General features: G+C 43.1%; 2 protein-coding genes across 2 annotated transcripts; both read left to right on the forward strand.

Annotated features, from left to right (window-relative positions):
- The first annotated feature begins 17,706 nt into the window (after positions 1-17,706).
- Positions 17,707-19,102, forward strand: LOC120484126 (uncharacterized). Its single transcript, XM_089127339.1, has 5 exons — positions 17,707-18,235; positions 18,336-18,397; positions 18,483-18,559; positions 18,662-18,780; positions 18,895-19,102. The coding sequence occupies exons 1-5, from the start codon at positions 18,038-18,040 to the stop codon at positions 18,982-18,984; spliced, it is 546 nt and encodes a 181-aa protein (XP_088983465.1). The 5' UTR covers positions 17,707-18,037; the 3' UTR covers positions 18,985-19,102.
- Positions 19,103-46,620: 27,518 nt separating this feature from the next.
- On the forward strand, positions 46,621-47,876 carry LOC148998351 (zinc finger BED domain-containing protein 4-like). Its single transcript, XM_089131897.1, has 2 exons — positions 46,621-47,721; positions 47,814-47,876. The coding sequence occupies exons 1-2, from the start codon at positions 46,621-46,623 to the stop codon at positions 47,874-47,876; spliced, it is 1,164 nt and encodes a 387-aa protein (XP_088988023.1).
- The last annotated feature ends 24,213 nt before the right edge of the window (positions 47,877-72,089 follow it).

Below are 72,089 nucleotides of genomic sequence, written 5' to 3' on the forward strand. Positions count from 1 at the left end.
ATTTAATTGCAATTACAATATGTATAATTTTATTTATTATTATTTATTGCAAAACAGTGCAGCCCTTTTCTACGTCTCTATCCATGATATTGATCCATAACAAAAGGATGATTGGATGAGGGATGGATGTATGGATATCTGTCTATACAGATGCACAAACAACATCAAACTATACAAATAAAATAGTACTGAATTGTGTGTGTTACACACAAGTGTTACAACTAACCCCTCTGTCTGTTACAATTAACCCCGCATATGGGGTAAGTTGTAACATTTGCACTTTCAGTCCAACTGTACGAAAATGGTAGGTCCTAGAAAAAAACTTTAAGTGTTCATTTGTAGCAGATATGTGTATCTTGCTTGTGTAAAAAAAATAATCTAACCTAATTATTTTTTAATTAATTGAGCCAAAACCAAAATGCATTAGGTTGTGCCCCGCTCTCCCCTACATATACAAATTCAGGTCCAAAATGTTGACACAAAAACACAAAATAGCATAAGTACGTGGATATAAAGCCACCGCTGGCATTTGACAAAACTAAAACATTACATATGAAATTATACATGCAAATACATTTAAAATGATTAAGTCTTAGCCAACTTACAGGTTGTGGCCCAATAACTGCTGCCTCTGGTTTTAAAGTTGGAACTGCTTCACGTTTTAGTAACAGTTTCTTGTTGAATCCGGTGTTGAATTCGTGGAGATTCTGGAAGCTGTCTTCCGTAAATGTGCAGCACAGAGAGCTAAATTACGATCGTCATTTTCAGGAACATAATCAAACATAAATTGTATCCATTGTTGACGAAGTACAGCGTCTGTGGGAAGCTCGAACACAGAAGACCTGACAGCTGGGTGAACACAACACCACACTCGAGTCGAGCCACAGAAATATGGCATGCCCTTTTTTGCATTTTCCATTTGGTTTTGGAGGGTTGATGCAAATCTATGGGTTAGTGACATCTAAAACCCACCTGTAGTCCCAATCGAGTCGTTTTTGTAGGCATTCAACTTCCTGATTTTTAAAAGACGATATCTCTGCTAGGGGTTTCATCAAGTAGTCGACTAGTCGACTGTCACAACCGCTAGTTGGCGCTGTTGGCCTTAGTCGACAAGTCGGAAACAAAATGATGACATATATATAGATTAGGGGTGGGCCGTTATCGGCGTTAACGTGCTGCGTTAACGTGAGACTCTTGTCGGGCGATAAAAAAATATTGCCGTTAATCTATTCTCACCTTATGGACAAGGATGTTTTTCATCATAAATCTCCATTAAAATTATTTTTGATAATTAAAAAAGATGTTATAGTAAACTACAACCTATGCAAATAAGTAGAATGCTAAAAAATGTCAGAAACATCAATATTGGCTATTTTAACTTTAAGAATCTAAGTGTAATCTAGGTGACAATGAAAATCACACGGTTGACACAAGTAACCTAGTTGACTGGACATACTGTTAACCATGGACAACATTTTATTTATGAGACAGAATTGAATTAGCAAAGTTGCTTTAGGTAATAACCTCTTTTATTTTAAATGTAGAATTATTAAACTGTACAGAAATGCACATAATTCCACAGAGAATACATGGATTCTGACACATGCTCTTTTGAAGTGCTATTTTATCTTTTTAGTTTCTTGCGAAATTTATCAGATTTTCTTTTTTTGCTTTTCAAGCAAGTCTCTCAGTTTCTGTATTTCTCTATGTAATTTTGAGTTTCAAATATAAGTTATTTATTTAAATACTTAAAATATATTAATTCATTCGTGTCCACGAAATGTTGGTCAACTATGTTACAAACAAAACCTCCCCCAGCAACTCAAAAATGGTTTGTCCCAAGACCATGTGACCAGCACTATGTGATGTCACACCATGTGAGGTGCACTCTGGGAACAGCCTATTTGTTCAGAAATTTCTTTCTGTGTCTTACCCTCTTAGGGCTCAGTGCTCTACCCTGCCATAGAGCACTGATGTAACTTAGTTGAAAGATAGTTGACCATAACATAGTTGACCATAACTTAGTTGACAATTTCCATATTTTTTCCCCATAACAGAAATGGTGGACCTAGCCTAGCTAACCACATGTTATTTTTTTTAAGCAGGTTAATGTAAGAATTCAACAAAAAATTTCGTTATAATAAATAAAACTGTTTAGCCATGACAATGTACATAACATAGTTGACGGTTAATAATACGGCCGTTGACAATATGCTTTTCTACATCAAATATTGAAAAAACTGATAGGAGAATCACCATGGTGTGTTTGAAATGGCCTCCACAGAGAAAATGACATCACATGGTGCTGGTCACATGGTCTTGGGACAAACCATTTTTGAGTTGCTGGGGGAGGTTTTGTTTGTAACATAGTTGACCAACATTTTGTGGACACGAATAAATTAATATATTTTAAGTTTTTAAATAAATAACTTATATTTGAAACTATTATTTTCCTTTAATATTAAGACTTTTGTAAAAGAATGCAAAAAGAATTGATTTATTTATTGATTTTAATGGATATTTTTGGACCCTCATCTTTCTCACATTGAAATCGGACATGGACAACACTGTACATTTAGGGCCATATTGACACATTTTAAGTAAAATGAAGAATATATTGCACATATTGTCTGTGTGATGTTATTTCAGGAAGCAAGTTTACACATAAAATGCAATTTGTTTGAAGAAATTTGATTGTATAAGTATATTTAACATCAGTGGACATGCAGTGTACCCTAAATTATAGAATCACCCAACTTAGTCCAGTATTCAGGCGCTGTTTGACAGGCTTCTAGTGCCTGTGAGCATCGGGGGTGCCACGCGCTCAGGAAAGCGCACGTTAGAACCGCGCGTGAATTAAATGTTTAACCGGCAAGGCTTATGTAAATAATGAACTTTTGTGAATTGTCCCGTTACTCCTTAACGTGTGATGTGTAGGCTATGTCGCATTGTACAGTTGAGACAGGGGCGCCAGAACTGATAGAATGCACTGTAACACGATACTACCATATTTCTTCAAAAGCAGATCGTGGAGACATTTCAGAGACTAAAGAGAAAATAAAAGTGCTTCTTGCTAGTGCAGACCATGTATCAGTTACAGTGAATATTTGGTCAGACAGGAGAATGCATGGCTTTTTGGGCAACATCTGAGGGAGTTCAGCTAAAATCATACTTGCTTGCCTGAAACAGATTCAAAGGAACTCGCATAGGAGAACAGATATCAGAAGCATTTGATTTCATATGTGATGAATCAAAAACTTTATTTGTGACAATGCCGCCAATATGAAGTGAGCATTTAAGGCCCGTTCACACCAAGCATGATAACTATAAAGATAATGGTAAAGGTAAATATGCGTCCACACCAACGACCGATAACAATTATTTTAAGCACGCACACGCCCGCGGTGCAGTTTCAAAATAGCGAAAATGGATGACTTGCTGCTGCTGCTTTACGTTACAAACAAATATCAAAAGAAAAACAGCCGCTTTTGGGCTTTTCGGAGTGCAACTAAACAGTAAATATAGCAAGTCTAGCGTAATATCTAACAGTGAATTTAGCTGACTGTTACGCCCTTAATCGGGAGCAACAATGAAGGAGGGAGCAAACGATCACGGTCACAATAATCTCTTTATTGACACATTCTTCATAACAAAGTCTGACTCGAAAATTCTCTCAGTACGCCGCAACACCGATAGCCTACCTGAGGTAATGTGTTACACTATGCTAAACTGCATAATCTCATTGTGAATACTTCTCACCGTTTATTCCCAGGATACGACCGATTCCTTTCCATATATCCATCTTTTGTAATGTATCCTTGAAAAGGGGGTTTGACTTGTCAAACAGTGGGGGATTTTTTTTTTTTTTTTTTTTTTGTACCTTGACGATTAACTTCTCTGCAATGTCATCATTTTAAATGTGCAAGACCTTTAAATTAGAATGGATTCTGATTGGTTGTCAGTGTTTTATTGTTGGACAGCTGGAAAAAAATCGTTCTGAAAGTGATCCCAACGATATCGTTCCTCATATCTTTATCTTTATAGTTGTATCTTTATAGTTGTGGTGTGAACTCTGTTATTCTTTACAGTTTTTCTCAATTGTTTATGTCACGGGTAACAAAATTGCTTAGCGATCGGAACCCTCCTGAGAGTCGCAGGTTTCCTAGGGGAACGGATTGTGTGAAACACGCCACTGTGGTTCCGGGCGTGATGGAAACATGCCCTCTCTGATTAGCACTAATGCACTGCAGGTGCGAGAGAGAGAGAAGCGGCGCTCACACAAATTTCCTGTTTGGTGAGCCAAGATAAAAAAGGGCCATCACAGAAAAAGTAGAGACGACTTGTGAATCCTTACCTGTTATGCTTACTATCTGAGTCTGGAAGTCTGGGGGAAAGTAAGCTTTTTAACTACTGTTTCATTACTATTCATCGACGAGAGTACTTTGTACTGTGAAGACTCCTTACCGGTTACACTTATTGTCTGAGTTACTAAGTTGCAGCACCGCTGGCGAACGGAGACCCGAAGCCGCCGTCTGAGAGGCACGGTGATGGCCGATCTGTGTTCGACCGTAGTCGAAGGATACCTGGAGGATGGTGAAGTCGATTCAATTGGCGCTCCTCGCTATGTTGTTCAATAAAGATTGTCACTCCTTTGAAACTTACCTCTGTCTCCGTGGTCCTCTGTTGTGTGCCTGTGGTGCCGGCTCCTCTCGGTGGTGACTCAGTTAGAGGGGGGTGGTTGGTCATCCGAATATCTACGTCCCCCCTCCCCCCCTCGACCTGTGACATTTACACACAAATTATGGTACTTGAGACACAATGATCACAACATGTAACTCATTCATCAACCCCCTGAAGCAATTCTGCTAAACTACAAGCACAATTCCTGCTTTACACTCAAATTGCAGTTCTGAAACACACTTTTTTTTCAAAGCACTACACACAAATTCTCTGCATTTGGCACAATTTTCATGCAGAAATTCTCTTTGTTTTCACGAGGAACACACTGCCATCCAAATATTCACATTGACTCGTCACATGGGCAAACACCCATCACACAGTTTTACAATTAGCAATCAGAGCTTTAGGTTAAACTACCAAAACCGAAGAGAGGATGCAGCATAGATATTTATTTATTTATTTTACTGTAACAGCATACACATTTTTTTCTGTTGTTTTGTATGTAGACCACTGTATGTGCAATTTTGTGTTGGTTGGGGTGTATGAAATGTGCGATCTATCTCCCATTGTTTTTGTGGGAAAAATAAAATATATTTGTTACCGTGTATTTGTGTGTTCTGGGTGTAAAAACAATATTCTCAAATATTTTAAAACTCACTTATGTATGTAATGTCTGTAAGTGTAACATTGAACAAAAAAGGCCCAAGTCATTATGATGAATGGAGAAGAAGTGTTTTCCATTGAGCACATCGGTGTTCAACTGGTTCTTATAAATGTCTATTCATATGATGGTTTGTGTGTGTCATTTGAAAACAAAATAACATTTTGAGAATATATCATTGTGTTGAATGTAATGTTTCAATTTGAACTAGAATTGAGGGGTTTTGCCGAGTGTGTGTGTTTTTAGATTTGTGTGTAGAGTTCTGAGAGTATGAGGCATACTTGCAGGAAATGTATGTAAACAATCGAGAAATACTGTAATATGGAGAACGATTTTTAGAATATCTTTATCGTTATCTTTATAGTTATCGTACTTGGTGTGAATGGGCCTTTACAGTGTGTTTTCCAAAAAAGCAAGATGGTGAAGTAACTGATGATGACAATCTGGATGATGCAGAGTTGTGGGAAGACCTCCCCAGAGGTGAATGGGTGAATGTGGACCGCATGATCAACAGAGGAAGTCCGAAACGTCAGCATTGCTTTGCCCGTACTCTGCAGTTAACTGTTGGTGATGGTCTCAAGGATGCCCAAATCATGAACAGTACCTTTGCAAAATGCTCCAAAAATGAGCACTCTCCTGCATACATCAAGCACCTAGATGCATCTGAAGATAGGTTTGGGCAGCGAGGGATATCTGCTTCTGTGAATTCAACACTCCGCCAAGTCAAGGCAGTGCTCTCATTCTGTCATCAGGGACTGTGCAGTGTTTTTTCAGTACACAGGCATCAGTGAGCTGGTCTTCTCAACTTCTCAGGGAGTGGAATCCTTTTGGTCTTTGTTGTGGGCAGGCTTGTCTGTCCTTCTGGGATGCAAACAAGGGTATCCTGTTGCTTTTTCCTGTTGCAATGAGAGCTTTGTCAGTGCCGGCTTCAAGTGCCCCAATTGAAAGGGTCTTCAGTCATGGTGGGATCATCATGCCACATTGTGGGATCATCATGCCACATTGTGCTCGGCTTGAGACCCTCTCAAATCTTATAATTTTGCAAATGCAATACCTTGTAAAGAGGTAATGAGAGAGAGAGAGTAAGAGATTTGAGATTTCAAACTTCTTTATTTTCTCTTAATGGAGTTTTCAACAAAAAAACTCAATTTCCAAAAACACAGAAAAACAAACAAACAAATAAATTAGCATGCTTTAACTCAAAAGAGTCCCAAAACACAAAACATTCTGCACAACAGAACATAAAACATTCTTTAAACACCAAATATTAATGAACTCCTCTACATTATTTGTAGTACTGTAAAATTCAAAATCAACTTTCAATCTAGCTTTCACCATTCTAACAAAAAACTGTGTTTACATCAAAATCTAAAGACTCTTCAATCTTATTCCTTCCACTGAGGTAGATAGCCATTTTTGCTTGACCAAATATAAAATTAAACAGTTGACATTTAACTCTCCTTTTCTGACTGTAACTAAAACCAAGAATAAATAAACTCTTAAAAAAATTATCTCCAAACAACATAAACATTTGTTGTAACATCTGAAAAAAAGAGCACAGTCTATTACAATCCAAAAAACAATGATAAACTGTTTCCCTCTGCAAACAAAAAGGACAATCCTCTCTTACATTAGGATTGATAACATAAATAAAAGCATTAACAGCCACAATACCATGTAGGATTCTCCACTGTAGGTCCCCTACCCTTTTTGTCAACAGTGGTTTGTATATAGCTCTCCACACCAGTCTGACCTCATTGTCAAGCCCTTAATGAGCTCTCTAAGGAGTGTCAGTCCGCCCACTTAGTTTATCTTTATTTACAATTTTTACAAACATTTTATACATACTTTTTCCATCCAAGTCATCAAATACATTTGTAAGAGACTCTCTGGACTCTAACAGTTTTTAACAGACCAGTACAGTTTTTAAAATCAGGAAAAAGAGTCAATGCTGGAAAAGAATCATCAACAATTGGTTGATAGTGTCCATTACAGTAGTCCTTTAGCAAGGATAGTTCAGTCTTTGTAAGTTCGCACTTCCAAGTGTTGAGGTGTTTCATGATGTTGGGGTGTTTCATGTTGTGAACCTTCAGCCTTTTCACTCGTGGGATACTGCTTCGTCCAAACAAAAACTCCCTGATAATTGTTACAATGGACAATCATGGGACGAGGATGCCTTTATCCAAAATGGGCCTGGAGAATCTGACGACACTGCCTTAAGTGTTGCTGGAGTCTGGTTGACTGAACTGCCCAATGACGTTTCCTCAGAAATCTTACCTGAACAGACACTTGGTGCTGTTTTTACAGACAAAGAGAACTCTGATATGAGACGTGACTTTGACACTCACAGATTTGACACAAATGACCCATTCCAGGGTACTGACCGTTATAACTTGAGACCGAGACAGAACCCCAGAATTACTTCTGACTGGTCAGTTACAGTTTTTCTCGATTGTTTACACACATTTTCTGGTACTTGAGACACAATGACCACAACATGTAACTCATTCACCAACCCCCTGAGCCAATTCTACTGAACGAATCGGTTACCTAACGTAACCTCGGTTCTCTCTAGATGAGGGAACGAGTATTGCGTAAGCTAGCTTACGCTACGGGAAAGATTCATCTTTGCTGAGAAGTTGAAGCCAAAAAATTATTCCATAATTTTGTAATCATTGTCAACGCAGTCTCTTCTGAGGCAGACCATGAGCGGGCTAGCTAGCGGCTCATTGGTTCGCTCAGAGAGAATGCACGAACCTATGGGAGAGCGGCGTTGAGTCCGCGGCCAATGAGCGGACGGCGCTCGCTCACTGCGTCACAGCCCGCCAAAAGGGGCGTGGCTACAGTGTATAAAGGTCGCTCTCCCAGCTCGTTCGTTGATTCTGTAGCATGAAGCGAAACGTTAGTGGCGCAAGCACGGCCGGGAACGCAATACTCGTTCCCTCATCTAGAGAGAACCGAGGTTACGTTAGGTAACCGATTCGTTCTCTTACGAGAGGTTCTCTCGTATTGCGTAAGCTAGCTTACGCTACGGGAACACCTGGTCAACGCCGTGCGCGCTAAGTAACCACTAAGCATCCCAGGGGGAAAACACCGGGGGAATCTTTAAGTGGATGAAGATAATAAGGCGGCCAGCATAGCGGCCGTTATCATCTAGTGCAAAAACGCCCAAAGGCGGCCGGCGAAGCGGGCCGTGATGTGTAGGCTAATGCATAAGCACATAGGGGTGAGCGGGTTGCTCGGGAACTCCCGATAGTGCGGCTTCTATAGGAGAGCTGTGAGTACTAGACCGCCAGAATTTTAGCCTGTAAGGCTGGAACTTCCAAGTTATAAAACCTGACAAACGTGGAGGGGGAGGCCCATCCCGCAGCCACACAAATGTCGTGAATGGAAATCCCGCAGGACCATGCCCACGATGAGGCCATGCCTCTGGTGGAATGAGCCCTGATGCCCAGAGGGCAAGGCAGGTCTTTAACGGCATAAACAGAGGCAATCGCGTCTACTATCCACCTGGATAGGGTTTGTTTCGAGGCGGCTAGTCCCTTGGTGCGGCCACCGAACGACACAAACAGCTGCTCCGAGCGTCTGAACGCGGCAACGCGTGTAGTGTACACTCTGAGAGCCCGAACCGGGCAGAGGCGGTCAGCGTCACGTTCGCTATCGGATGCAGGCAGCGCCGATAGAGAGATCACTTGCGCCCTGAAGGGGGTACCAATCGCTTTTGGAACATAACCGTGTCTAGGCTTTAGAATGACTATGGAGTCATTCGGTCCAAACTCTAGGCACGCGGCGCTCGAAGACAGCGCGTGAATGTCCCCCACACGTTTTACTGAGGCGAGTGCCGTCAGAAGAACGTTTTTTAACGAGAGGTATTTAAGCTCCACGGACTCAAGTGGTTCAAACGGTGGGGCTTTCAGAGCTTCTAGAACTATAGAAAGATCCCAGACCGGCACCGTAGGAGGGCGAGGGGGGTTCATCCTTCTGGCTCCCCTGAGGAAGCGGATGATTAGCTCGTCTTTGCCCAGAGACTGGGCGCGCCGGGGTTTAACGAACGCCGCGGCAGCTGCCACGTAAACCTTAAGAGTGGATGGGGACCTGCCCTTATCCAGCATCTCCTGAAGGAACACTAGCAAAGACGAAACCTCGCACGTCCGTGGGTCCAAATTTTTGTCGGTGCACTATTTGGAGAACACAGACCATTTTGCAGCATAGAGCTTTCTGGTAGAATCCGCTCTGGCGTGTTTGATCGTGTTCAGAACCCCTTCTGGCAATTCGACGCGTAGTCGTTGGTCACCCATGCATGAAGCGCCCAGCGCTGTGGATGGGGATGCCAGATCGAGCCGCAGGCTTGAGTGAGGAGATCTGCTCTGATTGGAATGGGCCACGGGGCTGTCTGAGAACCAAATCTGATTCTCCCAGCACGGGGCTATGAGGAGCACAGAGTGGCGTGAGTCCCTGATTCTCTGAATGACCTGCGGTAGCAGAGAAACCGGGGGAAAAGCATAGAGCGGGCGGCGGGGCCAATCCTGGGCTAGCGCGTCCTCGCTCTTTGATAAGAATGTTGGGCAGTGAGCGTTCTCTTCTGACGCGAAAAGATCTATCTCCGCTCTGCCGAATAGGCGCCACAGTGTTTGGACTGTTTGAGTGTGCCGGGACCATTCTCCGGGGGAGACCAGGTTCCTGGACAGCATGTCTGGGCCGTCGTTCAGGTGGCCCGGTACGTGCGTCGCTCTGAGCGAGAGCAGGTGACTCTGGGACCACAATAGGATGCGGCGTGTCAGATGAAAGAGGTTCTTGGATCTGACGCCGCCCTGACGGTTGATGTATGATACCACGGCCATATTGTCGGAGCGAATCAGGACGTGGTGACCGTGTATGCGCGGGAGGAAAAACCGCAGCGCGTTCTCGACCGCGATCATTTCCAGACAGTTTATGTGTAGGGAACTCTCGTGGCTCGACCACTGGCCGGCGGCCGGTGAGCCCTCGCAAACCGCACCCCAACCCGAGTTGGATGCGTCTGTCGAGATGACTTTCCGGCGAGAAAAAGTCCCCATGGTAATGCCCCTCTGAAACCACTCGATTACTGACCATGGCTGCAGTGCAGTGATACATGTCTGAGTAATCTTGATCATCTGGCGGCCCGTCGTCCACTCGCGGTGGGATACGCGGCTCTTTAACCAGAGTTGAAGGGGGCGCATGTGCATAAGACCCAGCTGTAGCACAGCGGAGGCTGAAGCCATATAAGCCAGCATCCTCTGAAACGATTTCAGGGATGTATGGGTACCCATCTGAAAAGAGGCGGCTAGGCGCTGAACACGGCGCGCGCGCGCTGTGTGGATAAGCGAGCCGTCATAGTGACAGAGTTCAAATCTATTCCGAGGAACGAAATAGTTTGACTGGGCTGGAGAGCGCTCTTTGTCCAGTTGACAGAGAGTCCCAGCGCTTCCAGATGGTTGAGGAGAACTGTGCGGTGTCTGGGAATCTGCTAGAATGGTTGGGGTGTACAAAATGTGGGATCTATCTCCCATTGATTTTGTGGGAAAAATAAAATATATTTGTTACCGTGTATTTGTGTGTTCTGGGTCTAAAAAACAATATTCTCAAATATTTTACAACACACTTATGTATGTAATGTCTGTAGTAAGTGTAACACTAAACAAAAAAGGCCTAAGTCATTATGATGAATGGAGAAGAAGTGTTTTCCATTCATCATAGTGTTTTACATTGAGCACATCAGTGTTCAACTGGTTCTTATAAATGTCTATTCATATGATGGTTTGTGTGTGTCATTTGAAAACAAAATACCATTTTGAGAAGAAATAACATTGTTTTGAATGTAAAGTTTCATTTTGCAGGAGAATTAAAGGGTTTTGCCAATTGTGTGTGTGCTTTTAGATTTGTGTGTAGAGTTCTGAGAATATGAGGCATTCTTTCAAAAAATGTGTGTAAACAATCGAGAAAAACTGTAATAGGTGGACTAACCCATATCATACACGCAAGATTGAATTTAAGTAAGGGGAGATGAAACAAGGGTTTTGTTTGTCACTTGTTGTTTATTGACAAATGTTCAAGGTTTGATGTTTTTGAAAAAAACAAAACAAAAAAAAAACAATGTATTCCATATGTGGGTGTTGCACACAGTTGTTTTGTTTTGTCGAACTTAAGTGCAACTTACGGATTTTGTGGGACTGTACTGGTTGTGCTTTATTTTTGTTTTTCTCACTCTGTAACAGCTTTTCAACTGTGGCATGTATGTATGGTTGTTAAGTGAAACAGTAAGGCTTCCTGGTTGTGTATGGCTGGAAGGGAATCTGTAACAAGTAGAATAAGGTACTGCGCCTTTAAGATAGTATGTACTCTGGTACTCCCGCACTCAGTGTGGTCAGTCGACATGTGAAGCGCGAGCTGTGAGCGCATAATGCGTGCAAGCCCGTTTATTCTGCTTTTATTTCTTTTTGGTAAAGCAGTTGTTGTTGTTAGCGATGTGAGTTGCGAGATGCCCATATGTGCGTGAGACGACGTTGATAATAAATCACCATGGTGAAATATCAGCTACGTCTTGAGACTTTGCTTAACGTTACACCTGACTACCTTCTTAGTAAAAGCGTTACACACTTCAATCAGGATGTAAGCACTATAAAAACTATAAAACTATAAAAAAAAATATTTTTTCTTGCCACTTTTTTTTTACTGTAATATATTTTCTGGAAGTTTCTTTCTCAGTTTACTGTTTTTTGTAAGTAATTTTTTTCAGTCCCATGTAAATATTTTTGCTGTGCATACGTTGCACTGACTTGTTTACTGTAGTGAAAAAATACATTACTGTAAAATGAAGTTTCAACAGCATGTGTGTCTGCAAATATTTCTGTGCATGTGAACAATCTGATACATATTTTAGTATTATGGCAAAGCATACTAAAGATATGAGTGCTTTTCATTATGCCCAACAGTGTGTAGTTGTTTAGGCAAAAATCTGGTAATGGAATATAGTGTGTGCCAGTTCATGCAAAAGTTTGATTTTGATAATGCTATGTATAGTTTCGGTTGCAGTGCTTCATTTTGCAGGATATATGAGGTATTTTGCAGTTTGAGTGTGTGGTTTTGTGAATTGTGTTAAGTATTTTGATAAAACCAGACTAGTTTGCAAAATTGTGTGATAGCAATTGAAAAAAAAACTGTAATAGTTAAAAATAGCAGTTTGAGCTTTCTTCTTATTTTATACCCTTTCCATTCAAAAAGAAACTCAAACTCAGATTTGCACTCCTATCCACATGTTCTTAGGAAATAATTTATTTTTAAGTTGTTGATGTGATCAGAGAATTAGCTCGGATGAACATGAAACAGAAAACACCATGGGCCCTATCTTGCACCCGGCGCAAATGACTTTATACACAAACGCATTGTCTCATTCCTATTTTGCACGCTCGCAAAGCGGGATTTTCCCCTCCAGAGACGCACGTCGGTAAACTAGGAAATGAACTTGCGCTCCTTGGGCGGATCGGCGCAAAAAGGAGGCGTGTGTCAGCGCAAACATTCCCTGGTGCTATTTTACACTTCCAGAAAACAATTGCGCCAATGACCAGAAAAAACCTGGTCTAAAGTCAGTGGCGCATTGCGCGTTGTTTATAATGCTATTTTAAGCGCGCATGCTTGCCCAATGTAGCGGGTACACAACGCGCATACACTGATTCTCTCATCAACACAGATGCAGTAGTTTTTATTTTTGCAAATCATACATTATAACAAGGAAAAATATTAACACATGAGGGAAATCATTGTGGTTTACATGAAGATGAAAAAACCGAATTACCCATTTTTTAAGGCTAATTGTAGTACTGAAGGATCAGACCTGTTTGCCCAATAGTGGCAAGAAACATACGTATAGGCTATAATGTTTAACCGACACTGATGTGCGAGAGTTTCTCCCATGCCCATACAACGTCACCTCTCTGTCTTGTCCTGACAATAACGTCTGTGTCATCGGTTGTGAACGCTCCTGGCGCGCGCCTGGTAAGCCCGCCGTTATAATAACAATCCGTCATGCAACATGCGCACCTGTTCTTAAAGGGTAAGTTGGATGGCGCTCGGATTGGTTTATTTCACGTTACGCCCAAACCACACCTATGAATAATGAAGCTACTTCAGACCAACCCCTTTTAGATTTGCGCCAGGTGCAAGAGGCATATATCCCGCCGGGAAAATAGCAACAGTGCCGGGACCCGCCCACAAAGTTACTTGCGCCATGCGATTTGACACTTGCGTTTCAGATCGTTAAAATAGGGCCCCAAATGTATTATGCGATTTATAACAAAATAATGTGTCTTTTTGTTCCCTCTACTTCTATATGTAACACTCAAAAAATAGCACATTGGTTGAACATGATTTAATCATGGACAGTGGTTCCACCTGATTACACACCACATTATCTTAACATCAATGGATGATGTTCAACCAGCTTGAAATATTTGTATTCATTTAACATGAACAGATGACATTCACAAAACATCGATTTAAATACTTATTTTTAACTTGAATTAATGTTTTTTTATTGAACTTCAATTAATCATGTTATCTTAAATTTAATCCTTGATGTTAAGCCGATATGTTTACATCAATTCCAATTAATCCCATTTAGTCAAGTTACAACTATGTTATAAATGAAATAATATCACCCGTTTTCAATGATGATGACTAAAATGATTCAATGACTACAGAGGCAGCAAATATGTAATAAATTCTTTTTATTACATATAGGCAACAGTTTAAGCAGGTGTCACATTTTCAAAAACATTTGAAACACTTGCAACACATTAAGCCAGAATTTGACAATTTATATAAAACACAAATGTGTACAGAAATGTTTTCCTTTACAGTATAAAATGAAACAAACAGGTTTACATTCCTACATGTACAACAACCCATTAATAATAAAAAAAAAAAATAGCAAAGTGTGTTTGCTTTTAATGTATTTCACAAAAAGAAAGTAACCTGCAATTCCAAAGCAAAAATAATATTAAGTTTGGGTTATGTTTGTTCATCGGGCCTCAACTGAAGTGCAAAACTTTGTCAAACTGCTTGTGTCCATCAAGCTGTCTGTAAATGTATTCTAATTCCAAAATGTGCCTGGATATTTTTTGTAAAGGAAAAGCAAACAGAGTGTGTGCTTAGTGGAACATCTTTGAAAACTATTTAAAATACTTTGTCATTCAAACGTCTTTCCTTGAAGAACAGTCAGAAGCCATTAAAACCGTGTTTAACCCTAAAACTGTATTCTGGACAAATTTGGGCAAAATAGTTTTGATTATTTTTTAAAAAATACTTCCCTTGATCTCAGCGGTACAAGACTTGGCTACTTTTCCTAAGTTTGCCTCCAGAACACACACAATTTTTTTTTGACTCAATTCTACAATGTTAAGTGGGTGAAAAAAAACCCCTCCTTAATCCCGTATTTGCCCCAAAATTGGCACCCTATAGAAATGAATGGGAAAAACTGCAATTTAGAGCATTCTTTTTTTGTAAAAAAAAATAATAGATCCAATACAATGCATATCTATCATACACACAAATGAAGGGCTGATCCTGTACAACATTTTCATCATGGCAAAAAGTCACACTCACACTCACACACTCTCTCTCACACACACACACACACACTTTGACGTGCGCCTCTCTCTCTCAAGCTGGAGTGTGTGAGTGCGCACGAGAGAAGAGAGGCGCGTGCGTCGAAGTGTGTGTGTGTGTGTGTGAGACAGAGGGAGGGAGAGAGAGGGAGAGGGAGGGAGGCGCGATTGAACTGAGCGTGTGTGTGTGTGTGTTAAAGTTCCCTCTGAGCGCGTGCACTTCTGAAGCCACTGCCGCGCAGAAAATAATAAAATGCCACGCAGAGGACCGTCGCGAAATTTGTGGAAATCCATTTGATTGTAAGTGAGAAATAATTCCAGTGCTCTAGTAGTCAACCGCTATAGAGTGAAAACTGGTGAAAGCAGTTTACAGCTTTCATAGAAAGAGAATGATGTGAGCATGTGTGATTGGCAGTGAGTCCTGTGTGCGGACAGCTCAATACGAGAGACAACGAGAAACAAAAAGACGTGAAATAAAATCACATCGTAATGTTTAAAGAAGAGTGGTTTGACCCGCGTAAAGTCAAAATACATCATTAGTTTAAATCGATGTTTTTGTGTGTGGGGGAGTTTTAGGCATGGCTAGATTACCATTAAAGAGTTACAAAGGTACAATCTAACAAAGGTATTGTTTAGGCATATATTTTATTATACTTTAAGGCAAAATAAAGAACCTCACAAGGGTATTGTTTAGGGCTCATTGCCATTAAAAAGTTTGAAACCCCTTGCTAAAGAAAATATTGGAAATTCATAAGTAATAAACAATCATTTAACTTTGATGGTTTAATGCTTCCTGTACACAATTCATTGACTGTACAAAAACATTTTATGGTTTTCCCAAACCATCTCAGTGTAACAGCTTACTTTTATTTCTTACTATATTCTTTTATTGTAAAGAATTGAACTGTCCTGCAGAAGCTTTTGTAAATTATATTTCATAGTATTTCTTTGTAAAGACTATACAGTTAACAGCACTGGAAAAAAAATATCAGAAAACCTAAAATTTGCTTCATTTAGTAACTTCTTAATTAACTTTTTGTTTTTCCACAAATATGATTTAATACCAATACGTTACATCAAGGGTCAAATAAAATATAAATGGCACATTCAAGTTAAAAATTAAAACGGAATATTGAAAACATTGTGTTTCTACGTATGCTGTACAGGTCAGGTATAAAGAATATTTTTGCTCAGGTGTAGAAAAAAGATCATCAAGTAATAAAATTAAAGAGAACATTGAACTGTGTTCACGATCATAGGCCCTGTCCCAAATGCACACTTCATATGAATTTTCAGTCTTGTGTACTTATATCATGTGTCCGTTAAATTCATGACTTTCTGTAGGGTGTCTCATTTTTCATTTTAGGTTTCAGAAGGTTGCTCACACATACTTTGTAGTTAAAATGTGCCCTCGATGCACACTTTTGTGCCCACACTGTCGAAAAGAAGTGTCCTGTAGAGCTTGCATTAGTCAAAGCAGGGTTACGTTTTTGCATGTAGTGCACAATAACCCTAAAGGCACCAGGGTGGCAGTGCCACCGGCTTCTTATATATATATATATATATATATATATATACGTATACAGTGTATATATATATACAGTGTATATATATATAGTATATATATGTATATTCAGTATATATATATACAGTATATATACAGTATATATATATATATATATATATATATTATTCTGTCCTCTGCATGCGTGTACGTTGAGCATGCATATACAGATAGCTAAACACTATGTAACGTGATGAAGAGGCTTCAATGACCACTCAGAGGATGTCCATTATCTTCTTTACTTGAGTGCAATCATGTTGTTTCTCTCAATGTTACATTATTTTTGTGAAACTAAAAAGAAATACAAAAATACTAATTAGAATATAACCAAAATACAATTACTACTTACACAAATTTACATTGACATCGTTAAAATAATTGTTACGAGATCACATGGCGATCTTTGAAATGTCCGTATAAAGCACGTGGAACCGCTAACGTGCGTCTAATATACTCATCTTAATAAGATACAGATACGAAGAATATAATATTACAATTATATGAAATAAACTTACAAGCAAAGCTTCTCTGGGGCATTACACAACAACACTGGAATCCAGAGAAAACAGCACGCGATCTCTGCTGCGCATAACTGGAAAAATGGCTACTGAAGTTTGCGTGATTGTCACTATGAAGTACAACAAATAAAGTTTTTCCGATGGAAGTTCAACTAAAACTAAAGCAAACAGCGCCATCTAGTGGGGAAGAATGGATAACTCTAGACATAACATAATACTCCCCGTCTGGTATTAAGCATAATGCCATACTTGAATTTCCAACAAGTGAATTCGAATTCACAGAGTAACTTAACACATAAGCAAAACAACCTCTGTAATAGGCCTTAAAAATGTCTTAGCAGTTCCACTCTTTGTAACTTTGAGTTCCAGTTTCCTGACTTTGCCATCTGAACTGGGGATGGCTTTGGTGACCAGAGCCATTGGCCATTCGTTCCTTTTCACCTGATCATTTTTCATGAGGACCAGGTCTCCCTCTTTGATATTAGGCTTGTTGTCTTGCCATTTCTTGCGCGATTGAAGAGATGCAAGGTATTCTCGTCTCCATCTTTCCCAGAATATGCTTGCGAGGTACTGCACTCTTTTCCACTGCTTCCGATATAGATCGGCACCTTAAAAAGGTCCTGGAGGTGCGTACGGGGTACACACCTTTTGGTTGAGGATCATTCACTGCGTCAAAAAGTGTGTATACGGGAGAATTCGGACAATGAAAACGCCCGCGAAATGTGCTGTTTGGCAGGGATCTTTGGAACTTTGTTATGCGTACCTGTAAATGCCTGTAAAGGCCCGAAAACAGGAACTTGTCTGACCACATGCTGTTAGTTGATGGCTTGCCTTTTTAAATGCTAATTTGTTTTGGGACTGGCTCAAGTTTGCCCCTATTCCCCTGCCCCCCTCATTAGTATTCAGGAAAGGTGATAGGCTTTACATTGTGTCAATCTTCAACAAGTGTTACGGAGAGCAGAGTGGAGATGTTACTCCTTTACATAGGGACAATATGGCTCTTAAATCTCTGAGTCCAAACGAAAACAGACTGGTGTATATGGCAAATGAAAGTTTGAAGAGGATATTTGAAAACCTGGAGATGATGGACATGAGGTTGGATAAGATGGAGGCTGACATCAATGAGCTCAAAGAGGCAAAAGAGGAGCCTGCTTCAAAGAAATTAAAGAGAGCTGGGAATAATTCTGTTGCGGTAAGTTATTTTCTGACCATCACAGTGTCTGCTTAACTTTGTGTGCTTTATTTATAAATCTATTCGAATTGAGCCCTCATACTATGTTGGATTTTTACAGGAAGCTGTATGGAGATTGCACAATGGGGAAAACAACATACACAAATATGACGCACAGACAAGGTATATCTTTAAAACTATGTTTTCATAACAGTCTTTTCTTCTAAATTATATTTTTAATCAACCTTCTTTAATTACTGCTTCACAGTCTATCCTCCCCCCACAACCTCGAGGTCATAATCTTTTTAATGGCTGTACCGGACATAGATCCTGCTGTTGTTAAAGGTAAGTCACAAGAGAATGTACCAAGGCTACAACTTTTTAACTGTATAGATTAGTTAGTTACAAATAAACATATTCTCCCCCTCTCTATCTCCATCTCTCTAGCATCCTGCAAGACATATTTTGAAACTGTTAGAAGGGGTTACAGGATGGCCCAAGATGATAACAAAGACAAGATGGAGGACAGCTGGATCATTATGCTCATGAGACAAAGAAAAAGAAGAGTAAGTATAAATACATATAAATCTGAGTAAAAGCCTCAGCCTGGGAGAGGCTCCCATCCCAACCCATTTGATATTTTCAGTGGTTTAATTACTTTTTTCCTTCCCATTTTGCAGCTACTGAGCTGCAGGACTGGGGTTCCCCAGACAGAGGAAGAGGCAGCTATCTGGAAGACTGCAACAGTTGACCACATGTCTGAAGAGTAGGATGCCATATTGGATGGAAAGTCGGTGTGGGTTGTTCGGGTTATTATATTGTTTTACATATATTATACACAGGCCTTATATATTATCTGGGGTTATTTATTGTATGACTAATAGTAAAATGTATTCTGTGCTAATGTTTTTTTTTTATTTATAGAGTTTTGACTGTGTATATAAATATATATGTCATGTGCCCAGTGTCATTTACAAATAATAAAAATAACAAACTCAACTTTGTCTATCTGATTGTCTTGACATTATAACCATGAACACCAATGACAATGAATATTAATAATGAGTAATAATAAACCCAAATGAGGCCATAAACTGGACCAATAGTGTGGGGGTTTAGAGGAGGGACAAAGCATTGAGCACCCAATCCTATGTAAGATCTCTGACCAATTGAAGGAGGCCACTGCCTTGTGTCCCAAAGGTGTGAAATGCTAATGTTCCCTTGCATTGACCCCGACCTGGGGATTATTCACCATGGTAACTGATGGCCCTAGTGGCTCCCTGCTGTGCCCCAAACTTGGTACATATCCAGGAGTTTTCGGGATTGTGTGACGGGACAGCAAACTCCCGTATACACACGTTTATTTGTGGAGTACACAGGAGTACTCAGGAGTTTTACATGCCCGATTACAGCTCTTTTCACGCAGTGATTGCTGGAGTGAGGAGAAAGGGCGACTCGGGGTCAGTTGAAATGGGTACGAGAGGTCTTGCGTTGATCACAGCACACACTTCGGCCATTAGAGTTGACAGCATTTCATGAGTAAGATGTGAGGAGCTGATTTGAGGAAGCATCGAGTCTAAGATTCGTCTCGAAAGTCCGATCATCCTCTCCCATGCTCCTCCCATGTGGGATGAATGAGGTGGGTTAAAGATCCATTTGCAACCTTCCTCACTGAGGTATTTGGTCACGCTTGAATCTTTGGTCGAGACCACAAGTGCATTCAACTCTCTGCATGCTCCTTGGAAATTAGTACCACAGTCGGATCGGATGATCTTTGCCTGGCCTCGTATGGCGAAGAAACGGCGAAGCGCATTAATGAAACTTGATGTGTCCATTGACTCAATCAGTTCGATATGAATGGCTCGCACGGATAAACATGTGAATATTACAGCCCATCTTTTACTGAAGGCCTGGCCCCCCCGGGTACGGCGAGCTGAAATATTTCAAGGACCAAACACATCCAAGCCGACATTAGTAAAGGGTGGTTCCATGCTGATGCGGTCAGAAGGGAGGTCTGCCATTTTTTGTTCAGCTGTTTTACCTCTTTGTTTGCGGCAAGTGACACACTTGCGGAGGACACCGTTGATCTGTCTTTTTGCTCCAACTATCCAGAATCCTGCAGAGCGGATTGCTCCTTCTGTAAATACTCGACCTTGATGATTTACTTTCTCATGGTGATGATTTGTTAGGAGGGTTGCTATGTAACTATGGCCAGGAATGATGAGAGGGTGTTTCTCTCTGCTGAGGAGTGTGGACTGTTCTAGTCTGCCACCAATTCTTAGGAGTCCGTCCTCCAGGATAGGGTTAAGTCTCTTGAGAGAACTCTGCTTAGAAATGTCACTCTCATTTTCCAGACAAGTGATTTCTGCTTTATAAGCCTCTCGTTGTGCACACCTGATGATGACGCTTTCAGCGTGAGTCAGTAACTCGGGCGTGGACGAACAGTTGGAGTGGTGCCAGCCGCAACACGACTTTTCTTTGTTTCTGAAAGACTGAGCGACGTGAATAAGAGAAGCAACAGCTCTTTTTAAGGATCTCCAGGTTGAAAATTTTTCAAAGCGGTGAGAACCAAGACCAGAAGTAGGGTTTAAACAGGTGGTGACGTTTGCTCGCACTTCCACATCTGTATCTGGGTCGATACGATTATAGGAAGCTTCATTCACAGGGGTGGGTGAAGGATGCCGCAGAAATGTAGGACCGGTGAGCCAGTTGGTTTCAGTCAGACGGCACGCAGGAACTGGTCTAGTAGCAACATCCGCAGGGTTTTGTGAGGTTGGAATGTAAAGCCACTGTTCTGGGTGAGTGAATTTTCGAATTCTTTGAACTCTGTTACTGACGTACACATAAAAGCGGCGAGTCTCATTGTAGATATACCCCAATACAACTTTGCTGTCTGTATAGAACAGTAGGGTGTGAGGTTTGATGTCTAGTTCCTGGACGATTTGTTCAGCCATTTCGACTGCAAGGACGGCCGCACACAGTTCGAGTCTGGGAACCGTATGTCCAGTCTGTGGGACTAGCTTGGCTTTTACCATAATGAATCCAACTTGACACATTCCATCATGATCCGTCACTTTCAAGTATGCAACAGCAGATATGCTCTGAACAGATGCGTCTGAGAAGATGTGAATCTCCTTTTTTACAGATTGAGAAATGGACATTACAGTGTAAGCTCTGGGAATTTGGAGCTGCTCCAAGTCCTGCAACGATTCTCTCCAGAGTTTCCATTCCGTTTCCTTTTCAGCTGCGAGGGGGCAATCCCAGTCCGACTTCCCATTCGAAAGTTCACGGTGATTGGCGCCACCATACCAAGAGGGTCAAACAAGCTATTTACAGTCGCCAGGACTCCTCTGCGTGTGAATGGCTTGTCGCTGAGGTTGACGTGGAATGTAAAAGTATCCTTCTGAAGGTCCCAACTCAAGCCAAGACTGCGCTGTAAAGGGGCTGAATCAGTGTCTAGATTCAAATGTTTTAAGTCTTTGACATAGTCGGCTGGAGAGAATGCGTGCATCACAGCAGGGCTATTGGATGCTATTTTGTGGAGTCTCAAGTTAGAGATAGCGAGCATATCTTTAGTAGCCTTAAGCAAACTGATAGCTTCGTTGATGGAAGGAAATGACTTGAGTCCGTCATCAACATAGAAGCCTCTTTCAATGAAATGTCTCGCATCAGCACCGAACTCCGCCTCCCCATACAAGGCAGCACGTCTGAGGCCATAAATGGCAACAGCTGGGGAGGGGCTGTTGCCAAAGACGTGGACTTTCATGCGGTATTCTACCATACTTTGGGAGATGTCGTTGTTCTTGAACCACAGAAAGCGGAGGAAGTTCCTATGATCCTCTCTGACGATGAAACTGTGGAACATTTGCTCTATGTCCGCAGTGATGGCTATTGGCTCGTGCCTAAATCGAAGTAGGACTCCTAGCAGACTGTTGTTTAAATCTGGGCCTGTTAGCAGCACATCGTTCAAAGACACACCATGGAACTGGGCGCTGGAGTCGAACACTACCCGAATTTGACCAGGCTTGCGTGGATGGTATACGCCGAAGGAGGGCAAGTACCAGCACTCCTCCCCTGGTTTCACAGGAGGAGCTGGCTCGGCATGATTGTTATCAAAAATCTTCTGCATAAACTCTACAAAGTGTTCTCTCATCTCAGGTTTCTTACGTAGTGTACGGCAGAGAGAGTTCAAACGGCTCAGGGCTTGCTCTCGATTGTTTGGAAGCCGTTGTCTACGTGCACGGAAAGGAAGGGGTGCTACCCAGCTGTTAGTGTCATCCATGAACATTTCTTTGTCCATTAACTGAATGAACTGCCTATCCTCAATTGAAGGGGCTATTTTTTCATCATTCTCCGTTCTTTCAAAGACTGAAGTGGCCGGAGGGCTGGGAGCAAATTGGGGCAGGTGAGAGACTTTAACACTTGGCTGTGCAGTTAATCTCTCCTTGAGGTAGAGTTTATTGGGACAAGGACTAAAGTAAGATGGACGCCCGTCTTCTAGAATGTTTGTGCGGTAAACACTAACAGTTGAAGGCTTGTGAGCAGCCCCAAGACACACCTCACCAACCAAAACCCAGCCCAGGTCCAGTCTCTGAGCATAGGGAGCATTTTGTGGCCCATTGCGTTGCTCTCTTACCTTGTGGACTTGGAGGATATCACGTCCAAGAAGGAGAAGTATTTGAGCATTTGGATCTAGAGGAGGGATGAGATGAGCAATAGATTTGAGATGTGGGTGGTGTTTTGCCGCTTCAGGAGTGGGTATCTCTGACCTGTCTTCAGGCATGTAGTTGCACTCAATGAGCGTAGGGAGTGGTACTGAAAGACTGCCATCTACAGGATGTGCGATGAAGTCCATAGCCCGCCTCCCAGACATTTCTGTGACTCCAGCGCATGTACGCAGAGTGTAGGGAAATTCTGTGCCCTTGAGATTGAAGAAGTCGAAGAATTCAGCTCTGGCAAGTGAGCGATTACTTTGATCATCGAGAATAGCATAGACGTTCAGTGATTTGTCTGGCTTTCCCTTAGGGTGAACTTTGATGAGACAGATTTTCGAACAGGACTGTGAACTATTTGTATCCCCACAAACCTCTGTGCATTTAGAGTTGATGGAAGGGTTTGCACTTTCTCTCTCCCCGCCATGCTCTGTGTTGGGTGTTTTTAGTATCCATGGAGGTGGTCCAGGATGAAGAGCTGTGACATGTTTGTTGCTGCCACACTCTGTACACTGTATGACATTTTCACAGTCTTTGGCCACATGCTCATTCGAAGAACAACATCTGAAGCAGATATTATGCTCCTTCAAAAACATTTTCCGTTCCTCAATGCTCTTAGCTCTAAAGGCTCTGCACCGTTTGAAAGGATGGGGTTTTTTGTGAATGGGGCATTGTTTGCTGATATCAGGCTTACTGTTCGGCGAATCAGAAGAGCTGGTTGTCTGTGCAACCTCAGTTTTGTGAGTAGAGATGAAGCTTTTCAGTGGTCCACCTCTTCTTACGGAGTTTTCAGGCTTTACAGGGGCAGCTGTAGATGAGTGGAGTGCGAAACTTGGGTCATTGCGCATTTAGGACTCCCTACATACAAAATCTGTGAAAAATATGAATGGAGGGAATGGTACCTGGTACTGAAGCTTATATTGAGACCCTTGGGACATCCACTTTTCTTGGAGATTAAGAGGCAGTTTGTTGACAATAGGTGCCACGCCCCTCGCTGTGTCCAGGAAAGAGAGCCCGGGTAAGTAGCCGCCAAGCTTTGCTGACTCCACTTCTTTGAGCAGATCTGCAAGTTCTCTTAACTTTTGGGGTTCTCTATTGCTCACTTTAGGGAAACAATCCAGCTTATCAAAAAGTGTTTTCTCAATAATTTCAGCACTCCCAAAGCTTTCTTCTAGACTGGACCATGCCATTCTACAACCGGCTGCTGGATCAGCGACATGCACAGCTCTCAATCTCTTGACTTGTTCTGAGGATTGCGGTCCCAGCCACCTTGTCAGAAGATCAAGCTCCTCGCTTGGGGTGAGCGATAATCCTTCTAAAGCACTCTTAAATGATGACTTCCAGGCTAAGTAGTTTTCCGGACGATCATCAAACTTACTAAGCCCTGAGTTCACAAGCTCACGACGCACAAGGTATCTGGCTATTTCACTCATACCTGCATGGTTTGTCGAGGGAGGCTGTTGCGTAGAACCGCTGAGATAGGAAGTCTGAGGTTGGCTCACTTTCTCTGAAACCGGAAATTTTACATAGTCTTTATGAGAGATTGATGTGTCTGGCAGGTTGCCAGGAGTGTGCTGGGGAAATGATAACCGTGCACTGGGCATTCTTAGCTGGTTTACAGTGTCTGGTCTAGGAGTTGGAATATGTTTAAGTCTGTCAACGTTCTGTGTGGCATTGCTCATGATGACAGCCGTGGTGGGAAACACAGGCGCGATCATAAACTGTTCGTGATCACAGGAGTCAGACTCTGCTTTAACATGAGGGAGACGGTGAAAACTTAATCCAGAAAGACTGTCGACATAGTCCTTTGTACGCTTTTCAATAGTCTCCGGTGGAAACGCTGTGACATCAGTAGCCGTATTAATTTCTCCTGACTCAATCTCTAATGCAGCCGCTTCAAGAAACTCAGCCTCTGCTGCTGCCGCTGCAAACTCCTTTTTATGCTGTAGTGATAACAATTCAGATTCCAGTTTAGCTTTTTCTAGAAGTACCTCAGCCTCTCTTTCCACGAAGTTTGTACGTGCTCTCACTGCTTCTGCTTTAGCGCGTGCTCTGGTTGCTGCCATACTTGCTGTGGACAATCTTGAGCTCTTGGAAGATGCAGATATCACCGATCTGGTTTCCAGTTGACGGAGTGAGGCATTAGAAGTGGACAGCTGTTGTTCTTCAGTTTTCTCTTTAACATCCATCTTGAGTCAACTGTGATAAGTGGAATAACTGGATGGCTGTCCTTCTCAGGAGTTTTGTCGTCAGCCCGTCATGGTGCTTTTTCACTATTCTGTCCTCTGCATGCGTGTACGTTGAGCATGCATATACAGATAGCTAAACACTATGTAACGTGATGAAGAGGCTTCAATGACCACTCAGAGGATGTCCATTATCTTCTTTACTTGAGTGCAATCATGTTGTTTCTCTCAATGTTACATTATTTTTGTGAAACTAAAAAGAAATACAAAAATACTAATTAGAATATAACCAAAATACAATTTCTACTTACACAAATTTACATTGACATCGTTAAAGTAATTGTGGCTACTGATGTTTGAGTGATTGTCACTATGAAGTACAACAAATAAAGTTTTTCCGATGGAAGTTCAACTAAAACTAAAGCAAACAGCGCCATATAGTGGGGAAGAATGGATAACTCTAGACATAACATAATATATATATATATATATTGGACTGTAGCCCTTTCTCCTGCTACTGACCCTCACTGACACAAGATCACCTACTTGATAGGACTTCTCTCTGGCTCGTAAGTCATAGACCTTTTTCTGGCGAGTCTGAGCGGTGCGCAAGTTCTGACGCGCTACCTGATGAGCCTGCTGCAGATTAGCTTGCAGTTCTTGGACAAACTCAGGTGTACTTTTAGCTTCCCTGGTAACCTCAGCCGTCCTTAGCCAGATGTCATGTGGCTGGAAAACATCTCGCCCCAGCATCAGCTGATTTGGTGTGAAACCCGTTGCTGAATGTACAGTGCTCCTGTATGCTGCAGTGAGTAAGGGAAGATGTTCATCCCAATTCCGTTGACTTTGGTCCACATAACACCGTATCATCTGCAAGAGCGTTCTATTGAATCTTTCCACTTGCCCGTTCGAGGCCGGATGATATGGTGTGGTCCGGGTCTTGGTTACTTGTAACAGGCGACAAACCTCCATGAACAGCGAACTCTCAAAGTTCCGTCCTTGGTCAGTGTGAATCTCAAGGGGAGCCCCAAAACGTGAGATGAAATCAAACACCAATCTCTTTGCTGTTGTCTCAGCTCCTTGTTCGGGGACAGGAAATGCCTCTACCCAGCGAGTAAACTGATCAATTATAACGAGGATGTACCTGTTGCCTGACTTGGATTCTGGAAATGGTCCTAGGATATCAAGGTGGAGTCGGTCCATAGGTGCTCCAGCCTGGTAGCTCTGGAGCTTGGCCCTCCCCATGGGACTTGTTGACTTACAGGAACTACACTGTAGACACTTCTTGACAAAAAGGCGTACATCGTTCCCCATATTGTACCATTGGTAACACCTGCGGAGCCGCATAAGCGTCTTTTCCTCCCCTGAATGACCTGCTTGAGCTGGATTGTGACAGGATTGGAGAACCTCATTTTTCAGGGAAACAGGAACAAGTAAGCGCAGAGATGACATACCTCCATTTAAATCATCCCACCGGTAATAGAGGACCCCATCTCGCATCTCTACTTGAGACCAACACAGCCAGTATTTGCAAACTGCTGGGCTATGCATCATGACCTCTTCCTTAGCAGGCAAATAGCCATCAGACATCCATTTATGGAGAACTGAAAGGTCTGGGTCAGCTAACTGTTCTTCCCTGAGACTTTGCGAACTCATCGGTTGCAGCCAGTTTGAGGAAGGACCTGGGTTGTCATCACCTACTTCATCTACATCACTGGGAGTGTTAGCGCAACTATCCTCATTCTGACGGTCAAGGGAGTGTGTGCGTCTCACCGCCAAGGGAATGACATCATCGACATCTTCCTCGAATCTGGCCCATTGATGGTGGAGCTTCCGGCAGAAGCGACAGCCCTTGCATGGCAAGCTATCTAGCTCTCTTCCTGCTTGATAACAGTCACAAGGTTCTTCATTCAGAGTCATTCGAGACAGAGCATCAGCGTTGGAATGATATGTACCTGGCCTATGCTCGATGATGAAATTGTACTGACTGAGTTCTTCAAGCCACCTAGCCAGTTGGCCCTCTGGTCTCTTAAACCTGTATAGCCACGTTAGACTGCTGTGATCCGTCCTGAGTAAGAAGTTAGACCCCAGCAAATAATGGCGGAACTGTCTTGTGAACCTGACAACTGCTAGAAGTTCCTTACGTGTGACACAGTACCTCTGGTGAGCTGGTGTGAGGAGACAGCTGGCAAATGAGATAACTTTCTCTTCCCCCCCACTGCAACTGTGAGAGAACTGCTCCAATGCTCTTGTTGGACGCATCAGTGTCCAGGACAAACTGTCCAGATGTAATTGGGAACACCAAAATGGGTGCAGTTGTGAGGCTCCTTTTAAGATGTTCAAAGGCCTTTTTCTGCTCCTCTTCCCAGAAGAAGGAACTCCCTTTCTTGAGCAGCATCGTCAAGGGTGTGGTGATTTCAGCAAACTTGGCAACAAACCTCCTGTAATAGTTGCACAAACCGAGGAAAGACTGGAGTTCCTGGACACTGGTTGGGGTCTTCCCAGTTCCTAACGTCATCAATGAGGGCTGGATTGGTCTTAATTCCTTCACCACTCACAACGTGACCAAGAAACAGGACCTCATCTCTTAGCAGGTGGCATTTCGAGGGTTTCAGCTTTAGTCCATATTCCTGCAACCTCTGAAAAACCTCTGCAAGCCGCTCCATACACTGTTCCACATCTTCACCGAAAATGATTATGTCATCAAGGTAGATCAGTAAGGTGTCCCACTGCAACCCTCGTAGAACCAACTCCATGGCCCTCTGGAATGTGCTGGGTGCGTTACACAACCCAAATGGCATTCTGGTGTACTCATATAGCCCATACCTCGTCACAAAAGCAGTCTTGGATCTGTCTTTTCTATTCATTTCAATCTGCCAATATCCTGACTGAAGGTCAAGTGTTGAGAATGTCTTTGCACCACCCAGCACATCCAGGCATTCCTCTATTTTTGGTAGGGGATATGCGTCCTTTATGGTAAGATCATTAAGCTGGCGATAATCTACGCACCAGCGGACCCCCCCCATCCTTTTTTCTTACAAGGACAATAGGGGAAGCCCATTCTGAGCTTGAGGGGACAACGATACCTGAATCCAGCATTTTCTTGAGATGTGTTTCCTCCTCATTCCAAAACCCTAAAGGGGTACGTCGTACTGGTTGTCGAACAGGCTTAGACACTCCTGTGTCTATGCTGTGCTGCAAAGCAGAGAACTTCCCAAGGTCATCATCAGTTGCCGCAAAGACTGTTTGATATTCACTCAGCAGAGCTACTAACATCACTTGTTGCTGCTCAGTAAGGGTTTCACTCGCGCCAGTGAACAACTGTCTGAGGTGCTCAGGAAGGTCTAGAGCGTTTGGTGAAGACACCCTTCTTATGTGATGCTCACCAGGAGGCTCATTGGCAGGATATTGTGTCGTTGAGTTCCTGTCTTTTGCATACAATGTAGCATCACCTGGAACCATGTGCGCTATCTCTCCCTCCTCCTGAGCGTCTGGATATGCTTCGATAAGCACACCCAAACAGACTCCCCGTAATAAGGGCCTACTGGAAGCTGTGACATTGCATAGCCTGACTGGGATCCTCCGTTCCATGTTAATCATGATGCTGCCTGACGACACTCCATCAGCCAGGGTAACGGGCTCTAGAACAGCCGGGAGTTCTGGGTTTGGGTCGTCTACCACACCCCACACTAAACATTCACACTCTGGCGGCACAGTGACATCTCTCTCCAACATCACTCTCGAAATGGCATAGTCTGGGCCCTTGCCTTCGGATATATAGGCTGGCATGAGTTCAGAGCCCATAAAAACTTTACCAGAGGCATGTATGGTGAAATCAGCAGCTTTTAAGAAATCTAAACCCAAGAGCAAGGCATCGCGAATTGGTGCAATGCAAACTGTCCACTCCAACACCTTTGAGCCAATTCTGAATTCCACTGCCACTCCACCTGTTGCTGACATCTCCCTTCCAGTTTCTGCATTTCGGAGACACACATTTTTCAGTCCTGAAGGCGATTTGGCAGGTAATTTGCTGTACGTCTCTTCAGACATTATCGTAGCCTCAGCACCCGTGTCTATAACAGCATTAACTGGTATGCCATCGACAGTCAGTGAAATCATTAAACTGGGCCCTCGACTCTCAGCTCTGCTCACATGTACAATAGACGGACTCTGCTCTGCATGTTCAGAGTGACTTTGATTTGAGGGCTCCATTTTGGCAACATTATTTGTAGGGGGACTTGCAGATGGACTGGGGGACCGTGAGCAGTTTCGTTTGAAATGTCCCTCCTCCCCACACTGAAAGCATGGCCCGCTAGAAGTTCTGGTGGGGCTGGTATTTTGATGTCTGTATCTGCTTGACTTGAAAGGGGTCTGAGCTGCACGTCCTCTTTCTGACTGAACTGCCTTACTGGAATTTATTTGTTGAGTGGGTCTTACGGTAGAAGGAAGAACAACAGAAAAGGAAGGAGGCAGGCGGGCTATGGCTAATTGCAGCTTATCAACTTTATCAATGAGTGTTTGTAACTGGTGCTGTGTAACATAACCAGGCTGTGACTGCGCTCTACGTGACTGTAAGGCAGGTACCTCCTCATCAGAGTCCATGTCTTGATCAGCCCAGGATACTCGACGTGTCCTCCCCTTCAGATCAAAGTCTCGTCCGAGTGTGGCTTTGAAATTGTGTTCATAAGATGATACTAGCCGTTGTGCCTCATCCAGCGATACAGGGTCACGGTTCATAACCTCGTATGCCACTTTCTGGTTGCGCAGCCCTTTGAGAAAAGCATCAGCAGCAATTTGTTCCCTGAGCTCAGTGTCAACTCCAGGATAAGCTAAAATGACCAGCCTGTGAACCTCCTCTGCGAACTCTGAAACAGTTTCTTTAGACTGGCGCAGTTCTCCAAGTCTCCTCCGTGCTGTGGTGGGAGGTTCTTTCTGGCCAAATCGGAAAGCCAGCTGTTCTTTCAAAAGAAAGTAATCTTCACGTATGTGTTCGGGTAATGAGCACAGATATCTGACAGCAGCTCCCCATAGACATTCATGGAGCTTATCCACTCTCTCTACTGCACTCCATCTGTAAATGACAGCTCTGCGCTCAAAAGGAATAATGGAGTCCCAGTCATCCTTACCATCGTAAGTGTCAAGTTTAGCTTTAGGTCCATCTGAAGCTCTACCACGAGGGGTTGGGTGGTGATGGGTGGGCGCTGCAGCATTTAAAGGTGTGTGCGTGTTTTGACCCAAGTTGAAAGAGCCATTATAATGGCTGGGTACCTGTGCACGGCTTCTAGGTCTTACATCAGGGCCAGGTGTGGAGGAAGTTGGACTAATTGGGCTACGTACGTGTCTATCAATGACTGCGAGCTCTGCAGCAAAAAGCTGTTCCGCATCTGAAGGCCCTGTAGCATCTCCATCTGTCATAAGGGTTCTATCAGGGGCAGCTGCAAATGAGGAAGAGTCATCATGTTGGTGGGGACCACGTGTTACCTTACTGGCATGGGGCCGCTGCGTAAGGGCAGACAAACTAGCCTCTGTTGCTTCCAATCTTTGTAGCAAAGGTGAAATGGCATGTTGAAGTTGCTTATTTTGTTGTGACAGCACAGCCTGTAGCCATTGTGGGGGGTCTGGAACAGCTGATGCTCCAAGGTGGACCTCTGGCTCACTCTCATCCATGTTGTAGTACAATTTAGCTTTAAATGTTGTTTTTTTTTGTTTTTTCTCACTGATGATAAAGTTCTGTTGTTTTCAAGGCTCAGCTTTATGCAGAAGCTTATATTCCATTAATGTCTTTTCTTTTTATTGTTTTAGTATAATTTTAATACTGAATACTGAAATTATGTGGTTTGTGAACTTCAATATAGATTTGCAGGGCTGTTTATGTCGAATCTGTGAAGTTTCTGTGAAAATTGGCAGGCAGCCAACAGCAGCGCTAGATTTGGCAAACTGCCAGCTCCACGCTTCTCCGATGGGGGAAGGGAAACTCCGTGGAGCACGTGAAATGGTGGTCAACGCGACGACCAAACGTGGTCAAACAGTCTTTAATACTACTCCACAACAGCGTTTGGCATTGATTATAATGTCCATCAATTTACAAAGGATGCCCCAGCAGTTCACAACACTCACAGTTCACTGATGACGGTCAATCACGCTCAGCTTCTGACACCACTTGTTGTGCTTTCTCGTGTTAAGCTGGATACAGTGTCCGTGGAGGCGTGAAGAGAAGCACACAACAAAGAGAGTCCGTTCAGGAACTTTACTGAACTTATTCAGACACAACTTTACATCAACTGTGTTTGTATGCTCTTGCCCAGCGCCGATGGGTTATATTCGACCATCTGCACCGGAGCCTGCGAGCATACTCACGCTAAACGTAAACAAGCAGTGAATTAATCCCTACGTAATGACGCAACAACATCTGATTGGCTAATAAGAACACATTACGTATACATGTAAAATAACTGTAACAAACTATGTATTTATTTAACTAACACTATAACAATACTTTATTTACACAATCCTACCATAATTTTGTCAGATATGAGCTGCATTTTATTACAGATATGAGCTGAATTTTATTGATTATCAGCTAGTTTCAAAATCAAAGACATACATTAATAAGAGAGAGTGGCAGTAAGATCATTTCGTTTCTTTACGTGAAGATGATTGTGTGATTGTGAAGATGATTAAGCACCTGTGACTTACTTTCACTTTTATTTGCAATGTTTGCACGTTGGCTTGATGAATAGACGCTCAGCTGCTCATCTACGGTGATGCGTGTCGCAGTAGCGACGTCATATCTGAATATAACATGTCATATAGCCTATATAACACACTCTCACTCGTTTATTTTTTAGTATTTTTGGGAGGAGTAAAATATACATATGATATGTGGTTTCAACAACCAGATTGCGTTTACACCTAGTAAAGATCCGAACACAATGCGAGCCAGACTACCTGATGGTCAGGCAGATCCGATCACAACGTATTTACACCTTACATTAACATGCCTTTTTTATTTTCCGGATAACTTACAGAATCTGCATACAGATCGCATATACCAGGTGTAAATGGGGTCTCAAGAGACGAGACCGGCGAGAAACTTCACGAGACCGGCGAGATGCCTCCACAGGCGGGAAGATACGCTACGTGATTGACAGATTTGACAGTAAATGGAAATACGTGGAGAACAGATGACATGATTTCACAACTTTTCATTGGTCATTTAGATAATGTGAAGCATGCTGTATACGGAAATGAACCTGGACATTCTATCCGTCAAAAAATCTCAAAATGGGCAAAATGGACATACGCAGTTTTCATCGGACAGCGACGATATATTCAAATATAGCGATGAAGGGCCAAAGCCGGCGGTACTGCCATCCCGGTGCCTTTAGGTAACGTCTCGGTTACGGATGTAACCCTTGTTCCCTGAGTAGGGAACGGAGACGTTACGTCAGAAGTGACGGAGATTGGGGGTTTCGCATAGAAAGCCAATCCTCTTCGAGTATTTAATCACGAGCCAATGGCATGCAATGCCTTGGGGCTGCGGAAATTTGCATAGCGTACTCCGCCCTACTCCGTGAGTATAAAAGGAAGAAGTGAACGCAACCGCAGTATGTCTTCGCTGAGGAGCCAAGACTGAACTCAGGCGTCTACCCAGCGGTACAGCAGAAGTGGCAGGGAGACGTAACGTCTCCGTTCCCTACTCAGGGAACGAGGGTTACATCCGTAACCGAGACGTTCCCTTTCGTAGTCACTTCGAGTTACGTCAGAAGTGACGGAGATTGGGGGTCAATGCCATCACGCCATCTTACAGCTGTCTTCCAGTGCCCTGCGAAAGTCTAGACCCCTGAACCTGGTAGATTTATCACCAGGAGTCCTACTTTGACACAAGAATACCAAGGTACACTGGGAAACATATCCCGGGAGGGAGATGCTACCAGATGCCTACCGTAGGGAGAACTTACGAATACACATATGGCCGCATAGGGACGCATATGGAGATCACTGGAGCACCAACCGCAGGTGGTTACTAGAAGCTTCAGGGGTGGCAGATGGCTTGCCAAGGGAAGACTTACAGTGGAAATACACATGAGACAGTTACCATAGAGAACCGTGCACATGGAGGCACCTAGCCGGCATCCAGAGCAAACAGTGGTGCCCGCATCCTGGGTGCTGGAGGACTCAAGGCTTCAACGGAAGACTACTGAGGAATATCGCACTTATCCAGTCGGAAGTGGAATGGCGAGCAAGCGAAGACACCTAAGCGGGTCCAGTACAGGCGGGAGCGAGTATGTGAGAGGACACCGGTTCGACTCGCAGATTGTAGAATCTGGCGAAGGTGTTTGGTGTCGCCCAGCCTGCAGCTCTGCAGATGTCTGTTAGCGAGGCGCCATGCGCTAAAGCCCAAGAGGAGGCCACACTCCGAGTGGAATGGGCCGTCACACCAAGGGGGCACGGACGACCTTGCTGCTGGTAAGACAAAGCAATGGCGTCCACTATCCAGTGAGACAGCCGTTGCTTTGAGAGAGCCCTTCCCTTCTGGCTCCCCCCATGACAGACAAAGAGCTGGTCTGAGGTCCTGAAACACCGCGTTCTGTCGACGTAGGTGCGGAGTGCACGTACTGGACAGAGCAGTGCCAAGGTTGGGTCTGCCTCCTCCATGGGCAGCGCTTGCAGGTTCACCACCTGGTCCCGGAAGGGAGTGGTGGGAACCTTGGGCACATATCCAGGCCGGGGTCTCAAGACTGGCCCGAACTCCAGGCACGCTTCGTCAACGGAGAATGCGTGCAGGTCCCCACCCTCTTGATGGAGGCCAATGCAACCAGGAGTGCCGTCTTCATAGACAGAAACTTTAACTCTACCGATTGCAAAGGCTCAAAGGGAGGCCTCTGCAGAGCACTTAAAACTACTGAGAGGTCCCAAGAGGGTACGAGGGGAGAACAAGGCGGATTTAGCCTCCTCGCTCCCCTCAGGAACCTTATGACCAGCTCGTGCTTCCCGATGGACTTACCTGCTACTGCATCATGAGACGCGGCAATGGCGGCGACGTAAACCTTAAGGGTGGAGGGCGACAGCCTACGCTCCAACCCTTCCTGCAGAAAGGAAAGCACGACACTGATCGAACATCTCCGGGGGTCTTCTCCGCGAGAAGAGCACCAGTTGACGAAGAGGTTCCACTTCAACGCATAAAGGTGTCTCGTGGACGACGCTCTAGCGGAAGTGATGGTTGCCGCCACCGCAGGTGGCAGCGAACTCAGACCTGCCTCGTCCCGTCCAGGAGCCACACGTGTAGCCTCCAAAGTTTGGGACGAGGGTGCCACAGAGTGCCCCGTCTCTGAGTGAGTAGATCTTGTCTCAGAGGAATAGGCCAAGGAGGTGCTGTCGCGAGGAGCATGAGTTCGGACAACCACGTCTTGGTGGGCCAATAAGGGGCTACCAGCAAGACCTGCTCCTCGTCCTCCTTGATCTTGCACAACACCCGTGCAAGGAGGCTCACTGGGGGAAACGCATACTTGCGTGGGCCCCGACGCCAGCTGTGCGCCAGTGCATCTGTGCCGAGCGTGCCCTCGGACAGGGAGTAAAACTGGGCGCAGTGGGATGAGTCCCGGGAGGCAAACAGGTCTATCTGAGCCTCCCCGAACTGGTCCCAGATCAGATGGACCGTCTGGGGATGGAGTCGCCATTCGCCTGAGATAGGGCGGATCCGTGACAGCTCGTCAGCTGCCAGGTTCCGGTCTCCTGGAATGTACACAGCACGAAGGGACCTCAGGTGATTCTGACTCCATAGCAAGAGGTGGCGGGCGAGCTGCGACAACTGGCGCGAGCGTAGACCCCCCTGGTGGTTGATGTACGCTACAGCAGTGGTGTTGTCTGAACGGACAAGTACATGTTGACCCCTGAGCAGTGCTCGAAAGCGGTGCAGGGCCAGGCGTACTGCCAACAGCTCGAGGCAATTGATGTGCATGAGGCGCTGGGGTCCTGTCCGGGAACCCACGGCTGCATGCCCATTGCACATGGCACCCTAACCCATGGTAGATGCATCCATGGAGACAACGAGATGCCTGGAAGCTCGCTGGAGCGGGACACCGGCCCGCAAAAAGCTGAGGTTCGACCACGGGGAGAAGGTACGGCGGCACGCTGGAGTCACTGGAACTCGAAGCGAGCCGCGATGCCATGCCCACCTCGGGACTCGATCGCGAAGCCACAGCTGAAGTGGTCTCATATGAAGCAGTCCGTGCGGCGTTGCCGCGGCTGCGGATGCCATATGCCCCAGGAGCCTCTGAAAGAGTTTCAATGGAACCACATTCTTGCCTTCGAACTGTCGAAGACAAGTCAGCAGTGAGTGCGCGCGCTCGTTCGTGAGCTGCGCGGACATGGTGACTGAGTCTATCTCCATGCCGAGAAAAGAGATCCTCTGCACGGGGCAAAGTTTGCTCTTCTCCCGGTTGACCCGAAGGCCCAGACGGGCTAGGTGCCGGAGCACCAGGTCTCTGTGCTCACAAACCTGTTCTCGAGAGTGTCCCAGAATCAGCCAATCGTCGAGATAGTTCAGGATGCGAACCTCCTGTTCGCGAAGGGGAACAAGGGCTGCCTCGACAATCTTCGTGAAGACGCGAGGAGACAGAGCTATCCCGAATGGGAGAACCGTGTACTGATATGCCTGGCCTTCGAAGGCAAACCGAAGAAACGGTCTGTGTCGAGGCAATATGGAGACATGAAAGTACGTGTCCTTCAGGTCGATCGCTGCAAACCAATCCTGAGGCCGTATGCATTCGAAAATGCGTTTGGCTGTGAGCATTTTGAACGGTAGCCGATGAAGAGTACGGTTCAAAATGCGCAGATCCAGGATCGGTCGTAACCCACCGGTCTTCTTGGGGACAATGAAGTAGGGGCTGTAAAACCCGGACCTCACCTCGGCTGGAGGGACCGTCTCGATTGCACCCTTCGCCAGCAGGGTCGCAATCTCCGCTCTCATGACCGGGGCATTGCCACCGACCAAAGTGGAGCGAACTCCCCTGGAACGGGGAGGAGACCGTGCGAACTGAATCGCGTAGCCGAATCTGATCGTTCTGATGACCCAGCGGGACAGCCCGGGGAGCTCTAGCCAAGCTCCCAGGAAGTGAACCAGCGGGGTCATGCGAACCACAGACGTCCCCCCGGAGGGGCAGCGGGGCGGGGAGACTGGCATGCGCTCGGGTGTTACCCCGTGCGGATGCACAGTCGAGCCCCGTTCCCCGACAGAAGGGACCAGGGAAGGACCAGCGTTCCACTGAGGTTTGTTCTGTCGGGGGTCTGGCGAGAGAGGGGGAGGGGAGGTGCGTAGTCGAGGGACGACACACGCTCCCTTCCGCACCCTCAGGGACAGAGAGGAATGAGAGGGTCGCCGCGCTGGGGCGACGAGCGTACTCATTCCAGTTTGTGTGCTCAGTGATGATGTTAAGTCTTTCTTTAACCAACTCAGGGTGCTGCCCCCCAGCAGCTGATCGTCGGGGCAGAATGTGTTTAATGGCCTCCGTCTGTTTCTGGGCGGTCGAAAACTGCTGGGCAAAGTCTTCAACCGCACCGCCGAACAGGCCAAACTGGGAGAGGGGGGCGTCGAGCAGACGTGTCCGCTCAGCGTCCTTTGTGTCTGCCAGGTGGCGCTCCTGGACCACGCTAGTGGCCATCACCTGCCCAACGGAGCGAGCAGCCACTTTCGTCGCCCGGAGAGCGAGGTCAGTGGCCGCTCGCAGTTCATTAAAAGCCGCTGGGTCAGTCCCGCCCTCGTGCATGTCCCTGAGCAGTTTGGCTTGAAACACTTGCAAAGTGCTCATGGCATGCAAAGCAGCGGCTGCCTGTCCCGCCGCTCTATAGGATCGCGCCGCCATAGACGACGAGAACCTACAGGCGTTGGATGGGTGCTTAGGAGCCCCACGAGAGGAGGCGCTCTGCGGACACCAGAGGTGGGGACAAGTCACACATGGTCAAGTCCAAGCAAGTCTCAAGTCTTAACCATCAAGTCTCGAGTCAAGTCTCAAGTCGCAGTTCAGATAAATCAAGCAAGTCAAGTCAAGTCAAGGGTTCACCCTAAGCAAGTCAAGTCAAATCCTGATAAGTTTCAAGTAAAGTCAAGTCACACTACTAAAATAAATAGAGGTAAATTTTTCGATACATATTTATTTTTGCACAGAAAAGATGAACTTTTATACATATATTATGTATCTTACATTTGCTATATTAATCATATGCATATCTGTGCTACATTAATATCTGAAAATAAAATAAAATTGTGTTGTTTACACAAAACGTTCAGAGTCTAAGATGTATCGATTCTAAGATGTATAATCCAATCTGTCTAATTCAATTTAATTGAAACGGTCTAAAATGTATGAAATCTAAAATGTAATATCTTATATCTTATATAAATGTAAAATATAAAATGTATGAAATGTATGAGAATATAAAATGCAATTTTTTTTTTTAATTCAGTAGTTTTTCTTATCATAGCCAACAAATGTCTTCGGAAACTCCTTTTCCTCGATTTACTGAAACCTATATGTAAAACGCATTTGCAGCTGCACAGCCGTGTATATATCTATGCTGCATATACAGACATCCCAACCTACAAGAATTCATTTCAGGGAGGTATATCTCAATGAATGTAATGTTAGGGGGGGGGGGGGGGGTTAATATATGTTATATTAACATATTTAAAATATGTTTAAAATAAATATAAAATAAAAATAGTAATATGTTATATTAACATATTTTATATTTAATAAATATTACATATTAAATAATATTATGTATATTATATATTAAATTTACATAAATATTAACAAATGATTGTTTTAATTATGGAATTCTCCATAATTAACTCCTAAACTTCAGTAGAGAACAATTCTTTGTAAGGAAGGAGGGGTTTCTTTATTGTACATTTATTTGCATGTAGTATGTAGCATATGGTTTGCGTTGCTTTAAATTGGTCAGTACAGCGCTGACTATTGAGTGTCGCTAGGAAACACGTCCGCGCTGCGCTGACGAATCGGCTGCGCGGCTCGGATCATTGAACCGTGCAGATGACATGTCTGCGCGGCACGAGCTCTGTAAAGCCCCGCTGTCTCGTCCCACTTTTGGTTTGTTTGGCTTCCCATATCTCTGCCGTGCACACGCCGCACGCTATGTATGTTATACGCGCAGTATCTCGCTCTAGATTCCGGGAGATTTTAACTCATTTGCGGGCATCAGGGAGACGCTATCAATATGCGTGAGACTCCCGGAACTTCCGTTTGGCGCGGTTTGAATTGAGCAGCGTAAAGGCACAGATGCCGATATATTGATGCTGACGTCATAATATATATTTTAATTAACTGTATTGCTGTTTGTTTATTATATGTTCAAGTCATTGTCGAGTCTTCCACTTCAAGTCAAGTCTCAAGTAACTTGTTCTCAAGTCAAAGTCAAGTCAAGTCATTTTTGTACTTTAATCAAGCAAGTCACAAGTCCTGAAAATTGTGACTCGAGTCAGACTCGAGTCAAGTCATGTGACTCGAGTCCCCCACCTCTGGCGGACACAGTTGCATTGCAACAGAGCGCTCCACCGGAGGGATCCCAGCGTACCCACGGGCAGCCGCGCCGTCAAGGGGAGGAAAGGCGGGGGAGGCTGGAGCGCTCTCGGGAGGTCAAGGGAGCCTTCCAAGTGCGCGTCAGCTCCACATGCAGCTCGGGAAAAAATGGAATTGGTTCGACTGTGGCCTTGCGGCGGCAGCTTTCCCCAAAAACCAATTATCCATCCGTGAGAGATCGGGGCAGGGCGGAGGATTCCACTCCAACCCGATACTCACGGCGGCCCGAGATAGCATGGCCGTCATCTCGGGATCAGACACGGGCAACGCTGGTGCTCCCGAGGGAGGCAACGCGGCCGCATCCTCACTTCGCGAAGATTCAAGCCCGCCCTGTGATGCCGTGATCGACATCGCGTCATCCTCTGGAGCGCCGAACGAAACAGACGGTACCTGCGAAGAGGCAGACGCCTGAATCAAAGCAGCGCTTGCTGGCTCTGACACTGGGGCGGGGGGTGTGGCCCGAGGTTCTCTCGTCGGGTTTTTGTTCCACACCATCACCGTCAGATCACCCTGTCCGCGAGTCGAGGAGCTTCTCGAAGAAGAAGCCGAACGAGTAGCGGACGCTGGGACTCTCACTTTTGTTAGATCATTGAGTCTCGATCGCAGTGTAGAGATGGTCATATCCCCACAAAAGGAACATGAGTCATCCACGAACGCTGCTGCTGCATGCTGAATGCCCAGGCAAACAGAGCAGCGATCGTGACCATCAGAGGACGACATGAATCGACCGTATCCAGAAGAACACGGGCGAACCATCTTTAAAAAGACGTGCCACGTGCAGCTCTTTCAAATAGAGAGGAGGAAATTCACTCTTTCAGCGCTGAGGCGTCCAGGGAGAAGCGCACAGTCTGGCAGACCACTGCTCAGATCGCAGGCAATGCAGAATCTTTCTGGGTATCGCCGTCACACAAACACTGAAGAGGAGCTTGTCTCGAAGAGTCTTGTCAGAGGGCATGGCTGAATTAGAGCAGGAAGCCTCTAGGGCTTCCAGGAGCAGGCTGATGGTGTGACCAGGGCGGAGCAGGACGTGGGCGTGGCGGAGCAGACTGAGGGCGTGACCAGAGCAGTGCAGGACGTGGATATGGCAAAGCAGGTTGAGGGCGTGGCCAGGGCGGAGAAGGATGTGGACGTGGCGGAGCAGGCTGAGGGCGTGACCAGGGCGGAGCAGGCTGAGGGCATGGCCAGGGCGGAGCAGGACGTAGACATGATGGAGCAGGTTGAGGGCGTGACCAGGGCGAAGCAGGCTGAGGGCGTGACCAGGGCAGAGCAGGCTGAGAGCGTTGCCAGGACGGAGCAGGCTGAGAGCTTTGCCAAGAGGATGAAGACCCTTCAGGTGGCCACGGCAGTGAAGACCCTTCAGGTGGCCACGGCGATGAAGACCCTTCAGGCGGCCGTGGCTGGGTCATAGGGCCCCCCCAAAAAATATTTGGGGTAAATCCCCGGATTAGGGGCAGCCGGGTCCCCAACAGCCTCTGGCGGGGCTGTCTCGGCGGGACGAGACTCTGGCGGGGATGTCTCGGCGGGACGAGATTCTGGCTGGGCTGTCTCGGCGGGACGAGACACTGGCGGGGCTGTCTCGGCGGGACGAGACTCTGGCAGGGCTGTCTCGGCAGGACGAGACTCTGGCGGGACGGTCTCAGCGGGACGAGACTCTGGCTGGGCGGTCTCGGCAGGACGAGATTGTGGCTGGGCGGTCTCGGCGGTCTCGGCGGGACGAGACTCTGGCTGGGCGGTCTCGGCGGGACGAGACTCTGGCTGGGCGGTCTCAGCGGGACGAGACTCTGGCTGGGCGGTCTCGGCTGGACGGTCTCTGGCTGCACGGTCTCGGGCTGGACGGTCTCTGGCGTTGGAGTGGGGCTGGTGATGTCATCGACAGTGAAGGATGATCCGCAGGATACCAGCACCCACTCCACAAATTGGGCAAAGCTTCCTTGAGGTGGTTCCCCAGACAACTGTGCTAGAGTGGTGTTGTTCAGTCCCACACGTAGAAACGTGCAGAGGCAGTCATCTGGGAAACTGGTTTGAGGTACCAAATCCAGGAAAACCTCCAGGTGTTCCTCAAGAGAGCTGTTTCCCTGCTCAAGGCACATTAGTCTTACTGCAGGGAAATCCATGTTTGGTCGGTTCTTTTGTCACGGTTTAGTGTGAAATGAAGACAGGCTGAGGCTGACGCAAAGCTCCAATACAAAACATTTACTCAAAAACTCCAAAAGAGTACAAGGAAGACTGGCAGAAGATTACACACACTATCCATGAAACATAATCAAGAACCGACAAGCACAGACTGAAACAGAGAGATCTAATGGTGCGTTCATGTGCTATGGTAATTATGGGAAATACCAAAAGCCGACGTGGAAATGCAAATGAACACCCCCTCATGTGGTATTTACCACTGGGCAACTCGTAGAATATTTTGATGGACGAGTTGCCGAGATGAGACAACCTTTGACCATTTCAAAATGGCGGAGAGCACAGCGAGAGTCGTGAATGGTAAAAAATATATACTATTCATGATCTAGAAAATATACAGCATATTATTTATCTTTTGAGTTTTGATAAATCAATTTGATAAATTCTTGCAGTTGCAGATGACTTAAGCAATCTAAAATAGTTTTAGCTAAATAACAGGTCTGGATCTCCATCTTTTTACCACATTACGACAACAAAAGCACTTGAATGCAACACACTGGTATATACCAGTTCAAGTGGAAAATATCCAATTTTCCATAGCACGTGAACGCAGCATAAATACAGATACAAAATGAACACTAACAAGGAGACGACAGGTGACACAGATGATAGGACGATGAACAGGTGGATGATTGAGGGAGTGAGTTCAGGTGTGGAGACAAGAGGATGCTGGGAAGTGTGAAGATGACGAAGACAGAATGGTGCAGACGAAGACTGTGACAGTATCATTCAATCATACTCATACACCAGATAGCTTTTTAGAATAATACATAGGTATTGAAATATATTTATAGCTATCATCATGCATGAAATTCAAGGGAATGAGTTATTGAGTTGTAATGGTTATATTTAGATTAGTTTTATTTGGTTTTATATTTATTTATTTTCAACATAGGCTACTTACATTAAGAAAGAAAAGGAGTAGGCTACAGGATTTTGTTGGGTCATCAAGCAAAATGAAAAATAGGAAAGGCAACTATAGTGAAAACAATTAAGGCAAGCAAAATTATTTTCTGTAGTTACTGTGTAAATATACCATTGTTTATTGTTGTTACTGTGCAAGTCAAACTTGTTACACCATTGTTTCACATAGTTACACAGTAAGTACAACATCTGCTGTACGCTGTAAATTCGGTGTACTTACGCAGTACTTTCCAGGCTGTAATCTAAAGCGTTACCGAAATATGTCTAAACATTTAAACTATATTCGCAAGAAAACACAGTTTGTTTGAAACATTTTGATTTCACAACAAAAAAATATGAATATTCTTTAGTTCACAAAAGTGTTTGATTGCAGCTGGGGATTGCATCAGACGATAAACACAAACCATTTCAATCTGCAGTCAGCACAAACTCAGGATCAAACCTGTCTCCAATTTGCATGTCAGATGGGTAAACTTTCCTCCAGCAAGGATCAATTAGACATTCCGAGATGTCAGAAGACATGTATCCATGTATCCTGTCATGATAATGGTGTGTCATTTCAATCTCATATTCATGCCAATGCAATGATCTACAATATTGCAGGTTGTCACATTCTCTCTCTCTCTCTCTCTCTCTCTCTCTCGTATGAATGTGAATGTTTGGCACGATGAGGAGTGTGAGAGGTGTTTGATAGATCTTTAAATACTTTTTTAAATATATTTGTTTTCTCACCTTAGTCAGGAATTAATTGTGAAGTGGTTAGATCTTGTATTCATTTGCATTTGCATCCATTTGTGGGCGATAAACATGGCCTTAGGGAACGCCGGTTTTCTCCACTGGAAATGGATGCAAATTTTGCAGATCAAATCTGTATGGTGGAAGACATACTTATGGGTATGGGAAGTGTTGTTGGCGATGATAAAATAATTTCTGCATCTAGAATGAACAAGGCACTCTTTGTGTTTTTGTAAGAAAAAAAGTTTATTAATGTGCTTGTAGAGAGTGAAATTGAAATGTTGGACACTTTTGTGCAGGTGACACCGTTCAACTGCCACGCGTGTCATAATCTCCGTGCCCCCGATCATAAAAAAAAGAAAAAAAAATAGGCAATACCTGTCACGTAGCGGGTTAGAACATCGAAGGAAGCAGGATGCAGCAGCAGTAGTACTTTTATTAAATAAACCAAAGACTAGACATACTCAAAAACTCAGACACAGAGAACAAGTTCAACATCTCACAACATCAAGAAGTCACCAACACTGTAACAAGTAGGGGTGAAGCCGAACACGAATACGGTATTCGGAAAGGCACAAATAACGTGTTTTTACGAATACTAATTTTGAACAAATACTTTTACAAAATATTTGTATTCGGGAACAAGAAAAACGTTATATCAAAAAGCTGCGTTTTCCTCATGAGACCGCGCAGTGCATGCCCGGATGAGTGAATTTAGAGTGCGTGCTGAGTTGAGTGATCAGAAAGAGCTGACTGACACAGGCTGCTCCTCGCAGCAGAACCTCGCTCGGCTGAACGAAAAAACACAATCAGTTTTTAAAAAATATTTGTATTCGGCATCAAGAAAAACGTTATAACAAAAAGCTGCGTTTGAGACCGCGCAGTGCATGCCCGGATGAGTGAATTTAGAGTGCGTGCTGAGTTGAATGATCAGAAAGAGCTGACTGACGCAGGCTGCTCCTCACAGCAGGGGCGTGTCTAGAGCATTTTTAGTGGGGGGGCCATGCTGGGGCACTGCCTCCAAATGGGGTGGCCACCAGTGACCAAAAAAAAAAAGCTAAATTCTACAGTATAATACATAAATCCTATTGATTTGTATTATTTTTTTTAACTTGAATAAAGTTACTTGTAAACAAATGTAGTAATAAAGCACATTTTTGATTAATTTAGTTTTGGCATCCCTGTCCATTAAGTTCAATTTGAGAGCCAGTGTTTATTATTTTTAGTGTTTTTTTTTTTTTTTATAAAACTATAAGTTTATAAAATAAAAGCAATTTTAATAATGAACAATTTTAAAACCCCAGAAGCAGAAACAAGGTCAACTATTTTCTTTTAATTAGTTTTGCCATTACAATATACAGTAGTTTTATTCACAATCTCTTTCAAATAATAATAATTAATCACTGTCTGTCTGGCCTGTTGATTCCTTGCTGGCTGATTCTGTTCCAGTGACAATTTTTTCTTGCTGCCTGACATTTTCTTCAGTTGCTTCTGTCTCACACTTGTTTTGTTTGTTTTTTTTTTTTTTTTTAAAGAAACTCCCTATATCTTTACTTCTTTTCATGGCTTGGCACTGTTCTCTTCCCTGCCTTCAAAAAAGAAACACTTATGTTTGTCTGTTATTCTCAATATCAACAAAAACAATTCAAATTGTGAATGAAATGCACAGAATGCATCCATGTCATTTCTAGGGCTGTCATTTCACGTATAAATTACTAAGTTAGGACTCACAATTTAACTGACTATCTAACTGACTTACTCTCATGCATTAACAAGTAACGTACGTGTCACCAGACAATTATTATAATGTGGTCACTCACTGTCACCAAATATGCAAAATCACCATGACAGTGTTTATTAATTTGTTTGATAGTGCCCAGCGTATTATACTTTTATTGTGTTTTATTAAACTTTGACTGAACTAGGGATGGGCATTCGATTAAATTTTCTTAGTCGATCGTCGGAAGAATTAACGATCGACTATCGATTAATCATTAATATTTTTATATTCAAATGTATTATATTTCACTTTTTATAAATTAAAAATGCAATGAAAATACAAAAATAAAGCGTGTTTTTCCTCGATTAGATCTTTATTACAAGATGATCAACTTGTGGCAGTTAAACTGGGCGTTCGGTTAGGCTAAATTTGAAGATGCGCGTCGGTGCTCTAAGGCAACTGAATCTGCAGCTGCGAGTTGGCCCTCGTGAGACCCTCGTTTGTTCCAAAATAATACATAATAATAAAAATAACTTAACCAAAAACATAATAACATTTAGATCTGACAGGTTTTGTCAACATGAAACTCATAAGGCACGGAGTCGAGAAAGGGTGAGAGAGATTAGCCTACCTGACAATCAATTAGGCTAGGCTACTTTCTATGGGCTACTTTAAGCTTCATAAAAAATAACTCGCATACAACTTCTGCTCCAGTCTACTGATTTTTGTTGAGAAAGATAAGCAAGTTGATGACATGATCTGGGGTCAGACGCGACCGCAACCTGTATGGTGACCGTCAAGCCTTGTTTACACTTTCGCCTGGCACTTCAGCGCGTGAGCGCGAGTCTCTGCAGACTGCGAGTGCTTGCGGACGCGTCGAGTGTAAGCAAATGCTTCAGTCCAGCCGCTGAAAACGCCGCTCTGATGAGGGGACTGACGTTGCCGGGATGCACAGGTACCTCCGCGCTAACATGACCAGCCCGGCGAACACGTTCACTTTCCGCTCACACTACGCAACGCAGCAGCATTAGTTATAATAATATGTTGACTGTTGTTTCTCTGGCGCTGCACTTCTTTGAATCACAAACTTCCGTAGAGTCTATAAACTGATTGGCCGTAAAATGAACCAATCACAAGACATCTTATAGGGGGGGCACCTGGGGTGGCCAATCGAATTTCAGGGGGGGCCGGTGCCCCCCCTGGCCACCACGTGGACCCGCCCCTGCCTCACAGCAACAGAGGCTCGCTCGGCTGAGCGAAAAAACACAATCAGTTTTTGTTAAATATATTTTTGTTCTTTAACTGGGTTCTGGAGGCAGTTTATAACTATCGTAAAGCGGAGTTTGATCGGGATATTATTTCATCACGCACGCTCCATATTGACGTCTGCAGTCGGGTGCTCACATGTTCGCTCTGTTAGCTCGGTAATTTAGAAAATAGACTGTTGACAGAGTAACTTTAATGTTCGGTTAAAAAGGTTTAAAAAATGCTTGTGTAGTTGTGTCAAATTATATGCACTTGTGGGAGTTATATGGTATGTAAAGTTACTCTGGCTATAGGCTAACCTTAGCATTCAGCTTCCCGTCATTTATTAACGTAGCTGAAACATGGATTTGGGCAACCAAATAGAAAATAGTGTGGCTGCTGCTGAGCCATCTCTTGGTCCTCCACCATTCAAAAAAACTTGCTCAAGTTCAGTGTGGAAGCATTTTACAGTCAGTGCTGCAGATAAAACCAAAGTGATATGTAATGTGTGCAAAAGTCAAATCAGCAGAGGCAGAGATATCAAACATCTGTCAACATCTGCTATGCATGAACTTAAAGCATCCTCTCCTGGTACTGTCTGCCAACCCCCCCCCCCCCCCCCCCCCCCACAAGCACCAAATCACCATCACAGCCATGTTCTCCCCCTGCAAGTCAGTTTCAATCATCTATATTAGCTGCATTTAATGCAAAACAGTCTTATCCACCCAACCACCCCACTGCAAAGCAAATAACAAACACAGTAGGAGAAATGATTTGCCTTGACCTGATGCCCTACTCAGTAGTGGAGAATAAAGGTTTTCGTAAGCTTCTCAATGTGGTTGCACCTCGATACCAACTACCATCTCGTTGGCATTTCTCTCGCACAGTTATACCACAAATTTACCAAGATGTAAAAACAAAAGTAAAAGAAACTCTCTCAAAAATAGAAGGGAAATTTGTGCACTGCACGTCTGACATCTGGACGAGCAAATTTTCCACAAATGCGTATCTTTCTCTCACTGGCCACTGGATAGAATGCAAAAAGAGTCCACAAGCAATAGATGAACATAAACGTGTGACAGCACTTCTCAAGATGGAGGTTCTTAATGAAGATCACACAGCAGCCAACATTCTACATCACCTCAAGGCCGTTGTGAAACAATGCCAAGATGATGTTGGAGTGAAATTTTCTGTTCAGTGTTTTGTCACAGATAATGCCACTAACATGGTTAAGGCAATGGCTGATGGTAACTATGTGCACATTAGGTGTATGGCTCACAATTTACACCTAGTGGTAACAGCTGCTCTAAAGGAGTGCCAGGGAGTGACCAGTGTGATATTGATTGCTCGCAAGATCACTGGGTTTGTACACAGATCAAACAAAGCTGTAAACAAACTTCACAAAATCCAGGAAGAGCTTGGCCTTCCCAAGAACACTTTGGTGCATGATGTGTCAACCAGGTGGAATTCCTCCTTCCACATGCTCCAGCGGCTGTTGGAGCAGAGACGTCCACTGACTACCATGTGTGCAGATATGGATCTGGGAGGTGTAATGTCACACCATCAATGGGAACTAGTGCAGGCCATTGTGAAAATACTACAACCAATTGATGAGGCAACACGCACTGTGTGTGAGGAAGTGGCTTCTCTGTCTTCTGTTATCCCTTGTGTGCAGGCTCTCAAGACTGCATTAACAAACTTAAAGGTGGATGCAGATGTACAGGCTCTTCCAGAAGCACTTAAAATGGTGACCACATTGCATTCTCTGTTGACTCAGCGCTTCCAGGCTGTCTTTGATGACTCCTCAGGTCATTACTTTAAAGCCACCCTGCTGGATCCCCGATTTAAGAGCTTGCCCATGTCACTACTTAGTACATCAGAGTTTGACAAGCTCAAGGCAGATGTGGCTGCAGAGGTGGATGCAGAACTGCAAGCAGATGATGTGTCTGGGGTACCTGAAGCTGCTAGTTCATCCTCAGTTGAGAGTGAGACCAGTGGGCAAAAAAGCCTCTTTTGGGGGGCAATGCACAATCTTGCTAAACCAAAACCCAAATCTGCCTCATTTGGTGCTATGACCTCACTCAAGATAGTTGAGAGTTACTTAGCTGTCCTCAGCACTGAATCACTGACCTCAGATCCTGCAGTGACCTTCTGGTCAAAAATGATGCAGCCACAGCCAGCCCTGGCTCATGTGGCAATTAAATATCTCACCTGCCCCCCAACAAGTGTCTCCTCAGAAAGGATCTTTAGCACAGCAGGAGATATTGTGTCCCCACATCGCTCCAGACTGCTCCCCCACATGTGGAGGAGCTTGTGTTCACAAAATACAACATGGAGAAATTTAACTGAGAGTATGTTTGCAGAAGAAATCTTAGTTAAACAAGTTAAAGTTATGGTTAACATAAAACATAAAAACAAATATATACATAATATATATCTATATAATATGTAAATATATATAAACAAAAAAATTAAAAAAAAAAAAAAAAAACTTTGTGTCTCTTTTTAGGCATAATAAAAAATTTTATTAAAAAAACATAAAAAAAAAAAAAAAAAAAACCTTTATGTATGTTTTTGTGTTGTTTTGACAGTTGACAATAGCAGGGCTATATCTTTTAGTTTATAAGATTATTATAGAATACAATTTTTGTTCTGCCAGATCTCCCAGTCAGGGGTTGATAAGTTTAGTTCTTGGAATTCTGTGTATTAGAAAGAAGTTCTTTCAGAAGAAGAACAGTTATTTGAAGTATTATTTGTTTTTATTTTGTCTGTTCAGCGTCCTCGAACAAGGACGGGTGGTGGTGGGGTTCATAATGTTCACAATGGTATTTTATTAGTTGTTGGTTTAATTATGAGGTTGTCTGTTATGTTATTTTCTTTTCAATGACGTTCCTTGTTACTTGTTCATTGCTGGATTTATGGAAAAACTTCAACCAATATTGCATATCCTTAATTATGTCCATAATTACATAGTGTAATGCAAAAAAAATAAATAAATAAATAAAAAAAATACACCTATTTGAATTTTACTCGAATACAAATACTTTTCCCCCCTCAACAAATACAAATACAGATACAAATACCGACTGCTTTGCACACCCCTAGTAACAAGACACAGGGTTTAAATACAGATACTAACAAGCTAAATGAGATAACAAGGGCCATGGTATACATGGACACAAATGAGGAGTGGGAAAACAGGGAACAGGACTGAACCAAATGCACAAAGACAGGGGGAACACAGATAGACATCATTACATAGCCCCTCACTTAAGGAGTGGATTCCAGACGCTCCCCAGAAAAAAAAAAAAGTTCAGGGGGCGATGAAGCGGAGGCGGTCTGGGGGAGGGACGGCGGGCCAGGCCCGTGCAGGGGAACGGGACCAGGAGGTAGCAAAGGCGGGCCTGGGCCGCAGAGCGTGGCCGGAGCAGTACGAGGCGAAGGCCAGGGCAGAGCTGTCGGAACCTCGGGCGTCCATGGTGGAGAGGATCCCTCAGGCGGCGGTGAAGACCCTTCGGGCGGCCACGGCGGTGAAGACCCTTCGGGCGGCCACGGCGGTGAAGACCCTTCAGGCGGCCGCGGCAATGAAGACCCTTCAGGCGGCCACGGCGGTGAAGACTAGAGGTCGACCGATTCATCGGATTTGCCGATTAATCGGCACCGATAGTTGATTGGTGGAACTATTGTTATCGGCAAAAATCCGCACCGATAGTTATTTCCTGGTTTCGTCCGTTGCTGGGGCGGCTGAGAAGTGCGCACTGTTATTCATTACACAGTACGAGAGAGCTGAGAAGGGTCTGCTGGCATCATGCAGTACAAGAGCGGCCTCTAGAGGTGTCATAAAAACTATCAACTGATGCCTCGTGTTGTTTATTTCGACACGTGACACTGCGCGCTGCACTGAGAGCGCGCGTTGTGTGGAGAGCGGAGATCGCTGACAACTGATGCGCGTGCTAAAGCACGGACAGCGAAAAGGTACAGGGAATTTTGTCATATCATTATAAACTGATGAATTTGTTGACTAAATGCTGCATTAGCAGAGAAAGAACCGCACAACAGTATGTTTGTTTGCCTTCGAGAGTGGCTGAGAGGACGCACATTAGTAGTACCTCAAGCGGTTAAAACACTGACACAAAAATACACCTAAGTCCGACCCGAATGTTTAATGTCACAAATTGTTACCATCTATTTGCATTAGTTTATATCCAGCTGGTCACTTTGATATATTCATTATGCAGCGACGTTGCATAGCCTATAAGCTAGAGACGTATGATAGCAAACTGATATGTTCATACAGCCGACTAAACAAACGAATCAGAGAAGCATTCGATTTCGGTTCTTTTTTCACCATCACTTTAATACATATTTATTTTTATTAAATATTCTTTAAGTTCTATAAAATACAGGGCTCCAGACTGCGACCAAACAGTCGCATTTTGCGACCAAAATTTGAGAGTGTGCGACTGAATTTTACATCCAGTCGCACATGTGCGACCGGTAAATTTGCCACACGTTAAACGCATGGTAAAGCGTGGAAGGGACGCATCAATGAAACCGTGACAAGAATAGCGCGATTAAACGTCTGTGGGAATATGAGAGACGGAGTGAGACGGAGACAAATATCACAACCTGATGTGCGTCTGAGCAATAAGCGATCTATCGACACGTTACCTAGCAGCGAATACAAACAAAATGAAAGTGAAACTAAAATACGCAACTCATATAGGCTATGCTTCACGGACCGTTGGCGTTTTTATTAGGTTGGACCAATAATAGACATAGCAGCGCATGGAGTCCCCCGAACCACCGACAGTAATAAAGCCCCGAACTTGCCAGTCGCTGGTTAACACATTAATAACATTAACTAAGGTTAATAAATGCTGTTCATTGTTTGTTAATTAACATACTACATTTTTAAATTAAGGTTTTTATTTGTTAACCATAGTTAAAACTCTATGAACTAACATGAATGATCAAGGTGAAATTGTATTGCTCAAATATTAATGCTGTAAACATTTATATTGCATAATGCACATAGTTCATGTAAACTAGCTAATAAATCATTGTTAACAAATTGGACTTGCAACATGTTATAGCTAAAGAAACACACATTTAACATATTTTAATGTTTAAATTATTTTCAGATGGCAAATTTTGTTATTATTTGAAACGTCTTTTTTATTCATTAGGTTGGCTTGAAAAAGAACAGTTAAACAGTTACATTTGGAATGTTTAATTTGTTATTTAGAGTATTATTTTTTGTTTGTTTGAAAGAATGCCTTTTATGCCAGTTTTTTGTATTTTTATAATAAATTTCAGCACTGTTTTACTTGGCAGTGTTATGTTTGTTTTTTATCCAGTATCAATTTTAAAAACTATCGGTTGATTAATCGGTTATCGGCAAGTACAGCCCAACCTAGCTATCGTTATCGGTAAAATCCAATATCGGTCGACCTCTAGTGAAGACCCTTCAGGCGGCCGTGGCTGGGACATTGGGCCCCCCCCAAAAAAAATATTTAGGGTGAATCCCCGGATTAGGGCCAGACGGGGCACGAACAGTCTCTGGCTGGGCTGTCTCGGCGGGACGAGACTCAGGTTGGGCTGTCTCTTCGGGACAAGACTCTGGCTCGGGAACAGCAACAGACTCTGGCTCGAAGGCGGCCATCCTGTCCGTAGACACTGGCTCGGAGGCGGCCATCTTGTCCGTAGACACTGGCTCGTAGACGATGACGTGAACAGACTGGATCGGCAGAAGTGATTTGAACAGTCTCTGAATCGGTTATCTTGTCCGTAGACGCTGGCTCGGAGCCGGCCATCTTGTGCATAGACATTAGCTGTGTCCCAATGTGAAGGCTGCATCCTCCGAAGTCCGTATTTGAAGGCCGATTGCGTCATCGCGGTGGGATGAAGGCTGTCCCAATTCAGTTATGCATCCTCCGAAGGCCGTATTCGAAGGCCGGTTGCGTCATTGCAGCGCGACGAAGGCTTACCTGATTCAAAAGCGACGCCAAATGCACCCTTCGTTTCCCCGTGAAAGGAAGGATACATAAATGGACACTTCGCGGACTATCCTACCCGATCCTACCCCATAAATCATTGCGTGGGTGACGACAGCATTTTTATTTAAAAAAAAAAGGGTGGCCGAGAGTTCGGTGGTGGACGGCAAATTCACATTTAAATGTAAAAGTATTATGTTTTCATATACTCAAATAGCCAGAAAAACCAGTGTTAACAGCCACAAGTTTTTTTTTTCTTTTTCGTTTTTTTTTTTTCGTATTCATCTTAACTCATTCGTCAGCATTGCATGGTTTTGTCAGTGGAAATGCGAAAACGGCTTTATAGCCTTGTATTGTATTTCTTGTAAATTGTATTTCTTTATTATTCATTATTTTATGCAACTTTAAATGTGTACACAAAAGAGAATTCATGGCTCTGGATGTTTGTTTATTTTTGTAAGGCTCTCTGAGTGTTTTCAAGGTTGATAGATTTAAACTATAATATACTTTTGTGTAGTTTAATGTAAAATGTGTAGTGTTGCTGTACTGTGAGGGAAAAAGTAGGCTACTTCACATTTGTACATGAATACAACGCAGTATGAAGTTCCTTACATTCTCCCACTGGTTATTTTAAAAAATAGAGAAACAAAATGTTGGTCATTGTCAATATTAACAAATTGTTGCTAACTACTGCGTCCCATATCAAAGTGCGCACCTGAAGGGCTCGGACCGGTCTAGCCTGCGGAGGATTGTTCTTGTGGCCTAGCAACTGTGACTGACAGCTGACAAAGACGAGCAGGAGTAACGACGTTTGCACTGGACTTTTAATACCCATCTGCTTTGAAATATTCAAATAGGATTGACAGCCTGAATATATTATACTCACCATGGTCCATTTCTGTAGACAATAAAAAGAAAACCCTACAAAAATCGCATCAAGGTACGATTAACATTTGAATATAGGCTATATATGTGCCTATTGTCACAGTCCTCTGTCTGCACCAGTCTGTCTTGTCTTCAGCACTACACTTCCCAGGATCCCCTCGTCACCCTATCCAGTGTTCACTCCCTCATCAGCCACCTGTTCCTCGTCTTGATCATCTGTTTCACCTGTTTTCACCCCATTATGTCTGATTCATCTGTGTATTTACTTCCCTCAGTTTTACTCTGTCATTGTCGGTCGATGTATATTGCTGTTTATTGTTAACCCGTGTGGTGCCCGTGTTCCTGTCTTCCTGCCTGTTTATATATATTAAATCTGTTCTTTGCCGATATTCCGGACTCGTTCCTCTGCCTGAACCACACCGTGACACCTATGTTTTATCATTATTATTATTTTTTAGGCTATTTCATTACAATATTTACGTAGGTTAACACCCAATATTTGAACAGTTTAGTGTAATCTGTCTGGCTATTCAGGACGCAGCCTCTAGCTACGCATTAAACCAGCTCTGGCCAGCTCTTGAGCCGAAAATACATGACTCGAAATATTTTTTAGTGGTTATGTGAATTGAAATTATGTGATTTTATATATATGTATATTGCCCCTCATTTAATTTCCATTTGAATTTGAAGATCAATTATTGGCCTAGGAAACAACCATGGTGGTATACTGGGTAAAATCACTGTAGGGCTTACATCACAATCTTCAGTACCCGCTTCTTTTGCTTCTCTTTGAACACTCCATCCCAAGCTTTTAATGTTTTTGTTCCCATGTTCCCAGCATTCTTCTAGTACCCCCTTCACTGGATGATTCTTTTTATGACCTTTTATATTAACCCAATAATTCAGTCTTATTTTATGCCTTCGGAGTTTTAACGGAGCACACCAAGTTCTACCTGTAGTGCTGCTATGGGAGATGTTCTGACTGCACCACAACATATTCTTAGAGCTTGATTTTGTATTGCTTCTATCTTTTTGAGTATAGTCTCGTTTGCAAAACCGTAAACTATAGTTCCGTAATCTAAACTTGATCTAATTAAAGTATCATATATTCTTTTCAACGATAACCTATAAGCCCCCCATTCCACCCCTGTTAAACATCTTAATATATTTATCCCTTTTTTGCATTTCTTAATCAGATTTTTAGCATGTATAGCAAAAGTCATCCTGGAATCCATCCACACACCAAGATATTTGACAACCGGCACTTGCTCCAATTCCTGCTTATACAACTTTAATTTGACCTCTGGTATTTTTTTCCTATTATTAAAACATATAACCTGAGTTTTAGCCACAGATAATCTAAAGCTCCAATTATTTGGCCACCCCTCTACTTCATCCACTGCTTTTTGAATACTTTGTGTTACACATGCAATATTACGACCTCTCTTCCATATTGCCCCATCATCCGCAAATAATGCTCTTCCTACATCTCCTTTTATATTACAAAAAACATAATTTATTGTAATATTAAATAAAACTTGGCTGCATACACTTTCTTGAGGAGTTCCGTTCTCTATCTTATATCTTTGAATACTCTACTCCTATAACTTGAATTGTTCTTTCAAGAAGAAAGTCCATAATCCAATTATACATCTTTCCTCCAATTCCCATACATTTAATTTTTATTAAAAGTCCCTCTTTCCAACACTGTAAGAAAAAAAAGTACAAAACTGTACCTTTTAGGGTACAAGTGGCTGTCACTGGGGTGGTACCCTGGAGGGTACCCTTTTGTACCTTTTATATCAGGTACAAAATTGTACCTTATAACTTTGTACCATTTAAGGGGCAATTTTGTACCCCATTGTGCATACTGCAATAAAAGCACAAAATTGTACCTTAAAAATTGTACCTTAAAATAATTCCAAAAAATATACATTAAATAAACTGGCTTACAGATATGCATATTTAACAGATTTTATTAAGAAACTTTCTTTTACAAAGAATTATTACATGTGATGTCACAGCATCAGGTGTGAGTCGAGAGAATTAATTGATAATTGCACAGAAAAGCTCATCAGACATTACTCAGGAAATATGAGTTATGAAAAAGTTTAACCGTAACACCTTAAGAATCCTTACAAATGAGCAGGCCCGGTTTTAGAACCAAATCACTGAGAGTGCTTCTGAAAATAGAGAGGGTGCTTAAACATGGCTCCCAGTCGTCATCATTCTGAAAATGGTACCTCAAAGGGCTGAGTGATACCTATTCTCTACGACAATATTGTAATTGCTGTTATGTTAAACGATATGCGATCTGACATGATCGAGTAGCCTATCTCCCTCACTTTGCAGAAAACAAAAACATGCCACGCATAAGTTACACTGTGATGTTACCCGTTCAAACCATGGCACATGCATTTAGATTGTTTTACTGCACGGGTTAAATGCAGCTATATATGGCCAAAATTATTAATAGCTTTAATAGAGGGATGCCTTGTAAGAGTTTTTGTCCTTTTCAACTTCAACTTTAACTTTTATTTATTTATATAGCACATTTAATAGCAACGTTCATTGCCCAAAGTGCTTCACAGGTAACTCAAGACAGTAAAACATTCATCTGTAAAAGTGTGTGTGAGAGTAGACCATACACTCTTAGACATACTCCACGTAAAATATAGTGAGTACAGTGTAGAAAGGAATTAAAATAATGAAACTGAAAATGGTTAAATTATATATGTACACTGTAACAATACACTAACTAAAGGCTAGGTTAAAACGATAAGTTTTTAAATGGGACTTAAAATTTTCTATTGTTTGAGCTTGCCGGATATTAGCGGGGAGATTATTCCATAGCTTGGGGGCTGCAACTGAGAATGCTCGATCACCCCTAGTCTTCTTTTTGGAGTAAGGGACTGTCAGCAAAAGTTGATTTGATGATCTTAATGTCCTGCCTGATTTGTACACTCCTAGGAGGTCGACAATGTAGTCTGGGGACATATTATGCAAGGCTTTAAAAACCATCAATAAAATCTTGTATTCAATCCTATATTGAACTGGTAGCCAATGAAGACCACGAAGTACTGGGGTAATGTGATCCCTTTTTTTAGTGCCAGTTAAAAGCCTGGCTGCTGCGTTTTGCACCAGCTGAAGACGGCGCAGTTGGCATTGACAGATCCCTGCATAAAGAGAATTGCAATAGTCTATTCTTGATGTGATGAAAGCATGGACAACGACTTCCAAATCTTTAAAAGTGAGAAGGGGTTTTATCTTAGAAATCGCTCTAAGCTGATAAAAACTGCTCTTTACAACAGAGTTTATCTGTTTGTCAAAGCTAAGTGATGAGTCGACTATAATGCCAAGATTTCTCACACTATCTTTCACCGTCATATCAAGTGGAGCAAGGAGATTGGCTATCTTCTCTTTGCAGTTTTGTGGGCCAAATATTATAATTTCAGATTTTTTTTCATTGAGCTGGAGAACGTTTTTAGACAGCCAAATTTTAATCTCATTCAAACAGTCCAACAAAGGCTTGAGGACTGTTCGTTCCCTACTTTGAGAGGTAGATAGATCTGTGTGTCATCAGCATACATATGATAGGAAATATCAAAACGGCGACAAATAGATCCTATGGGACACATATAAAGAGCAAATAATGTAGGACTCAGAATAGAGCCTTGGGGGAGGCCATATTTTAAGGTTACTGCAGAAGATGAAACATTTGCAAAGTTAACACAAAATGTTCTGTCCTGATATGAGTGGAACCATGTTAACGCTCTTCCATGAATGCCAACCTCACACTCCAACCTTTTTAAAAGAATCGAGTGATCAACAGTGTCAAATGCGGCACTGAGATCCAGTGTAATTAAAACAGCTGCCAACCCAGAATCAGTTGCTATTAAGAGGTCATTTAGCACTTTTACCAGAGCAGTCTCTGTACTGTGCCTAGATCTAAAACCAGATTGGAAGTTATCTAAAATGTCATTCTCACTTAAAACTGAGGTAATTTGAAGTAACACAACCTTCTCTAATATTTTAGATACAAATGGTAATTTTGAAATTGGGCGAAAATTATTCAAATCGGTGTAGTCGAGGCCAGGCTTTTTGATTTGAGGAGCAACCACTGCTTGCTTGAGACAGGGTGGAACAACACCATTTGATAATGAGCCATTCACAATAGATAGTATGCCAGGGCCTATAAATGCAAATACATATTTAAAGAGTCTGGATGCAATAGGATCCAGGGGAGTGGATGACAGTTTCAGATGTTTGACTATATCTGCTAGTGCTGGAAGAGAGACAGCATCAAAGTGATCCAATAGGGAAGAACATGGCCTGGGGGTTTCTAGAACAGGGTACAAATCTAGAGAGGGTACAATTCGTTCTCTTATTAGTTCAATCTTTCTAACAAAAAAGTTCAGGAAATCCTCACAGGTATAGGGTGTAGATTCAGTTAAAGACAAAGTGGTCGGGTTTAGCACAGTGTTTATTGAGCCAAACAGAACTCTTGGGCAGTGTGCTGTTCTACTTATTAGATCAGAAAAATATTTAGTTCTAGCTGCTTTAGCTGCGTGCTGGTAACTGCTGAGCGTGTCTTTTAGCATTTCATAGGAAACCTGCAGTTTATCTCTCTTCCACCTGTGTTCAGCTTTCCTGCAAGCCTTTCTAAGGGCACGTGTTTCATTTTTTAGCCAAGGCTGAGATCTAAGTTTTGGCTTTTTTAGCCTGAGCGGAGCAACTTCATTTAAAATATTCGAGCATAGAGAGTTAAACTTATCAGTTAACTCTTCTATATTTAGACAAGGTTCTGATGCCTCAATTATAGAAGAGATAGTGTTAGACACATATGCTTCAGCAAAAATATTTGATGTCACCTCATTTATGGGTCTAAAATAATAGTCCAAAGGTTTATCTTTTGCTGTGGCAACAGGCAGATCAAAACTAAAAAATACAGACCTATGGTCAGATATACCATTGTTCATATAAGTACTTACATTTTAGACATTTACTTTTTGACAACAATGAATCAGTCCTTTTGAATGAAAGTTATGAAACAGATGATTTAAATTTAGATTCAATGACTCACTCATTAAGAGAGTCAAATGCTTTGTTCCTAAATGAACAAAATTTAGGAAAGTCAAGAAAGGAAACTTAAACCGAGGAGACATAAAATGTGTAGAGTTCATGGGAAAATCGAGAAGAATCAGTTATGTGGAAGAACCTGTGGCTGTCAGCAGGAGTCAGGACCAATGATTTGGGTACACAGCACCTAAACTGAAGAAACAAAGATTAAAAGTTAGTCCAAGTGCTTACTGGTAACACTTTATTTGAAGGGGTGTGCATGGACTGACATGACACTGTCATAAACATGACATAACACCTGTCATGAACATGAAGGAGTCTTTATGAATGTTTATGACTGTTGTCATTAAGTGTCATTCGGTAAATTATGACACTTAATGCAAAGTTGACATTGTTTAAAATGTCTTTGTTATGACAACTTGACATTAATCAAGAAATCATAACCTGTAAACCTGTCACAAATATGTCATAACAGGTCTAATTATCAAACTTAAAGAAGTTATTTAGTTTTGTGTTGATATTACATTACCCTGTCATATGTTATGGTTGGTTTTAACTTTGGTTGTCATGACACCATTATAAATGTGACATGAATATTTTACTTGTCCTCGAGTAAAGTGGAACACATTGTACTAGTTATAAAGATGTCATTAAGGGTTATTACACTGTCAAATGCTTTAACAACAGTGTCATTAATATTTCCCCTTACCTCAAGTAAAGTGGAACACGTTGGACTAGATTTCTTGGTTAATGTTAAGTTGTCATAACAAAGACATTTCTGTCTTGGTTAATGTCAAGTCATAACAAAGACATTTTAAACAATGTCAACTTTGCATTAAAAGTGTCATAATTTACCGAATGACACTTAATGACAACAGTCATAAACATTCATAAAGACTCCTTCATGTTCATGATAGGTGTTATGTCATGTTTATTACAGTGTCATTTCAGTCTTATGCACACCCCTTCAAATAAAGTGTTACCTATGTTGCATATTAAATGTATTACAATTATTTAAAAATTAATTATTAAAAATGTACATAACATTATTCATTTAGAATCATAGAGGTTAGAACAATAAACATTAGTCATATCATATACAAAAAGGGTTCTTACCCTCATTCAGAACAGCTGCAGCCTCCTAGATACAGTGTTGAATCTTCTCAGTAGTTTATCTTCCATTCTCCAGTGAACTTAGATGTGAGGTCCCTCTCAACTGCAAGTTTGGTCGCTAAACACATTCTTAAGTGTTGAAATTAACTCTCACATGTAGCTGTTGATGCTCCAAATGTTAATCCAAGCTTCAGTGTTTGCAGCACGGTAGGCATAGCTGATAAAGCATCATTGTATCTTTGCAAAATGATAGCAGTTGTACAGTTTTCATCTGATTTGGCAATTTCATCTCGCAAAAACTGCTGTGCCACAGAAAACTCTGCTTCCTTAAACTCCATCCCTGTCAAGTCCAACAGTGGTTTTACTTTGTCTCCATCCATAAAAAAGGCACTCCTTGGATGTAGAGCACTCAGGACCTGTATAAACTTGCTATTTCGCTCACAAAATCTGGTGGACATTTCACCAACTACTGCATCCAGGATACTAAAATACAGTCTTTTACATTCTGTCTTTTCTCCTTCCATTCTGGTTTGACCAAATGTTGTATCTACCACATAGTCTTTCCATTGTGTGCTCTCTTCTCTTCGTCGTTTCTGTCCAGGAACTGCAGGGAGTTCTGCTTCCTCTCTCTTTTTGTGAAATTCCTCCCAAAGCATGTCAAACTGATTGTCACATCTCAGCTCTTCCACACACTTGAGGGCACTCTGTACCACACTGACACCAGTGAACAGGTTGGTGGTGTGTGCTTGAAGAAGAGTGTTGGGGGGGTCCAGCAAACTCGCGGCGGCACTTGCTGGGATTCATCGGCGGTGTCATGCGGTGAGAGTGAAGATGAAGGGCGGGGTTTGCTGCTGTCATCGGCAGGCGGTGTTCTTGTGCCTTGGACTTGTTGTGGTGTACAGCTTTGGGCTTTCTTGAGCCAATTTCGGATGTCCATTGTTCAAATTGGACAATAAATATTTTAGGCTAACTTATGCCCGTCTCAGAAAGTCAGAGCGGGAAATTTCCTGAGCGGGACGCACACACGCATGCAAAGTGGGCAATTAAAGAGACAGCTTCACCTATGCGTATCACGATCGCGAAAGGACATAACCAATCAAATGCATTATAAAAGCATAATGAAATATTTTTTTTTTATTTAAATCGTGTTAATGGATTTATTTTGTGCATTATATATGAGTGTGAAATCCATCTGTGTTGCTATTGTCATCAAAATTTCGTTTACATCTGTGCTATTACAAACTTCATCTGAGGGTGCTTTCACCTTTGTTTGAGGGTGCTTAGCACCCTCAAGCACCCCCGTAGAACCGGGCCTGCAAATGAGGAATTGTTATAATTAAAAGTACTGTTCTTTCTAAATTGCTGAAACAGCTCCATGTTTGGGGGGCAGAAAATGCAACACTATTATCAGATTCTTCCTCGGCGTCTTCAAACAAAGGAAGAGGAACATCAGTAGTAGTCCGTTGTAACATTGTGTGTTTATGCTTTCGGTAAACATGACAGGAATTGTACCTTGAAAAGTCTCTGACAGTCATTAGGACCACAAGTTATTGTCAAATCAAAGACAAAACACACAAAATGCAGCAAGAGCCCCTTCATCCACACCACTAGCCCGGGAGATCTCTATCCCATCAACTCCGATGACTGCAGTGGCTCTTCTATTAAGCACATTGTTCCAGTCAGTGGCTTCCTGTACTTGAACAGTTGGATATGGTGAAGATGGTTCACTTTAAAAGACAAAAGCACAAATTAGATTTTATCTCAATCAAATTTTATAATCATACGAGTTAACTGATGACAAATAATCTACATGCATAAGGAGTAAGATGATTATTATTCACCCAATTTGTATGTTGGCAGTAAATATATTTCAAGAATTATAAAATGCATTAGTGATAGACATTCAAGTCATAGACAGAAATATGCGCACCTCCCCAAGCACAATAAAGAGTTCAAGCTTCTCTCTGAACAAGGCTGTCAACATGAGAAGTGCTGATTTGTAATCCATTCCTGAAACAAAGATATCATGTGATATTGACATATTACTCCCTCAGTCTCTAGTTAAGTAGCAGTCAATGGAGGGACAGAAAGCTCTCAGACTTCATAAAAAAAAAACTCCAGTTGTGTTACAAAGATGAACAAAAGTCGTACAGGTTTGGAACGACATAAGGATGAATAATCAACAACAGAAATTTTCATATTAGGGTGAACTATCCCTTTGGTATCAATGTTATTTTTGTTTGTGGATAATGTGAATAAAAAAAAAAAACGACCTATATATATATATATATATATATATATGCATTTATTTATTTGCTTAATACTTATAAAATAAGTAATTTATTTTGGATGATGACGTGGAATTTTAAAATCGAAGTAATTTTAATAATTTATTGTTTCGTCAATTGTGTTGTAACAATGCAATAAATATTCTTACCGCTTCTGTGTTGTCCATTTTACTTAGTGATCAATTGATTTTCCGTTTGATGTCCGTGTGTAACGTTAACTGAATATCAGTCGGAGCGTTGCCAATGCTTTTAGGCCACGATATGTCGAAACCCCAGCGGTCTCAAAATGCATAAACTGAGATAACCACTAACATTACTTACAATGGCTAGCCCTGTAAATAATGTTTGCCACAGTTTTTTTAATAAGGTATGAGACGAGACTCAGCCTACAACTACAAGGTTTGAAAGTTTAGCTGATGGATAAAGGCCGTTAAAGTCCCCGTGAAATCAAAATTGAACCTATTTACTTTGTTAGCGCATATTACTAGTCTTGTGGTGAACAATTAATCCGTGCAAGTGAATATATATTAACCCTCATGTGGTGTTCGGGTCATTTTGACCCGGAGAAGATTTTCTTTTTCCTGAAAATACTAGTTAATGTTATCGCTTTGGACTGAAACTTAGTTACTTTGTTCCCAAGCGGTATAACTATATCTCATTTGTTTTTTGAACATTTTCGTATTTTTTTGTGGGAGTTCTGTTACCTTGTTACACTTGTGGTGTTCCCGGTCAAAAATGACCGGTCTATAAAAAATAGCTTATAAATCACTCATTATACCATATTTTCACCCAATCTTGGATTCAATCTTTTTGTCAACTTGTTCTCTTTCAATTAGGGCTGGTTTTACATTTCTGTTTTTGCATCTGATTAATTGTGGGTCTCATTTATCTGAGAGTAGGCATGGTAAAAAATGGTCACAATGGGCGACCATTGAAAGTGAATGGGAGAGACTGAAAATAACAGAACAATTTAGTTTTCAGGAGCATGTTCATTATTTTCATGTACACATATGAGCATGTGTACTTGCAAACATCGAGCCCTTGGACCTGTGCATGTATCGATACATTTATACTGTACACACGCAACCCAGACACACACACGTGTTAAAACACACAAACTTTGAGTATTACACACATTCTTTTCCACAGAGAGAAATTTGATTCTACCCTAACCTGCATCTAATATACATTTATCCATCTGACATTACCACACACACACACACACACAAACTGGCCGTGACTGCAGTGATCCGGCTTCAAAATAATATTTCTTTCATGTTCTTGTTTCATCACAGCTTCCAGAAAAAATGTTATGACATTTTGTTTTGGAGCTGTGAGGTTCTCACCATAGACAGTGGTTCTCACACAGAACTAGACAATATTTACAAATATACATCATGTGATAGCACAGGCATATAAATGCCTCACAGCACCTTGCTTGTCATTCATTTGTGGCAGCACAATGGCAAAGCAGCTCTCTGCACATGATGTTATTCATCAGATTTTTGACTCAGAAAATAGTGGGGAGGATCATTTCTCTCTGTGGAAAAGAATGTGTGTAATACTCAAAAAAGCTTGTGTGTTTTAACGTGTGTGTGTGTGTGTCTGGGTAGCGTGTGTATAAATGTATCGATACATGCACAGGTGCAAGGGCTCGATGTTTGCAAGCACACATGCTCATATGTGTACATGAAAATAATGAACAGGCTCCTGAAAACTAAATTGTTCTGTTATTTTCAGTCTCTCCCATTTACTTTCAATGGTCGCCCATTGTGACAATTTTTGACCATGCCTACTCTCAGATAAATGAGACCCACGATTAATCAGATGCAAACAGAAATGTAAAACCAGTCCTAATTGAAAGAGAACAAGTTGACAAAAAGATTGAATCCAAGATTGGGTGAAAATATGGTATAATGAGTGATTTATAAGCTATTTTTTTATAGGCCGGTCATTTTTGACCGGGAACACCACAAGTGTGACTATATTCCATATTTTTTACAAAACAAAAGTTTCAAAACAAAATTCCTGGTAAAACATTAAAGTTGACTAGTGTGATGAACAGTAGCCATTTAAAAAAAAAAAAAATTTAATATTTCCAAATTTACTTATAAATTATTTATTTTTGACTCAAAAAATGAGATGCCTACTCTCAGACAAACGAGGCCCACGATTAATCAGATGCAAACAGAAATGTAAAACCAGTCCTAATTGAAAGAGAACAAGTTGACAAAAAGATTGAATCCAAGATTGGGTGAAAATATGGTATAATGAGTGATTTATAAGCTATTTTTTATAGGCCGGTCATTTTTGACCGGGAACACCACAAGTGTGACTATGTTCCATATTTTTTACAAAACAAAAGTTTCAAAACAAAATTCCTGGTAAATCATTAGAGTAGACTAGTGTGGTGAACAGTAGCCATTTAAAAAAAAAAAATGTCATATTTCCAAATTTACTCATAAATTATTATTTTTTTTACTCAAAAAATGAGATGCCTACTCTCAGACAAACGAGGCTCACGATTAATCAGATGCAAACAGAAATATAAAACCAGTCCTAATTGAAAGAGAACAAGTTGACAAAAAGATTGAATCCAAGATTGGGTGAAAATATGGTATAATGAGTGATTTATAAGCTATTTTTTATGGGCCGGTCATTTTTGACCGGGAACACCACAAGTGTTATAGGGTTTTGAACACCACATGAGGGTTAAAAAAATGTTTTACCTTAGTAATCTTTAATCAAAATCTGAAAAGTTACTTCCGGTCTGGAACGGTTTCTTTTTCTGATGACGTAGGTTTCACAGTTTGGGTGGGGAAACGCTTAACCACTCCCCTCAAACCGTTAGTTTGCTATGAGCGAGAGATGGAGGGGAGGAGCGCTAGAGTAAAACCCTGCCCTCTGTTCAATATTCCTTTTCACTTGGAAATACGTCACAGCACTGGAGAAAAATCGTTTGCAACTTCCGGTTCACGGGGACTTTAAGTAGAAGACTAACTTAGATTAAAAATGAAAAAAAAAGAAAAACATCTCAACATGTGACACAACTAACATAACTTATTCACCCTCATTTTTTTATTTTCCTATTCAGATAATTATATCCCAAACTGCAATAGCTCCTTTCTTAATTGAACGACACTCTTGCCAACTCCATTGCTACTTCTGAGGGCTCTTCCCAATCGGTCAGAAACAGAACTTGCCATCATACGCGAACAAAGAAGAATAAAAACATAATCTCGCATTTACCTGAAAACGGTGTCCTCCAAAAATGTTCGGACGCTGGAAAATCGTGTTCTGAAGTTGTCAGAAGAACAGGTTACTACCGGTCCGCACCGAATGAGTCAAGCGGGAAATTTTCTTAAAGCGTCAACAACCGTAACGTCTGCTAAAGCAAAAAAATAAGTTTTAAACGTTTTGAACGTTTTGTTGTCGTTCATCGTGGTCTTTATTTGAAATTTAATTAAAATATTTCCGAAAATATTTACAAAATAATAATAATAATTTGATAAAGTTTTTTAACAAAAAATATAGGCAACTACTAGCTACTTTACAACAAACAAGTATAATTATTTCATGTTTAACATGGTGTTTTAATGTTATTAATAAAAAATAAACAGACAAGTTACTCTATTTGGACCTCAACTGTAAAAAAAGGAAAAGGTACAAAAATGGACCTTCCACACTCAAACCTAAAAAGTTGTACCTTTTATAAGTCGTTTTGGGAACATAATTGTACCCTAAGGACCTATTGTGGACCTTTAAAGGTACAGTTATATATTTTGTACCCATAGGAACATAATTGTACCTTCACTGTACCTTTTTTTCTAAGTGTGAAAGCATATCATAAGCTTTCTCGATGTCGAACAACACCCCTACCACTACTTCTTTATTAGCTTGAGCTTTCCTGACATCTGCTTCCAGGCTTAACACAGCGTCCATAGAATTTCGACCTGCCCTAAATCTACTTTGATATTGTGACACAAGTCCTTTAACTTCCAATATATAATTTAATCTTCGTACAATCATTTTTACCATCAATTTACATAAATTAGCGGTTAGTGCAATTGGCCTATAATTAATTGGATTTGATTTATCCTTTCCAGGTTTGCCTATGGGTATTATTATTCCATGTTTCCATGAAGATGGAAGCTTTCCTTCATTCCAGATCTTATTGAATAAATTTAAAACCACTTTCAATGATCTATTTGACAAATGTTGAATCATTACATAACATATATCGTCTCTTCCAGGAGATGTATGTTTGACACCTCCTAAAGCCATCTTTAATTCATAAATACTAAAATCTGCATCTAAGCTATCTCCAGTAGGGTTTCTTTTCATCAACACGTCTGGATGCTGACTCTTTTCCTTATTTCTATTCTGTTTAATATCCTTTGTTACATCATCATCACTATGGATTTTAGCCAGCATTTCTGCCTTTTCTTTATCTGACACAGCCATTTCCCATACATAATTTTTTAAAACTGGTATAGCTTGATTCCTATATATTCCTCCCATTTTTCTAATTGATCCCCACATTTCACTTATGTCAACATCTCCTCCTATTGAATTACACCAATCTCTCCAGTACTTCTTTTTAGCTATTCTTACTATTCTTCTCACCTCAGCTAGTGCTCTCTTATAATAGATAAAATCTTCAAATAAATTCGTTTTTTTAGTTTTCCTAAATGTTTTATTCCTATTTTTAACTGCAGTACTACATTCTTCTGTCCACCACGGAACTGCTTTTCCTTTTTTTTTTACATGATCCCTTTTTACCTATTACTTTATCTGTTACCTCAAACAATACTTTACATTTTCTCATTATACTCCTCTACATCCTCTATCACATTTAGATCTAATGCTGTTATTTCTACCTCGCTTAAATACTCATACGCTTCCCAATTTGCTTTTTTAAATCTCCATCTTGGTGCTAATAACACATTATGCTCCAATACACTCATCCCTTACTCATACCTTACTTAAATACCTTACTTAAAATTATATAGTGATCACTACCCATAATATTTTCTTCCCACACATCCCATATACATTTATTTACTATTTCTTCAGAAAACAATGTTAAATAAATTGCAGACCCAACTCCACGAATCAAATCTATTCTCGTGTTTCTCCCGTTATTTAAACATACTAACCCATTACTGTCTAAAATTTCTTCTACAACCCCCCCATTATAATCATCACTACTACTTCCCCATAAAGTGCTATGTGCGTTAAAATTTCCACACCAAATTACTTTATGATTTCCTGACCCAATAACCTTCTCTAACTCTTTACTAAGTTTACTACAAGGATTATAATAATTTATTATTCGAATAGTTTGATTCCCTGCAAGTACTTCTATCACCACCAACTCATATGCTTCAATCTCATTAATGACTCTGTATTCTATATCATTTTTAATAAAAGTGGCCACCCCACCTCCATTTCCTGCCCCTCTATCTTTCCTTACTATATTATATCATTGCAATACAAAATTTAGGTGAGGTTTTAACCACGTTTCTTGAATGCAAATTATATTAGGTTTCTTATCTTGTTGATCTACATACCTCTTAAACTCTAGTCCATTTGCAATAATACTAATAATACTAGCATTCCATTGCAAAACCGTTAAAACCATAATTATTATGGACTTCCACCTGAAGTTTGAACACTTGATTTAGCCATAAGTTTATCGTTTATTTTTTCCGAGGTTACTCCAGCTACATTCAAGTATTTCTCTGCTGCCCTTATTATGATTTTAATTCTTTCTGTTCTACTTTCCGTTTGAGCCGAACAATTTATCACCTCGACCATAAATTACACGAATTCCATTTTTCCAATCACCAATTTATCTTCATTTGTCTTTACCTGAACCATATCAATTTAATTGCCCTCCTTACTAACCACCTCTCCTTGTCTCTGTTCATTTCGTTTTTCTTTCTTTGCGGCTTCAGCATAAGTCACCCCCTCCGTAATTCTCACATTCTGTATTTCCACCGCATGTTTGTGTACCCTGCATCCCCCAAATCCAGCATTTCTTGCAGCATTTCACCTTCGCTCCTACGTCACATTTACCATATTCATGTTCGCCCCCACACTTCATGCATCGTAAATTTCCTCCGAAAACCGCACTTACATGTCCATACTTCTGACACTTGAAGCATCTTAGTGGGGGAGGAACGTAAGGTCTTACTTGATAACTTACTTATCCTATTTTAATCCTCTCTGGCATTCTTTCTTCATCAAACTGAATCATCACCGACAGACTATCCTTCCTTTCTTTGTTTTTACCATATTGGAGCCTTTTTGCTCCAACGACCTTGCTCAATGGCGCTTTTAATTTTATCAACAGGAACATCAGTTGGTATTCCATAAATGACACCTCTCAACCATGGTTTCTTAGTCATCAGTGTGCTTGTTACCGAATATCCAAGCATTGAATTAATATCCAGCGCCTTCTTTTGTTGTTTTTCGTCTTTACACATAATTATCACCTTTCCATCTCTCAGGGTCTTTGCACTATTTATTTCTCCTAACACTCTTTTCAAAGCTTTGGTCAGTTTAATTGGATTTAATGTCACTCCGGTTTCCCCGAATGTCATCATTATACTTTAAATTCTTCCACCTCAATCCTACTCACGTGATCCTCCTTTCCATTATCCGTAACTGATCCTTGGCTATCCACAAGTTTCCGAGGGGCACTCCTGTAAAAAATAAAGTGGGTGAAACTTCCGGTAAGGCGGCGGAAGTAGCATTCCAATGGTATTTTGTGTGTTAGATAGCGAAGCGGCTAGCTGTTTTTCGGAGAATTATTTTACTATTTAAAGACGCAAATCTTTATGAGAGATGTCGTTACGGAGCTCAGGGACAACATGTGCTGTTCGCGGTTTGTTCGTATAACCGGACTAAACTAAGTCAGTGGCTTAAACGTGATTGTTTTGAACATAGAGGTTTTGAACATAAGCCGAAAACGAAATCAGAGTGTTCCTGCCAACGACTGTAGTTTCCATCACCTCCCAAAAGACGACGAATCTTCCTGTGTACATTTGTTTAAATTCTTAATATTCTCTAAACTCTATCAGCATGTGTTTGGCTGTTCGCTACTGACGTTACACCTAAACTCAGGATCAAAGCCTGAGTTGACAGAATACCAAATGTGCCAGTTAATGTATTCAAGTAGCACATTCATTTATAATTTTGAATAAACTCCAAAGCACAATGACTAAGTGTGTATTTTTTATTTTAATTGTTTGTCAGCTCACACAACTGTCTGTCACCATGCCTTGATGAGTATTGATTATTAATAATGTTATTATAATACTCCCAAACAACTACTGCGGACGGTAAAGGTACTGTTATTTCACCCTTTTTAATTTCGTTGAGGTTGTGTTCCCACATCGGTAGCTAGTTTGGATCGCTATGACTTGAATTACTGTCAACTGTTGAATGAACGAGTGTCAAGCATGTCAAGTTGCGCTTTGTTTAAGACGCGCCCACTTTTGACGCAAGGCCTCATGGGGCATAGGAAACTTGTGGATAGGTTTTCTTTCGGTAACACTTTAGAATACGGTTCCTTCGTTAATGAATAACTACACAAGAACCAATGAGTAACACAATATTGACAATCTAGTAACTATTATTAACTAACAAGAAACTCTGATTAACGAACTAGTAAGTGATAGCGCACAGATGAAAGTGGTAGTTCACTATTAACTAATCAATAACTTCTATTTTTTTAATACTTCCCAGAGAACTACTGAAAAAGTTTATTAATAGTCTAGTAACTACTATTAACTAAAATAAACTCTTATTAACGAATTAGTAAGTAATAACTCACAGATGAAAGTGTTACTACTGTAGATACTTCTGTGGGAATTACTAATTATTTGGATCTGTATTATAAAGTGAAGATCATTGGAACTAACTAGTAATGACTGTAGTGTTACTACATGATCTAGTCATGATTTGTGCAAACGTTTGAGATTTTTGGTGAACTTGTCTTTAGTAACACTTGAGTCATTACTAGTTAGTTCCAATGATCTTCACTTTATAATACGAATTCAAATAATTAATAATTCCCACAGAACAGTATCTAGTAACACTTTCATCTGTGAGCTATTACTTACTAATTCGTTAATAAGAGTTTCTTCTAGTTAATAGTAGTGTCACGGCTGCGGGTTCAGGCAGAAGGAACAGGCAGAGTCCAGATAAGCTCCAATACAAAAGGTTTATTCCCAAATAAACAGGAAACAGGCAGGCGGAACACAGGGTAACATTAACATCGACCGACAAGGACAGACTGAATGGGAAGGAACTAAATACACACAGGAATCAAACTAAACGAGGTGAAAACAGGTGAAACAGATGAATACAGGACGCTGAACGGGAGGCTGATGAGGGAATGAGTTCAGGTGTGGAGACAAGAGGATCCTGGGAAGTGTAGTGCTGGAGACGCAGACAGGATGGTGCAGACGAAGACTGTGACAGAACTCCCCCCTCCCGGGAGGCGTGACCTCACGCCGCATAACAGAGGAAGGAGGGGGGACGAACTGGGGGCTGGGCGGGGCGTGGCCAGGGCGGAGCAGGCTGAGGGCGTGGCCAGGGTGGAGCAGGCTGAGGGCGAGACCAGGGCGGAGCAGGCTGAGGGCGTGGCCAGGGCGGAGCAGGCTGAGGGCGTCCCCAGGGCGGAGCAGGCTGAGGGCGTGGCCAGGGCGCAGCAGGCTGAGGGCGTGGCCAGGGCGGAGCAGGCTGAGGGCGAGACCAGGGCGGAGCAGGCTGAGGGTGAGACCAGGGCGGAGCAGGCTGAGGGCGAGACCAGGGCGGAGCCGGCTGAGGGCGAGACCAGGGCGGAGCATGATGAGGGCGAGACCAGGGCGGAGCAGCTGGAGGGAGGACCCCTGGTGGAGCCGATGGTAGTGGGGCTGACAACACCAGGGGGCCGACTGACAGGGGCGGAGCGGATGGGAGAGGAGACCAGGGTGTAGCTGAGGCACAGACGACGATGGGTGCTGAGGAGGGACCGAGGGAGCAAGGGGACACCGCAGGCTCTGGTGACAGAAGTGCTGACAGGGGCACAGAGGGACACGGTGAGGTCAGAGTGCGTGAGGGCTGACGGGTGACTGGAGGGAGTGAGGAGTCCAACTGAACCGAAGGGGTGACAAAACGGGGCGGAGCCAAAGTAAGGAAGTCCATAGGTGAGGGGAGGATGACGAGGGGGTGCAGGGAGTTCGGAGGGACGAGGGAGCCTGGCCGAGCTGGTGGACTGTGGGACCATGGAGGAGCTGAGGGAGGTAGCAGCCACGGGGGAGCCGATGGGACCGGGGGCCGAGGAAGTGTCTCAGAGGAGGAGGTGTGAGGCGAAGACCGGGGATACACCGACCAGGCTGGTTTCGGGGAGCTGAAGGGCAGGAGAGCAGAGGGAGGACAGATGAGAGGAGGCGGGAGAGGGAGGCTGGGTGGGATCCCGGTCTCTGGCGCTGGCTGGACGGTCCCTGGCGCTGGCTGGACGGTCCCTGGCGCTGGCTGGACGGTCTCTGGCGCTGGCTGGACGGTCTCTGGCGCTGGCTTGACGGTCTCTGGCGCTGGCTTGACGGTCTCTGGCGCTGGCTGGACGGTCTCTGGCGCTGGCTTGATGGTCTCTGGCGCTGGCTGGACGGTCTCTGGCGCTGGCTGGACGGTCTCTGGCGCTGGCTGGACGGTCACTGGCGCTGGCTGGACGGTCCCTGGCGCTGGCTGGACGGTCTCTGGCGCAGGCTGGACGGTCTCTGGCGCAGGCTGGACGGTCTCTGGCGCTGGCTGGACGGTCTCTGGCGCTGGCTGGACGGTCTTTGGTGCTGGCTGGACGGTCTCTGGAGAGCTGGATGGACGGTCCCTGGCGCTGGCTGGACGGTCTCTGGCGCAGGCTGGACGGTCTCTGGCGCAGGCTGGACGGTCTCTGGCGCTGGCTGGACAGTCTCTGGCGCTGGCTGGACGGTCTCTGGCGCTGGCTGGACGGTCACTGGCGCTGGCTGGACGGTCCCTGGCGCTGGCTGGACGGTCTCTGGCGCAGGCTGGACGGTCTCTGGCGCAGGCTGGACGGTCTCTGGCGCTGGCTGGACGGTCCCTGGCGCTGGCTGGACGGTCTCTGGCGCTGGCTGGACGGTCTCTGGCGCTGGCTGGACGGTCACTGGCGCTGGCTGGACGGTCCCTGGCGCTGGCTGGACGGTCTCTGGCGCTGGCTGGACGGTCGCTGGCGCTGGCTGGACGGTCTCTGGCGCTGGCTTGACGGTCTCTGGCGCTGGCTTGACGGTCTCTGGCGCTGGCTGGACGGTCTCTGGCGCTGGCTTGATGGTCTCTGGCGCTGGCTGGACGGTCTCTGGCGCTGGCTGGACGGTCTCTGGCGCTGGCTGGACGGTCACTGGCGCTGGCTGGACGGTCCCTGGCGCTGGCTGGACGGTCTCTGGCGCAGGCTGGACGGTCTCTGGCGCAGGCTGGACGGTCTCTGGCGCTGGCTGGACGGTCTCTGGCGCTGGCTGGACGGTCTTTGGCGCTGGCTGGACGGTCTCTGGAGAGCTGGACGGAACCAGCAGTGAAGAGCATTCAGTCTCTGGAGGGCTGGACGGAACCAGCTGTGAAGAGCATACAGTCTCTGGAGGGCTGGACGGAACCAGCAGTGAAGAGCATTCAGTCTCTGGAGGGCTGGACGGAACCAGTAGTGAAGAGCATACAGTCTCTGGAGGGCTGGACGGAACCAGCAGTGAAGAGCATACAGTCTCTGGAGGGCTGGACGGAACCAGCTGTGAAGAGCATACAGTCTCTGGAGAGCTGGACGGAACCAGCGGCGAAGAGCATTCAGTCTCTGGAGAGCTGGACGGAACCAGCGGTGAAGAGCATTCAATCTCTGGAGAGCTGGACGGAACCAGCGATGAAGAGCATTCAATCTCTGGAGAGCTGGACGGAACCAGCGATGAAGAGCATTCAATCTCTGGAGAGCTGGACGGAACCAGCGGTGAAGAGCATTCAGTCTCTGGAGAGCATTCGAGCGATGGAGTGGGGCTGGTGACGTCATACAGGGTAAAGGGAGATCCACATGACACCAGCACCCACTCCACATAGGCCGCAAAGTCCCCTCGAGGCCCGTCTCCGGGCAGGCGTGCCTGGGTTTCAGCATTTAGGCCTGCCCGGAAGAACACACAGAGGCTGGTAACATCATAGTG

Source organism: Pimephales promelas, chromosome 1 (assembly GCF_988280905.1).
Source record: "Pimephales promelas chromosome 1, fPimPro1.hap1.1, whole genome shotgun sequence".
Classification (NCBI taxonomy): domain Eukaryota; kingdom Metazoa; phylum Chordata; class Actinopteri; order Cypriniformes; family Leuciscidae; genus Pimephales; species Pimephales promelas.

Excerpts from the sequence above, each read along its gene's own strand:
- LOC120484126 (XM_089127339.1), top strand. The coding sequence starts at position 18,038 with ATGGCTCTTAAATCTCTGAGTCCAAACGAAAACAGACTGGTGTATATG. Across the intron at positions 18,236-18,335 it reads CTGGGAATAATTCTGTTGCG|GAAGCTGTATGGAGATTGCA; the intron begins GTAAGTTATTTT and ends GGATTTTTACAG. Across the intron at positions 18,398-18,482 it reads AAATATGACGCACAGACAAG|TCTATCCTCCCCCCACAACC; the intron begins GTATATCTTTAA and ends ACTGCTTCACAG.
- LOC148998351 (XM_089131897.1), top strand. The coding sequence starts at position 46,621 with ATGGAGGTTCTTAATGAAGATCACACAGCAGCCAACATTCTACATCAC. Across the intron at positions 47,722-47,813 it reads AGCCAGCCCTGGCTCATGTG|ACTGCTCCCCCACATGTGGA; the intron begins GCAATTAAATAT and ends ACATCGCTCCAG.